General features: G+C 44.2%; 1 protein-coding gene and 1 non-coding gene across 6 annotated transcripts; both read left to right on the forward strand.

Annotated features, from left to right (window-relative positions):
• Positions 1 to 318: 318 nt before the first annotated feature.
• Positions 319 to 40,581, forward strand: KIF3B (kinesin family member 3B). 5 transcript variants are annotated; one of them, XM_070381567.1, is made up of 11 exons: positions 319 to 433; positions 1,653 to 1,776; positions 5,635 to 5,734; positions 21,680 to 23,136; positions 27,641 to 27,742; positions 27,955 to 28,077; positions 28,184 to 28,302; positions 33,174 to 33,287; positions 33,952 to 34,057; positions 36,181 to 36,359; positions 36,921 to 40,581. In XM_070381567.1, the coding sequence occupies exons 4-11, from the start codon at positions 21,745 to 21,747 to the stop codon at positions 37,015 to 37,017; spliced, it is 2,232 nt and encodes a 743-aa protein (XP_070237668.1). In that variant the 5' UTR covers positions 319 to 433; positions 1,653 to 1,776; positions 5,635 to 5,734; positions 21,680 to 21,744; the 3' UTR covers positions 37,018 to 40,581. The 5 variants fall into 5 exon arrangements, with proteins under 5 accessions (XP_070237668.1, XP_070237667.1, XP_070237670.1 ...); XM_070381566.1 differs by lacking the exon at positions 5,635 to 5,734 and having other exon boundaries at positions 36,921 to 40,580; XM_070381568.1 differs by lacking the exon at positions 5,635 to 5,734 and having other exon boundaries at positions 412 to 433; positions 1,667 to 1,776; positions 36,921 to 40,580.
• A 494-nt stretch (positions 40,582 to 41,075) lies between these two features.
• Positions 41,076 to 41,148, forward strand: TRNAE-UUC (transfer RNA glutamic acid (anticodon UUC)). Its single transcript has one exon. It is a non-coding gene; the product is annotated as a tRNA-Glu (tRNA).
• The last annotated feature ends 11,764 nt before the right edge of the window (positions 41,149 to 52,912 follow it).

A 52,912-nucleotide genomic window follows, 5' to 3' on the forward strand; every position in this document is an offset into this window, starting at 1 on the left:
GAGTTTGAGACATGAAAGCACTTTAGAAAAGGCCAAAGGGCGCAACAAAGCCAGTGCGTTACATTTTACAGATGGAGAAACTGAGGCACGAGATACTAGCAGGCGGAGTCAGACCGTGTATCGCTCGTCTCACACCCCCTTAGATGGGTGAAAGGACCGAAGGGTCTTGGGTACCTACTAAGGGCCAGTACCTGGCAGGGCCCGGCCCCTCCCTGCCCTGCCTGACAGACTGTCAATGACCGTCATTCGTGCCTCAATAAAGTTATTGAAATTGACACTGGTTGCTAAGGAAGTAGGTCGCCGAGCCGGTTGCTAAGGAAGTGAGCGGCCTCTTTCTCTCCCCATCCGGGGCAGCGGGGAACGGCTGAGCCAACGGCTGAGCCTACGGCTCGCCGCCGCCCCCGCAGCCGCCCGCTTTCAGCTCGGGCTGCAGGTGAGTCGGGGTGGAGCCGCAGGGCTGCTGGGCAGGGCCGATCTTTCCGCCGCATGGTATCTTCCCTTGGAGGCCCGCGGCGGCACCACCGACAGGCTTTGCAGCTCCGGCAGCGGGAGCATCTTCTGCCCTGCCTCCTGGGCATCTTCAGGCAGTCCGGACGGCCTCGTCCCCTTCTCCCCCAAGCGGGAGTGCGGCCCGATCCTAGACCCGGCCGCGAGGGGTGGAAGTCAGAGACGGAGCTCTGGGGAGAAGCGGGAGGGAGAGGGGAAGCGGTAAGGGAGGTGGGAAAGGGAAAGCTTGGGGTCCAAATCTTGGCGCTGCCCCTGGCTCACTGTGTGACCTTGGGCAAGTCCCTTTCCCTCTTGGCCTCAGTTGACCTGTTTGCCCAGTGGGGTCCTAACACTTGCTGCTCGGAGTGTTTAAGATATTGAGCCGTGTATGCTGAAAGTTCCCTCAGTGGGGAGGAGAAGGGCCAAGAGTCCAACTTGAAGTCCGAGTGTCTGGATTTGAGACTCTGCATCTCCACTTAGTAATGGTGTTGGCTTGGGCAAGTTAATCTCTGAGCCTTCTTTTCTTATCTGTAAAATGCGTTAATGAACTGCAGTGGGAATCAGTAAGACGGGTATGTCAAGTAGCTTGGCACATAGTAAGTGCTCAACAAGCTGTTAGGAGGCATGTGGGGTGGTTTGAGTAAAGCTTCCTGGAGGGGTTGACTTTGAGACAGGTAGGGTTTAGGTATGTAGTGCACCAGCTCATATGGATGTATTCCCTTGTTGACATCCCCTCTCAGTTTTACTTCATTCTGCTAAGAGCAAGGGAGGTGGTGTGGATTTATGCAAAATAGTCCTGGTGGGGGAAACCCTGGGGTCAAGTCCTTGTTGATAGTTGAGGTTATGGTTTTATTTTTTTACTTAGGTCTTGTTGACTCTTCCAGAAGACAAAGAGTTATGTTTCTGTCTTTTGAGAAGTGCTTGAAACAGTAATAGCTATTTCCAAGTGTGATTGGCCCTTAAACAACACAAGTTTGAACTGTGTGGATGCGATTTTTTTTAAACGAAGTTATGTACTTCACCTTTATGTATAAAGAACTTGAACATCCATGGATTTTGGTATCCACTGGGGCTCCTGCAACCACTTCCCTGCAAATACTGAGGGTCAGCTGTATATGATTAAGAAGCACTTTTCAGGTATATTATCTCATTTAATCTTCACATAGACTTTGCCAGGTAGGTGGTGATGTCATCTCCATTTCGAAGATGAGGAAACTGAGGCTAAGAAAAGTGAATGACTTGCCTAAGAATTTTATACCTATTAAGTGATGGAGCTGGACACACTTCCAGGTAAATCCTGTATTTTCTTCTCCGTACCCTGGTATCTCTGATTTCTCAGCGGTTCTTTTGTTCCTTCTGACTGCTGTGGCTAGAGGCTTTTCTTCCACTCACGAGGAAACAAGATCTTACATAAAGCTTCAGTTAAATAGATACCATCAAAGTGTGAACTTCAGAACAGAGTTGGAATGTTTAAAGGGGTTTCTCTGTCCTCCTGACCCCTCCTCTTTAAAATGAGAGGAGTAAGCTAATGGGTCGTTTTAGTGCTATTGTGCAATTCTGATGGCATGCTAGTGGTTTAAAAGCATGGAATGAAGCTGCCTGGCTTCAAATCTTGGCTCTGCTGCTTCTAAGTTGTGTGCCACTGAGTAATTTGCTTTAGCTCTTTGTGCTACAGTTTCAGCATCTGGAAAAGTAGGGTAATAATAGTATCCACTATCCATGGCTGTTGTGAGGATTTATGTATGCCTAATACATGTGAAGTGCCTGGCAGTTTTGGTAAGCATTAGCTATTGTTATTTAGGCCTAACATAGCCTAAATAACAGAGAAGGCAATGGCACCCCACTCCAGTACTCTTGCCTGGAAAATCCCATGGATGGAGGAGCCTGGTAGGCTGCAGTCCATGGGGTCGCTAAGAGTCGGACACGACTGAGCGACTTCACTTTCACTTTTCACTTTCATGCATTGGAGAAGGAAATGGCAACCCACTCCAGTGTTCTTGCCTGGAGAATCCCAGGGACGGGGAGCCTGGTGGGCTGCCATCTATGGGGTCACACAGAGTCAGACACAACTGAAGCGACTTAGCAGCAGCAGCAGCAGCAGCCTAAATAACCTGAATTATGCTTTATATTCCAATGATGGTTAGTGAATGAATAAATTAAAGCATATGCTGATGATACTAGGTCTTGTCAACTTCACAGGGTCACTGAATTCATGAAACAGTAGCTATCATAGTATGGTGTAAATGTCACTGTTGCAGGGTTGCCCCAGGAACCTGTAATCCCATGTCAGAATGGATTGCAAAGAAAAACGAAAGCTGATGGTCAGATGCCAGGTCTGGTTGTCGGACTCGCAGTTCAGTAAATGTTTACCAAATCCTATTTGCCAAGCACGTGGGGCATGTGGAGATCAGCCCCAACTCCACATTCTTCAAGGACCTCGGAGCTTAATTTGCATATCACTAGCATTTCAATTGAATTTGATGTGAGTTCATGTCTTGTGTTTTCCCCTCCTTGGTGTAAAGATGTGGTTTCACATCTCTTGTGTCCTTAGGTTTCTGTTGGGTGCCTGGGCTAGAATTCTTGGCTTGCTCTCTAAGCCCTTTATCCACTGATTTATGGGTCTCTGAGAAAGAACCTTCTGTTGTGCTGGTTAATAATACAGTGCCCTCTTTATGGTGCCTAATGGTTTACAAGAATGCTTAAATGTGTCTTCACTCATTTGGTCTATCAGTAACCCTGTGAGGACAGGAAGGTGCAGATTGAGATTCCCATTTTGCAGTTGAGGGACCTGAGGTAAGAAGCCAGGCTGCTAGTGGGTGGCCCATTTCACGTTGACCTCCAGGCCTTCTGACTGCAAGTTCAGTGCTCTCGCCCTACTGGCTCAGTTTCATTCACTTGCTGAACACGTGGTGTGTCCGGTGCAGTTCTAGCCTGGAGCTGTGATGGTCAAGAGGTAGGTGAGGTCCTTGCTAACATGCAGCTTCCATTCTAATGGCAGTGTCAGAAGAAGAAACCGGTAAATGAATGGAAATAAGTACTCTGAAAACAGTAAAACAGTGTGTCATAGAGAGTAACTTCTCCATGGGGGTGCTGCCACTTAAACTGGGTGGTCCAAGAAGGTTACTCTAGGATGATGACATTTTTGCTGAGATTTGTGGCCAGCCATTTGAAAATGGCAGAAGAGCAGGGGTAAAGCCTCTTAGGTGGGAATAAGCTTGGTAAATTCTGGGAACCAAAAGAAGACTCAGAGTGGCCAGAGCAAGTGGGCATGTGGGGGATGGGTGGGGGTGAGGCTTCAGGTCCTGCAGGCCTGTAGCCCAGAGCACAGAGGTGGGCTTTTATTCCAGAAGCAATGGGAAAGCATTGAAGGCTTTAAGAAGGAAGTGATATGATCTGTTTTGTGTTTTTTAAAAATCACTTTGGCCTCTGTGGCCAGTGAATTTTAAGAGGTATAAGAATGGCAGCCTGGACAGTCGCTCAGAGGCCAAGTGAGAGGTGATGGTGGCTTTCTAGGGTGTTGGCAGTAGAGATGGTATGAGAGGATGGATTGGGGATGTGTTGTGGAGGTGAAACCAGCGGGATGGTGGTTGAGGCAAGGAATCATAGATGATTTCTGAGTTTTTGGCCTGAGCAATTAGGTGGATGTTGCTGGTGCCATCTGCCTTGAAAATGATAAGACAGCTTTTTGGTAAGGTGCCCTGTGTGGAAGAATTAGCTCTGGTTCCCGTGAACCCTTGGAGGAGAGGCACAAGGTATAAACATCCCACTTAGAGCCTCTGGGGAGGAGATCCTACAGGATAGACAGCCAGGTGCATCTGTTTGAAGCCCCCCCAGGACATCAGAAGCCCTACTGTTCTTGAAGTCTGGCTCTTTGCCAGCTTGTGGAGTGGCAGGTACAGGCTGTGCCAGGGCAGTGCCCATCTGTTTCATTGCTGTTGGCGTTGCTGTCCTAACTCAAGATCTTTGCTGATGAAGGTTCCTGGGGGAAGGCTGGCCAACTCTGGGAGACAGAATGGAATCACTTATGAAGTTCAGTGCCTCAAATGGCCAGTCTGCCTGCCATAGTGGTTCTTTCTTGGCCATCAAATGACATTTCTAAAGTTTCAGAGCTTTTGATTTGGGAATCCCTTGAGAAGCTGTTGTGTTCTGCTAGAATTCCTAGAGCATCCTTGAATGGAGTATCTCTTCCAAGCAAGGGAATTTGAGCTGCCTTTTCATTTATGCTAATAACTGCCTTGGTAAATTTAGACTTCACAATGTTGTAGATTCAGCACTGTGAATAGTAAGACTAATAATTTACCACCTCCGCTTGTCTAGCTTTGTTTTCAGTTTAGAATGCTCTTTCCTGCACATTCTTGTGTACTAATGTTTAGTTAGTTGAGATCATGTGGCACATGCATTTTACCTAGTTTACAGATGAAGCATTGAGAGAGCATTCATTTTGGTCACTAATATTAGATACTTGGTAGGTGCAGGGCTAGCTAGATCCTTGTTGGTCCAGGGCTGTTCTGTATGATCAAGGCACCCATGTGCCCTGAGAGCTTATTAGAAATGTAGAATTTATGTCTAGATATAGTCAACCAGTCTGCATTTTACCAAGATGCGCACGCCCAGGGTGTTTTCTGGGTCCATTAACGCTGGTGATGCACCTCTTCAGTAATAAGTCACAAAACTAGGACTTAACCAGACATAATGGTAATAGAAGTACAGGCTTTCCTTGTTTTATTGTGCTTCACAGATACTGCATTTTTTACAATTTGAAGGTTTGTGGCAACCCTGCGTTGTCAGGTGATGGTTAACATTTTTTGGGGCAATAAAGTATTTTTACATTAACAATTGCATTTTAATTAAACAATTGCATTGTTTCATTAGACATAATACTCTTGCACACTTAACAGACAACAGTATAGTGTAAACATAACTTTTATATGCTCTGGGGTACCAAAAAATTTGTGTGACCTGCTTTATTCCAAGATTTGCTTTATTATAGTTGTCCAGAGCCAGATCTGCAGTATCTCCAAGGTATACCTGTAACAGGAATACCTCACATTTATTGATCCAAATGCTGTCCTTCCTTTACATGCATTGTCTCGTTTAGTCCTCACAGCAGCCTGGTAACTGAGTACTGTTATGAATCCCATTTTCCAGAAGAGGAAAGTAGAGGCACAGAAAAGTCAAATAACTTACCCAAGCCTGCTGACCCCGCGTCTACTGCTCTTCAGCCACTCCTTATTCATCTGTTTTTCAGGTGGGCAGCACCTCCCTGATGTCTTGTCAAAGGCCTTTCTTTCCCTTTTGTACCTGGGTGACTAACTTCAAATGCTGATGAAGGAAAAGGGACTTCATAGAATGACTGAAGAAATCAGGGGGAAAACCCTTGGTGTTTGAATATAATTCTGGATGTCAATTACTTGACTGGCAGGCATCAGACAGATAACCTGATTGGTGAGATAGGCTACCTGTCCCTCTTCTTAGCTTTAACTCAGGCCTGAAACATGAAGCAGGTAGGCACTGTGAGCTTGTATTCTGAATCATTCAGGCCTGAACTGCTTCTAGATTCTGGTGATAACATCTGTACCAATGAGGAGAAGCTGGCTAAAGTCCTATGCCACCAGCTGACTAATTGCAAAAGATTCCCTTTGTTGAGCCTCAGCTCTCCCTGTCTGCTGGGTGGGATTTTCTTTTCTATATCCCCTTATCTCTGCAATCTTAGAAAGAGTTCTTGATCAAAGCCTGTACCATCACAGGAAATTCTGATGTGAAAAGGCAGCGGGATCTGGGTGGAGACATGAATTATAAGCACAATTCTGCCATTTGCTGTGTTACCCAAGGCAAGTAACTCAGCATCTCTGGCCCTCAGTATCTGTATAGGCAAAATGGACATGGGGTGGTCTTCCAAGGCTCTTCCAGCGCTGCCTGAAAGACAGCTTTGAGTTGGGTAATCTTTTCCTTTTCCTTGGTGACTTGATGCAGTGCTTTCTCCCAGGCCTTCCAGGGTGGGGCTTTGAGAGCTCTGTCTTGGCAGTCAGAGATCCTTACTGTCAGCTCATCTTATCAGCACAGACATCTGCATTGCTGCTTGGGATGTTCTTGTTTAAGGCTCAGTTAGTCTTGGTGACACACTGTGTCTCCTCACTTTGTTACACTGATAGCAGACGGAGAGCGCTTCACACACAGGCACGTCTATCTTTAGCATGCTGGTTTATTTAAATCATAGTTTGCATTAGAGAGCATCAGTGATAATTGTGGTGGGTGTGGTTTTATTTTTATAATTTTTGGCAAGATATTTGCAGCAGTTGCATTTTGTCATATTCGAACATAGTGTAGAAATGGAAGTGGGTCCAAGTGAAATAGAAGTCGTAATAGATTCTTGGGAGCTGAGACTGGACATGCTGTTACCCACCCTGGAGTCCTTCATCCCCTTCAGCACTGGTTTCTGGAAGGACTTGCTTTGAGGCTTTCATGTGTGATATAAATTAAACAGAGGCTAAAGCTCATAGTACTGTCTCCAGCAGCATAGGGGACTGCAGTAATCATTACTTTAGAACACATTTAATAACCTAAGCAAAAAAGTCTAGCTAGTAAATCATAAAAGATTCCATCCAGATAAGCTAAAACGTCAGCTTGAGTTACTTAAGATAACCGCAAGAAGATAGTTCTTGGTGGAAATAGTTACGGGTTTTGCAAGATCTGCAATAGCAGGTTAGATTCTAGCCCAAGAAATACATGGTGTTTTTCCCTCCTTATTTCTTCAATTGTCAGCATTTTTTTTTTAATATTTTTCCCCCTGACTATAAAAATAATGTCCACTGAGGAAAAATGAGGAAAATCCTAAAAAGATTAACTAAGATTCATCCAGAAATAACTACCTGTTAAATCATCTTACTGTCCAAAGGAAAATGCATTCCTAAATGTGTTTTATCTCATGGATATGCAGTTCTCACCTGTTTCCCTAATCATTGTCGTTTAGGCTGGTTTCAATACTTAATGCTATGAGTAATGCTACAGTGAACGTCTTAAAGATTATCTTTGCATAAGTTTGTATTTACGTTTCTGATGATGTTTTTAAAATTAAAATAATATTTTGGTTGCGGTGGGTTTTCTTTGCTGTTCACAAGCTTTCTCTAGTTGCTGAGAGTGGAGGCTCCTCTCTAGCCGTGGTGCTCAGGCTTCTCATGGTGGTGGCGTCTCTTGTTGCAGAGCACAGGCTCTAGGCAACGGGCTTCCATAGTTGCTCCATGTCACATGGAATCTTCCTGGAGCAGGGATCGAACCCATGTCCTCTGCATTGGCAGGCGAATTCTCATCCACTGTACCACCAGGGAAGTCCAAGTTTGTTTGTTTTTTTTTTAATGAGGATCATTTTTTAAGTTTTTATTGAACTTGTTGCAGTATTGTTTCTGAATTTTATGTTTTGGTTCTTTGACCTGGAGGCATATGGGAACTTAGTTCCCGGACTAGGGATTGAACCCGTACCCCCTGCTGCTCCTGCTGCTGCTAAGTCGCTTCAGTCGTGTCCGACTCTGTGTGACCCCATAGACGGCAGCCCATCAGGCTCCCCCGTCCCTGGGATTCTCCAGGCAAGAACACTGGAATGGGTTGCCATTTCCTTCTCCAATGCATGAGAGTGAAAAGTGAAAGTGAAGTCGCTCAGTCGTGTCTGACTCTTAGCAACCCCATGGACTACAGCCCACCAGGCTCCTCTGTCCATGGGATTTTCCAGGCAAGAGTACTGGAGTGGGGTGCCATTGCCTTCTCCGCATACCCCCTGCAGTGGAAGGCAAAGTCTTAACCACTGGACCCCCAGGCAAGTCCCCTTGTGATTTCTTTAAACTGGATCCTTTCCTTGTTAAAAAAAAAAAAAAGTAATTGTAAAGGCAGCCTCCTAAATAATGTTTTTAACAAGATAGTGTCTAAACAAAGTTGAAAAGGCAGACATTAATAGTTCAGTGGGGAGGGATTGCCTTTGAAAAAGGTATTCTGATTCAGTTTCAGCTTACTGGTCCACTTGCAGTTGTCTTTTCAGATAGTTGCTCTCAATGTGTATTTCCAGTTTTGCATTTGGAGATGTTCATTTAACGTTTCATAACCATTTTTCCGTATTTTCATGTTTACTAATATTGAACTAGTAAATTTTCCCTAGCAGTGGGCACTGATGATGTTTCTGGCTTTTAATAATCACATATAGTGCTGTGGTGAGCATCTTTGCTTCTCTGCCAGCCTCATTAGAGAACAATTCTAAATAAATTAGTTTAGGGAAAGTTAGAACTTTATAAAGTTCAAAAGGAAAACTGTACCTTTTCCTTCTTAAAATTTGATTAGGACCCTCTAAAGATATCTTTAAAAAAAAAAAAAGCTTCTGAGATATAATTCACATACCATAAGGTATCTTTTAATAATTTTTGTCAGCCTTCTTTGCTGTTTCCTTAATCTGTTTTTCTTTCTTTTACCTAATTATTTGACTGCACCAGGTCTTGGTTGCGGTACACAGGATCTTCAATCTTCATTGTAGCACGCAGAATTTTTAGTTGTGGCATGTGGGATCTAGTTTCCTGACCAGAGATTGAACCTGGGCCCCCTGCATTGAGAGCATGGAGTCTTAGCCCCTGGACTACAGTGAAGTCCCTGTTTTTCTTTTTGATACAGAATTCCTTGTGAGTAGGACTCAGAACATGAGACTTTAACATTTAAACCTTTCATTCTCTGAACAGACTATTGGCTGGTGACATTAACCAGAAATACTATATGTACGTTATCAGTTTTGTGCAGTGGATGAGCTGTGAGAGCAAGCATGTCTTTATGGAATCAGACAGTGAACCATGATATTTTTGATGGACTTCCAGAAAGGAATTTTTAAAATGTAGCCAATTCATTATATTACTGAAACATCCTGTGATTTATGGGATATTCTGTTTGATCAACTTTGGAAACTGTTTACTATAAAGGTAGCATATGTAGGCAGCTGCTCTGACATTAATGTACACACCAGAATCACCAGAGATGTTGATAATGGGACTCTGATTTTGAGGATTTAGATGGGATTAGATTCTAGGGGTTAAACCAGGTGGGACGGGGGAAGATTTTAGGTGACTCTCCGATACAACATCCTAAATTCTGTTGAGTTGACACTTTGAGAGTTATTCCTTCTGAAACTCTTTTGGCTCTTCTGACTATGTCAAGAAGAGTATGTGGTTCCAGTCTTTCTTAACGTGTGCTAAGTTCCCTTTCTAACCGAGAGAGATCAGTTCTGGGGCCTTAGGTAAGCTGCAGTTATTTAGTTTGAATTTAGTAACACTGTTGTGTGTCCTTATATTTATTTTCAGTTACCTTCCTTTTACAACAAGTGATACTGGTTTTCCATTTATGGTAGTGATAGAAAGTTTCTTATAAAAAGAAACGTGTGTTAAAAGTAGGTTTAATGCAAAACCTTAACTCAATAATAGTACAGGTAGTGTATGGATATGGCAAAAACTGTGAAGTCAGGTGACTGACATTTAGGACATGCTGGTGTGGAAAAAAGGCCATGAACTTTGGAGCCAGGTCACCCTGGTTTCTGCTTACTTTGCTGCTGATTATCTCAGTCTGTCATGTTGCTTCTCTCTCCAATCTCCAAGGTTTTTTACTCCCGTAAATTGGGTCAGGGCAGAGGCACCTCCTGTGGGCCAGGCATCATCATGCCTGTCCTCCTCTGATCCTCACACAACCCCACGTAGCCAGGCATTCATGATAGTCCCATTTTGCAGAGGAGGAAATAGTCTCAGAGGGGTGAGGGAACTTGCATGGAGTCCCAGAGCTGGGAATGGTTGGACTGGGTTTCAATCCCTGGTGTGTCTGAACCTCTTTTTTGTTATTCCAGGCCACCTCCCTCCTTCAAATACAGAATTTGCTGTGGCTCTCTGCCCAGCTGCCTGGCTGTCTGATTAAAAGGACAAGTCATTGTGTACACTCATCATCACTACAACATTATTGACAATAGCCAAAAAGTGCAAGTAGCCCGCATGTCCATGGCCATATCAATGGATAAAGAAAATATGGTATATACTACAATGGGGTGTTATTTAGCCTTATAAAAGACAGAGATCTTGTCACATGCTACAATACGGATGAACCATGAGGTTGAATGGTGGTTTCCAGGGGCTGGGGAGACAGGGAGGTGGGGAGTTGCTGTTTGATAGGTATAGAGTTTCAGTTTGGCAAGATGAAAAAGTTCTAGAGATCTGTTGCACAACACTGTGAATATCATTACTGAACTATACACTTAAAACTGGTATCGAGGGTACATTTTATAATATGTGGGGTTTTTTTTTTAACCACAGTTAAAATTTTCTTAAAAGTTAAAAAAAAAGTGCCACTGGTCAGAAGGCAATCTGTTTTTTTTTCCATTTTGGAAACTCAAGCATACATAAAAATAGAACAGTATAATGAACTGTGAACCCATTACCCAGGTCCAGCAGTTATCAGCACACGGCAGTTCTGGTTCACCTGTGACGTTTTATCCACCCCACTGACCTCACCCCTGATTATTTTGGTTCCAGACAGCATGTCACTTTTATCTGAAAATGCTTTTGTGTGTATCTGTCAAGAGTAAGAACCTTCTTTAAAAAATACCGTTTTTACACCTAAAAAGTAATGATAGTTCCTTAACATCATCTGATGTTCAGGGTTTGAAGTTTCTTGATGGTCTTATATATTTTTAATAATCAATTTGTTCAAATCAAGATCCAGAAAAGAGTCCTACTCAAGGACCAAATGTTGTATTTGGTTGATGAAGTTTCTGACATCACAGTATAAATTTTAAGCAGAGAGACTGTTTCATTTCTTTGCTGGATCAGTACATGGAACAAGAAGTTCCTGGCAGGCAGGCTCTTCCAGCTTCATAGCTTAGTGGTAGTTCAGAGCATTAGCCCTGAATGTTGGGGTCGTGTGGGCGGTGGGTGCCCTATGGTTGGGAGGATAAATGGTATAGCCAAGGGAGTGGGTAAGACTGTGCCCTCTGTCAAAAGGACATGCATAGCCTTTAAACCTCTAGCAGTAGCTTCTGCTAAGAACCCCCACATATAGTTAAAGGTATATTCATTCGTGGTGTATGCTCAGTCATGTCTAACTCTTTGCAACGCTATGGACTGTAGCCCTCCAGGCTCCTCTGTCCATGGAATTTTCCAGGCAAGAATACTGGAGTATTCTCTTCCTCCTTCAGGGGATCTTCTAGACCCAGGGATCAAACCCTCCTCTCTTGCATCGCCTTCATTGGCAGGCAGATTCTTTACCACTGAGCCACCTGGGAAGCCCAGTGCTCAGGACATTCCCCGCAGCATTGTTGCACTGACCAAAAACTTTTGCAAAGACCGAAAACTGCTGGAGTTTCCCTCAGTGGGGGACTGATCAAAGACATTATCAGGCAACTGTACTGTGGTATCTAAGCAGCTACTTAAAAGGTGGGGACAGGGGTGAGGGTTGGAGGAATGGGAGGTTTCTCCAAGATCTATAAAGTAAGATAGAGAATGATGATACATACTCACACCTCAATTTTAAAAGTGGGGAAGCAGTGTTTATATTAGTTAAGATATATTAAGCATGAATATATCATATATTAATGTTTGCAAATGCTTCAAGTATCTCCCCAAGGGTGGGAGGAAGATTTATTTGTTCACTGTATATACAACTTGAATTGTTTTAATCTCTGCATATATTGACGCACATGTATATGCATGTGTATATGTTTAGTAAGTTTAGAGTTTTTCAATAAGACAACCTGGTTTTGAATCCTGACTGTACCGTTTAACTGCTGTGACCTTGAGCCAATAAATTTCTCTGAGCCTCCCATCCTTGTTTTTAAAATAAGGTTAATACCTATTCCTCAAAAGGTGATTTTGAGGATTAGGAGAGGTATATACATTAAGCGCTTAATGAGTCGTGACTATTGAATACAAGGAAGCCCCAGACCCACATTGATTCTGAATTAGTGTCCCCTAGACTTGAATATATTGTTTATGAATGTTTTGGTTTCTTTGCCTCTTTTCCCCACTAGATAAACGCTTTCTTTCTTTGCCTGTTGGGGTCATCAAATGACGGAGCTCATGGCGACAATTTGTAATTGCCATAATGCCAGGCATTTGTGTAATCATGTTTCTTGTCTGTGACCTTTCTAGGTTTCTTTCCAGATAAGTAGTCTGTCATCTTAAGACACGTAAGCTGAAACCAAGGTACTAGACCTTTTTCCCCCAAAGAAAAAATTTTTATTGCCATCTCCCCGCTTGATTGTAAGAAACAAAATACACATACTTATCACAAAGGCCAAAGAAAGCAAAAACAGTAATTTGCAAGCTCACCCCCAGAGATCAATATTATTTGCCTTTCTTGAGGGTTTATTATACATCTTGGACTAGACTGAGCATTTAACATTTATTAGCTTACTTAATCCTTATAACAGTTACTTATGGTAGGTGGTGTTACTAATTCCATTTTATAGAAGAAGCTATGACAGTGTAACTTTCTGAAGATGTTATAGCTGAGTGGCAGAGCAGAATTTCAAGTCCTGACCTGCTGAATGTTCAAGTTCATGCTTGAATGGTGTGTCTTGTCTTTGCACAGTTTCCTCCACATCTGTCTCTGCGCTTGTGCATGCACATGTAGACATGAATTGCGTCATAGTAACTGTCCTGTTTGGTAGCCTGCTTTTTTCCTCCCAAAAAGATGTCGTGAACATCTTCCCTTGTGTAAGTACCTAGAGGTTTATTACCATTCTTAATGATTGCATAATTTCCCATTGTAGAGATATGTCATAATCTAGCCAGTTCCTTATCAATGAGTGTTTAAGTGGTCAGAGATGCAGCTGAGATAAACGTAAAGGTGTATGTACATCTTGCACGTGTATTCAGTTATTCACTGATGGCCTTAAAATAGTAGCTAGAAATGGAGTTGCTGTTTCAAGGGAGTATTACATTTCAAGTATTGCATTTCAGTGTTTTTATATATATATGTATATATATATATTTTTAGCTGTATTGTGTGACATGCAGGATCTTAGTTCCCCAGCCAGTGTTTGAATCTGTGCCCCCTGCATTGGATGTGTGGGATCTTAACCATTGGACTGTCATGGAAATCCCTTCAGTTTTTTGATATTGATTGCTCAAATGCCCTTAAATAATTTGTGCCAGTTTGAAATGCTGTGGCTCTTATATGTACTGTAAGAGATAGTTTGAAAGTGTTTAGACAGAGCACTCAACTGTTTGGCTTACAAAAAAAGATTCCCTTATGTTTATAAACAGTGCCCGTAATAACAGAATATATATTATTAGTCTATTATTTTGATGTGTTTGTTCTAAATGCCTTTTATGGTTGAGGCTACATGACACGTAACATTGACATTAGAACGTTAAAGACTCCATGGCTGTAGACCTCGTAGAAGCTCTTTTATGACACTTCCCCAAGAAGTGGGAACAAGTAGCTTTACTCCTAGGGCCCTTGTTCATCAGTTAAAACATTCTATTACGTTATATTCGTGGTGGTCAGTGAAAGTGGATAGATGAAAAGAAAATGAGTTTTAACATCTGGATGTAGTTTAGTTAATTTCACAAAAATTTTCCATCTTTTTTCCTCCCCTAATTTGATTTTAAGACTGGGTAATATATTTACATGATTCAAGAGGTATAGAAGGATATACACTGTAAAGCCTCCCTTCGGCTCGTGGCCTTGAGCTCCCCAGCTCTTTTCCCTACAGGCAACCAGTGTTGTTATCTGGCTCTTGCGCATTCCTCCAGATATATTTTATGTACATAGAAGCAGATATAGAACTATTCTCTCAACACAGATTCCATGTCCTTTTAAAAGTTCTCCAGGCAGGGATGTTATTTTTTCAATTGGAGATGGATAATCTTGTTGTGAAAATTGTGTCATTCCCATTTTGATAACTGGCCATCATGGGAACCGTAGACCCAGAGTTGAGCTTGCTCTCTTGATATTGGTTCAGGGATTGGCAAACAAGGAGTCCTGATCCTTCAGAACAATTAGCAGCAGTTACAAAAGAGAGTCATGTTGATGGTGATGAGGTGGATACAGAGTAGAAACAGCTGCTTCCCCTGAGAGAAAGCTGCACACGAACTTGGTTTGGGCGGGTTAATAGGGCGTCACTTTTATCTTCTTGTCTGAGTGTTGCGGTGCTTTTCTGCTAGGCTCTGTGATCTATGGCTTGGGCTGCCTTTCAGACACTCCGAGTCCTTGAACTCCAGGCCAGGCAGTTGGCAGGTGTTTACCTGATCTGACCTTAGAGGACACTGCGTTGGAATGCATTCATTAAAGGTGTATTAGTATGCACTGTGTACCCACAGGGTACCCCTCCTTGCAGGGCTGTTCCTGCAAGGAACAGTGACTAGCCTAGAGAATTGCCAGACCTTTATTTTTTTCCCATTTAAAGATACCACATGCTTGTTAGAGAAAATGTGGAAAATATAGAAAGGTTGAGGGACCAGGGAAGATCTCCTGTATGCAGTCCCGTCTCACAGAGTGGACCACTACTGCTGTTGTGATGTGTGTCTTATTTTTATACAATTGGGATTGCTTGTATTCAATTTTGTAAACTGCTTTTTCATTTATGCTAAGCATATTCCATGTCATTACAGAGCCTTGGTAAGTGTCATTTAAAAAGATGGACTAGCGTGGCAAGGGCTTCCCAGGTGTCACAGTGGTAAAGAATCCACCTACCATTGCAGGAGACACAGGAGATACAAAGGACACGGGTTTGATTCCTGGGTCAGGAAGATGCCCTGAAGTAGGAAATGGCAACCTGCTCAAGTATTCTTGCCTGGAAAACTCCATGGACAGAGGAGCCTGGTTGGCTATAGTCCACCGGGTCGCAAAGAGTCGGACACGACTGAGTGTGCATACATAAATTTGGTCATAGACAAGAGATGCCTACAGGAGCCAGGCAGGAAATGTAGATAAGCAAAGCATGCTGGGTGTGAGACAGTAGAAAGTGTGGGTTGGGGAGGATTCGGTGGCTGGGCCCATCATTGGGTGGCTGAGCTGTCATTCAGCTCTCATTGCTGGCACTTGGGGCCTGGGCCAGGGGCCATCAGGATATTCCCATTCTTTCAGAGAAGCAGAAAACCTGTCTGTTTTAATGTGAAATCGCTATTGGTTTTTTGTTTGTTTTAGTTTAGTTTTTTTTTTTTTTTTCAGAAATCTTAAACATTCAGAGAATAATATAGGAAGCAGAATTGACAGTTGTTAATGTTTTCTGTTATTTGCTTTAAGCCTCATAACCTGTTTCTATTTGTTTTTAAGAGAAATGATAAAGTATTACAGGTAAAATTAAAAAATTCTTTACATTTCTTGCTCCATTCTCTGTGTTTCACTGTCCAGTTTTAGCAGGCACTATCCTAAATTATTGTATATCCTTCTATTCCATTTTTGGGGATACTTACATATACATAAATGCAAATCCATGAACATATTGTTTTCTAATTTTTTAGTCATAATTGTCATTCTGCAGCTTGCTTTTTCACTCAACCTGTTTGTTTTCTTTCTTTTTTTTAAAAAAATATTTATTTGGCTGTGCCAGGTCTTAGTTGGCATGTGAAATCTTTATAGTTACAACATGTGGGATCTAGTTTCCTGACTAGGGGTCAAACCTGGGTCCCCAGTGTTGGGAGCACAGAGTTTTAGTTACTGGACCACGAGGAAAGTCTCAACCTGTTTATTTATCAATGTAAATATATGTAACTAATTCAGAGTTGACAGACTTTTTCTATGACAGATCAGGATTTTAGGTTTTGTGGGCCACACTGTCTCTGCTACAGCTACTCAGCTCTGCTATTTTATAGCTAATGCAGCCATAGATAATATGTAAGCAAAGGGGTATGGCTGTGTTGCAATAAAACTTTGTTACAAAAACTGGCTGTGGGCTGGATTTGGCCTGTGGGGTGTCATTTACTGACTCCTGCTCCAATTTATGGAGAAGGCAATGGCACCCCACTCCAGTACTCTTGCCTGGAAAATCCCATGGATGGCGGAGCCTGGTAGGCTGCAGTCCATGGGGTCCCTAAGAGTTGGACACGACTGAGCGACTTCACTTTCACTTTTCACTTTCACGCATTGGAGAAGGAAATGGCAACCCACTCCAGTGTTCTTGCCTAGAGAATCCCAGGGACGGGGGAGCCTGGTGGGCTTCCATCTATGGGGTCGCACAGAGTCGGACATGACTGAAGCGACTTAGCAGCGGCAGCAGCTCCAATTTATTCATTTTAAATACTGAATAGTGTAATATCTGTAGCATGAATGTACGATCTTTTATTTTTCAGTTCCTCTATAAATGGATGATTAGGTTGTTTCCAGTTTTCTACTATTTTAGCAATGCTGCAAGAAGCATCCTTTTCTGTGTTTCCTTGTGCATATGTGCAAAGGTTTTTCACCAAGGCATATACAGATAGAGAGGTAGAGTTGCTGGGGGGTTTGTTTTGTTATTTTTTTTTTTTAGACAATGATAGGGCCAAATAAAAATGGCTTCAGGTAGAATGTGACCAGTTTGTGACCTGTGTTCTAGAATCTCTATAGGAAGCCAGTAGTTACTGATAATCCAAATCCACACCTAGTTCTAGAATTTGTCATGGACTCCTTGACAGCACAGGTGAGAGTATGTGAATCCAAACACGAAAGATTCTGGAAGAGAGTGGTTTCCCTGAGAAATGTGCAACTGATTTCCTCACGGACAAAAGAGATGAAGTTGGACAAAGACTCAATTTTTCATGGGTAGTAGCCATTCTAACGGTGGTTGTTAACAATGGGATGACAAGTTCAAGCAGAAGAGGTGTTCGGGATAAAGATGCTGAGCTGCTTGACCTGTGGTTTCTCCTTTCCTGGCAATGCTGTGAGTTCCTTTAAAGATTTATCACTGTAATTAGACAGACCAGAAGAGGGAGGAGGAAGGTAATAAAGACTATCAGGGCATCCTTCCAAGAAAACCCTCTCCTTTGAGGAGGACCCACAGCAAGATTTTAAGCTCTGGTGGCAGGAAATTGAATTAGTCCATCTTCCTGAAGTAATATGTCAGTAGTACATGACTAGTTCAGCCAAGCTCGGTGAGTTCAGAAAAGAAATGATGTTCTGTGTTCCAAGTCAAGGAGATTTAATTAAGTGGACTCAGACTTTGGGAATTCCTTCTTTTTACAAGCTTTTTAAGGTTACTGTGGGTCATTATCATTCCTTTGTTTTTATTGTTTTGGAGAACTCAAAAATATACAGGGCTGTAACAGAAGCAGCTGAACATCAAGACCTGCATGAAAGCCTGCTGCAGGCTTTTTCGTTTTATTAGAGAGGCTTGGGGTCACATTGTTTTCATAGGTAAAACCTCTCCCCAGGTATGAAACGCAGAAGAATCGGTCCTCTCCAGTGACCTGTTCCCCATCCACCTCTTATGTTTCTTATTCTTTGGAGTCTCAGGTCTTATCTAACCATCCCAGGTGCTACAGCAGAGGCCTCCCCAAAGGAGGCTCTGGGGCCGGGGTTCGGGCTTGGCACCTAGAGCGCTTTTAGGCCCTTGTTGAAGTGGAGGGAGAGATAGGCAAGGGATCAGCCATATCTGTAGCTTGGGGGCCATTCCCCTGGAAAAGAAAAGGAGATGCAGTAACCTGGCCATTCTGATATCTGATTCGAAGCATCTGGCGAAATTCTAGTAGCTTCTAGAAGGTGATGAATGAAAGGCTGCCTTTTACATGGTTTTCTTTAAATGACTTGATACTTACTTTTAATTGGACATTCCCTGGAGAAGGAAATTGCAGCCCACTGTAGTATTCTTGCCTGAAGAATCCCATGGACAGAAGAGCATGGCAGGCTACTGTCCATGGGGTTGCAAGAGTCGGACACAACTTAGCGACTAAACTGCAAACCACCACAGTTGAACATTGATTAGGTATTTGGATCTCAGTTTGAACTGATTTTTAAGGATGATGACTACAAATTGAACAAGAGAAAATATTAGTCTAGTGATATTTAATGCATAAAATTAGGCTTCCCTGGTGGCTCAGCAATAAGGCATCCATCCACCTGCAATGTTGGAGACTGCCTCCAATGCTGGAGACACGGGTTCAATCCCTGGGTCGGGAGGATCCCCAGAAGAAGGAAATGGCAACCCACTCTAGTTTTCTTGCCTGGAAAATCTCATGGACAGAAGAGCCTGGTGGGCTATAGTCCATGGGGTCACCAGAGGCAGACACAATTTAATGACTAAACCACCACCATCACCACCAGTAATCTTCAGAATGCCCCTGTGACAAGGGTTTTGAATGCAATTGTTTTAGCTAATTTTTTTTTTTTTTTTTGGCCATGCTGTGGCATGTGAGCAAAAGTTCCCCCACCAAGGATTGAACCTGTACTCCCTGCAGTGGAAGTGCTGAGTCTTAACCTCTGGACTGCCAGGGAAGTCCCTATATTAGTTAACTTTAATCTGACTTTATTTTAGTTCACAAAGTATTTCCACCTTTATAAGTGTTAGTCTGACAATCATCCAAAATGAAGGAGAATTATCCCTGTTTTACAGATCTTATAAAAACTGATGCAGGGAGGCTAAGAGGTCTTGTGGTTCTTCATTCTTAGAGAACATTATTTTATTACATGTAACAATTAGAAGAATTATGAAAAGTAACTTCTCACATTTCCATGTGCTTACTTACCAACAGAACAATTTTTTGTGAAAGATCAATGAAGAAACATAACAACTCTGTGTTTATTAATTAGCAGCATATATACCTAGAGTGACTTATCATGGCTTCACATTTTTCCACCTTTTATGGGCAAGGAATAGGTCAGTCTCACAACTTAATGAGTACTGTAATTCATGTTCTAAGTATCTATCAAAATTACAAATGCATATATCCTGTGATCCAGATAGATTTTTTTTCCCATACATGAAAGGATGTGGTTCTAGGTTTTTCATAGTAAACTATCAGAAACACCTTAAGTGCTAGGGTAGTGGTTAAATAAATTACAATGCCTCCATACAGAGGGATGTTTTACTGCTGTCATAAAGAACAGGGCAGCTCTGTATTTACTGAGGGGAACAAACTCTAAGATAGGTTGTTAAGTAAAAAAAAAAAGCAAGCTGCAGGACACTGCGTATTGTGTATTACATACTGCTGCTGCTGCTGCTAAGTCGCTTCAGTCGTGTCTGACACTGTGCGACCCCATAGACGGCAAGCCCACCAGGCTCCCCCGTCCCTGGGATTCTCCAGGCAAGAACACTGGAGTGGGCCGCCATTTCCTTCTCCAATGTGTGAAAGTGAAGTCGCTCAGTCATGTCCGACTCTTCGCGACCCCATGGACTGCAGCCTACCAGGCTCCTCCGTCCATGGGATTTTCCAGGCAAGAGTACTGGAGTGGGGTGCCATTGCCTTCTCTGGTATTACATACTATGCTTGTGTAAAAAAGGAGAGGATAAGTGTGCATTAATACATAGAGCTTGCTATGCATAAACTTATTCAGGAAGATTAAAAATCTAATAATACGTGCCTTGTAAGCAAGGAAGTGGTTGCCTGGAGAACAGGTAAGGGAGAGGGACCTGTCAGCAAAGGACCTTCTGAATCAAGAATCATGTGAATTACCTGTTTGTTTTTAATTTAAAATATATATATATTTTAAAATAATTTTTGCTTTAAAAATAATTTTATTTGTCTGTTTACTTATTTTTGGCTGTGCTGGGTCTTGGTTGCTGTGAGGCCTGCTCCACCTGCTGCGAGCGCAGGCTTCTCACGATGGTGGCATCCCTTGTGGAGCACAGGCTCTGGGCATGTGGACTTCGCTAGTTGCAGCGCACAGAGCTCAGCGGTTTCGGCTCTCAGGCCCCTGCGAGCACAGGCGTCTCATGATGGTGGCATCTCTTGTGGAGCACAGGCTCTGGGCACGTGGACTTCGCTAGTTGCAGCACACAGGGCTCAGCGGTTGCGGCTCTCAGGCCCTAGGGCTTGGGCTCCGTAGTTGTGGCATCTGGGCTTTGTTGCTCTGTGGCATGTGGAATCTTCCCAGACCAGAGATCAAACCCGTGTCCCCTGCATTGGCAGCAGATTCTTATCCATTGCGCCACCAGGGAAGTCAGAATTATGTTTTTTTAAAAACCCTTGGTTTGAGGTTTTGGGGAGTTTAACATCATCATATGTATCTCTTTGCTCTAATTTGCTTGCTCCCTACCCCTTCCCAGAGAACCCATCTAATCATCCTTTCTTCTGCTCCATGAGTTTTTAGCACCAAATGAAGTTCTTTTTTGTTTTTACTTAAAAATTTCTTAATCTATTTTCTTATTTGCATTCAAATTTTTAAAAATTTATTGACTGGATAAGTGCTTTCTATGTGATGCATTACCCCACATCCTTGTTTATTTGAACACATTTTGCACAAGCCACAGTTGATTTTAGAATGGAAAAGTATTATTAGTACAAGATAGGAAATTCAAACAGTGCTAATGAGTGTATAGTGAAAAGTGCTTTTTTTCTTTCTCTCGATCTCTTGAGTGTCCTCTGGCCCGTAGTTCCCCTCCCGAGGTTGCCGCTGTTACACTTTGACACGTATGCTTCTAATACTGTAGCATGCGTATGTACACTGTGCTATAGACGCTGTTCCTCGTCCAGGTTTTTCACTTAACAGCATGTCTTGGTTTAGGATTATGTTTAGATTAACACATTCTTCTTAGCAACTGCACAGGATTCCACAGTATATATTAAATTTATTTCCTCACCCCCTCTTGATGGGAATTGGGGTTGTCCACAATCTATTGCTACCACAGATGAGGCCACAACAGATATCCTTCTATCTGTAGGATAAATTCTTAGAAATATAACTGCTAGATCAAAGGGGCTTTGCATTTTAAATTTAGATAGATAGTTCCAAATGGCTCTATGCAGAGGTTATGGTAGTTCCATAGCATATAAGGTTACTTGGGCTTTTATAAAGCTTCCAGACACCTCAACCTGTAGTATAGGATAAAATATACATTGAAGAGTGGACAAGCTAGTTAACACTGTTGATGGAGTAGGGTTTTTATTTTTCCCTCTGCAACTGGTTAAGATCCCATCAGGAAATAGCCATTTGTAGTAGTTACTAAGTATGGCTGTCAGAAGGTTGGCTAGATGGAGGTGACCTAGGTGTGTAATCAGCCCCCAGTGACAACTGTACTGTCTGTGCTTAACTTTTTTTCTTTCCTTTCCCCTAGGACCCTAGCATCCTGAGATATTTTTGGATTCATAGCCCTTAAGAGTGACCTGGTCAGAGGTCATCATGTCAAAGCTGAAAAGCTCAGAATCAGTCCGGGTGGTGGTTCGCTGTAGGCCCATGAATGGCAAGGAAAAGGCTGCTTCATACGACAAGGTGGTGGATGTGGACGTGAAGCTAGGGCAGGTGTCTGTCAAGAACCCCAAGGGAGTGGCGCATGAAATGCCCAAGACCTTCACTTTTGATGCCGTCTACGACTGGAACGCCAAACAGTTTGAACTCTATGATGAGACCTTCCGACCACTGGTGGACTCCGTCCTTCAGGGTTTCAATGGGACAATTTTTGCCTATGGACAGACGGGGACTGGGAAAACCTACACGATGGAAGGAGTCCGGGGTGACCCTGAAAAAAGAGGGGTCATCCCTAACTCGTTTGATCACATCTTCACCCATATCTCTCGATCCCAGAATCAACAGTACTTGGTCAGGGCTTCTTACTTGGAGATCTACCAGGAGGAGATCCGAGACCTGCTCTCCAAAGATCAGACCAAAAGGCTCGAGCTGAAAGAGAGGCCTGACACCGGGGTGTACGTGAAAGACCTGTCTTCCTTCGTTACCAAGAGCGTGAAGGAAATAGAGCATGTGATGAACGTGGGGAACCAGAACCGTTCTGTTGGGGCCACCAACATGAATGAGCACAGTTCCCGTTCACATGCAATTTTTGTCATCACCATCGAATGCAGTGAGGTGGGCCTCGACGGTGAAAACCACATCCGGGTAGGGAAGCTGAACCTTGTAGATCTTGCTGGCAGTGAACGGCAGGCCAAGACCGGTGCGCAAGGGGAAAGGTTGAAGGAAGCAACCAAGATCAACCTGTCCCTCTCGGCCTTGGGTAATGTCATTTCTGCCCTGGTGGATGGAAAAAGCACTCATATTCCGTATCGGGACTCCAAGCTTACCAGGCTCCTCCAGGATTCTCTTGGTGGCAATGCTAAAACTGTGATGGTGGCCAATGTGGGGCCCGCCTCTTACAATGTAGAAGAGACCCTAACCACTCTAAGGTATGCCAACCGTGCCAAAAACATTAAGAACAAGCCAAGGGTCAACGAGGACCCTAAGGATGCCCTTCTTCGAGAATTCCAGGAAGAGATTGCTCGGCTCAAGGCCCAGTTAGAGAAACGGTCCATTGGTAGAAGGAAGAGGCGAGAGAAGCGGAGGGGGGTTGGGGGTGGGGAAGAGGAGGAGGAGGAGGGAGAAGAGGGGGAGGAGGAAGGGGATGACAAGGATGATTATTGGCGGGAACAGCAAGAGAAACTGGAGATCGAGAAGCGGGCCATTGTTGAGGACCACAGCTTGGTTGCAGAGGAAAAGAAGAGGCTGCTGAAGGAGAAGGAGAAAAAGATGGAGGATCTGCGGCGGGAGAAGGATGCTGCTGAGGTGCTCGGGGCCAAAATCAAGGTACTGTACCCTGCCTTAGGCCTGTTCTTTTTTCATTCTAATTTTTTTGTTTTGTCAAAAAAATGATATGAGGAATGATGTTGATATTCAGTGCCCAAGGGCTTCCTTAGTAGCTCAGGTGGTAAAGAATCTGCCTGCAGTATAGGAGACCCCGGTTTGATTCCTGGGTCAGGAAGATCCCCTGGAGAAGGGATAGGCTACCCACTCTACTTTTCATGGGTTTACCTGGTGGCTCAGACGGTAAAGAATCCACCTGCAAAGCAGGAGACTTGGGTTCAATCCCTGGGTTGGGAAGATCCCCTGGAGGAGGGCATGGCAACCCACTCCAGTATTCTTGCCTGGAGAATCTTTGACAGTAATATCCATGTGCCCCTTTCCCTCCCCCAGTATAAGAAACAGAATAGCATCTGTATCTTCACAAACTCTTGTGCCCCTACCTCCCCAGAGGTAACCGTTACCTTGGATTTGGTGTTTATTCTTTCTTTGCTTTTCTTTATAGTTTACCCAAATGTGTATATATGTGTATATATATATCTCTACATAAGAGAGCATTTTGTGCATGCTCAGTCGCTTCAGTCATGTCCTACTCTGTGTTATCCTATGGACTGTAGCCCGCCCGGCTCCTCTGTCCATGGGATTCTCCAGGCAAGAATACTGGAGTGGGTTGCTGTGCCTTCCTCCAGGGGATCTTCCTGACCCAGGGATTGAACCCGCATCTCCTGCGTCTCCTGAATTGCAGGCAGATTCTTTACCCACTAAACCACCTGTTCAGTTCAGTTCAGTTCAGTTGCTCAGTCGTGTCCAACTCTTTGCGACCCCATGAATCCCAGCATGCCAGGCCACCCTGTCCATCAACAACTCCCGGAGTTCATCCAGACTCACGTCCATCGAGTCGGTGATGCCATCCAGCCATCTCATCCTCTGTCGTCCCCTTCTCCTCCTGCCCACAATCCCTCCCAGCATCAGAGTCTTTTCCAATCAGTCAACTCTTCGCACAAGGTGGCCAAAGTATTGGAGTTTCAGCTTTAGCATCAGTCCTTCCAAAGAATACCCAGGACTGATCTCCTTTAGGATGGACTGGTTGGATCTCCTTGCAGTCCAAGGGACTCTCAAGAGTCTTCTCCAACACCACAGTTCAAAAGCATCAATTCTTCAGCACTCAGCTTTCTTCACAGTCCAACTCTCACATCCATACATGACCACTGGAAAAACCATAGCCTTGACTAGATGGACCTTTGTTGGCAAAGTAATGTCTCTGCTTTTGAATATGCTATCTAGGTGGGTCATAACTTTCCTTCCAAGGAGTAAGCGTCTTCTAATTTCATGGCTGCAATCACCATCTGCTGTGATTTTGGAGCCCCCCAAAATAAAGTCTGACACTGTTTCCACTGTTTCCCCATCTATTTGCCATGAAGTGATGGGACTGGATGCCATGATCTTAGTTTTCTGAATGTTGAGTTTTAAGCCAACTTTTTCACTCTCCTCTTTCACTTTCATCAAGAGGCTTTTGAGTTCCTCTTCACTTTCTGCCATAAGGGTGGTGTCATCTGCATATCTGAGGTTACTGATATTTCTCCCGGCAATCTTGATTCCAGCTAGTGCTTCTTCCAGTCCAGTGTTTCTCATGATGTCCTCTGCGTAAAGGTCTTTTTAGTTTCACATAATTTTTAACTTTCATATCAATTGAATCCCACTGCTGTGATCTACTTTTATTTGCTAAATGTCACGTTAATGAAATTTATCCATTTTGATGCCTGGAACTGTGATTCATTCATTCTGCTCTGAGACTTCCGTGGCATTCCATTCTCCTGATAGTGTGGGTTGTTTTAGTTTTCTTGCCCTGAATTCCTTGTCCTTGAGGAGAACTTGTGTGGGTGAGAGTTTCTTGCTTGACACCATCAGGTCTTAGGGTGTGTATAGCTTCAACTTCACCAGACAGCAACACATAGCTTTCTCACGTGGTCATGTGTGTTGATGCTTCTACCAGGGGGGTGTGAGTCCAGGTTGTTCCCCATTCTTACCAACACTTGTGATTAGCAGGCTTGAATTTTTGTCTGTCTGGTAGATAAACAATGGCGTCTGCTTGTGGTTTTCCTATGCAGGGTGCCTGATTAGGCAAGATCACCCCCTGGGTGCTCCCTTGCAGTCAGGCCCTGTATGCCAGTGTCTGAGTAGAATTCTAGAGTGTGGAGGCGTCCATGTGTTGCCTGTTCTTTCTGGCACCAATTCCCTTGAGTGCCTGGACTCTGGGCCGCCAAAGGGCTTTCCTGGCAGAGGAGAGCAGAGCGCTGGCTGTGGAAAACCGAGGATGACCACTGCTTGACAACATGCCAGAATTCCTTTGAAGCGTTGGGTTCTGTCTTGTAGTGTTTATGCAGACTTTGATTTCTACTCTAAAATGTGTCTGTGTTTATTAATTTTTTAAAAAATGACAGTGATCTCTTTCCTGCCTCCCCTTCCCCCACCATGTGAAGCTGTACTTTATCTGTGGCATCATAGTAGCCCTTTCACAGAGCTGGGTCCTGTTTGACTTCAGAGGTAGGGATCGTTGGTAGGACTCTGAAGACCTGGTGTGAAAATGGAGTCACATACAGCACAATCAGGAAGTAACTGTGTTCGGGGGGCTTACTCTGGGGTTCTGTTACGTCACTTGACCCTTCCTGACTCCTGCACTGTGCAACTGGGTATGCTTGTGTTTGATCTGCATGTGGTATTTTTAAAGATCATGGCTTTTATTCAAGCCCAGGAGCACCTAGACTCTAAACAACCTGGCATAGTCGGGCAACTCTCAGAAGCCGAGTGTGGCCAGACTCAGCATCACCTCAGGTCACTGGACCTCTTACACGTTTTATTTTTGGGAGAATGACATGACATCTGTCTTTCTCAATCCCTGGATGATATACAGTCATAGGACAAAAGAATTTTAGAGCTGGGAGTGTGTTGGGGGTGGTGATTACTAATCAGTCCAGCCTTTTCGTTTTGAAAGAAGCGGAAAGTCTCAGGGGCTGAAACGTGACAGCAGGGGTAGACGTTTCTTTAAAGCAAGGTTACGGAGTTTTCTGAGTCCATGCTTCTCAGGCGCAAATCATTCCCCTGGCTTCAGCCCTCATCTAAATGCTGAGTTTTCAGTCTGTATGGTTAGCCCAGAGCTGTCTGCTAACATCCCAGCTGATGGCCTCTGCCTGCTGGGTGTTTCCACGGAGATGCCCAGGGCCACGCAGAGCCTGCTTCGGCCTGCCTTTACTCAGTCCAGCCAGACTCCTCCCTGGGAGTTATCATTGCCAGCTGCTACTCGCTCTCCCTCGGTCTCTGAATCCTGCCTCTCTCGGACCCATCCACCTTGCTCTCCCAGCCTCTCCTGCCCCAGCTCAGGCCTGAAACCTTAAAACAGCCTCCTGTCTGCCCTCACTCCACCCAGCCTGCCCTTTTCCAGTTATTCTTCCTGTTGCAGGGGAGTTTTGTTTCTAAAACACAGATCTGGTTATGTATCCTAATGCTCAAAGGAGACGTCAGTGGTTCCTGCAGTTCTCAGGGTCAAGCTTAGTCTCCCAAACAAGACTTGGAGGTTTTTGAACTACCCCCTGATTGCTTTGCCAACTTCATGTATCACCACTCTCTACCCTACCCTCTGAAAACAATTTTTTTTCCTTAGCTGTTTCCTATTTTTACTTTAGCACTCTTGTAGCTGTCCCTTGAGACAGGAAGGTTTTTCCCTGACTGCCTTTGGGAAGAGCCTGAATTCCCTCCTTCCCGTGTGCCTCTCCTAGTATTACTCTGTCCTTTCCTCATGATAAGATCTGACTCCATCTGATAAGAACCTGCTTACTTATGGCCCTCTGTGGACTCTCAGCTTTTGACTCATATTCATAGTGGCATCCTCAGTACCTAGTATGTAGGAGGTGCTTAATAGGTTCTAACTGAGGTCACTACTTCATACAAACAAACCAAAAATTTTCTCTAAAATATCCAGCTGAAATTCATGTATGTCTAGGGAAGCTGTGTCTTCAGTATTTCCATTATAAAGCCCTAGTGAAGCCACCACAGAGACGGCAATGGCACCCCACTCCAGTACTCTTGCCTGGAAAATCCCATAGACAGAGGAGCCTGGTAGGCTGCAGTCCATGGGGTCGCTAAGAGTCGGACACGACTGATCGACTTTACTTTGACTTTTCACTTTCATGCATTGGAGAAGGAAATGGCAATCCACTCCAGTATTCTTGCCTGGAGAATCCCAGGGACGGGGGAGCCTGGTGGGCTGCCGTCTATGGGGTCACACAGAGTCGGACACGACTGAAGTGACTTAGCAGCAGCAGTAGCAGTGAAGCCGCCAGAGCTCCACCCAAGTGATGGGAAGGGCCCAGCTGAGCACAGTATATTTTCCCTAAGAATTTACCCACTTTGGCTCCGTCTGGAGCTCTTTGTCTTTCCTCACAGGCTTCCCTGTGAGGAGCTATGTTCTGAGTGAGACCACTCACGACATAGATTCTGCTCTTTTCTCACAAAGGCCATGGAGAGTAAGCTGCTCGTTGGAGGAAAAAATATAGTAGATCATACAAATGAACAGCAGAAAATCCTGGAGCAGAAACGGCAAGAAATTGCAGAACAGGTAACTTGTCATTCCTTTTGGGAGAGAATGGAGTGGGGTGGGGTGCGTTAATGCTACAGAGCAAATATCTTTTCTGTTAGACTCTTCAAAAGTGATGGAAAGGACATGTGTCAGCCCCTTCCTGGTGGGAGACTGATCTAGAGCACCCAGCCCCATATTCTTAAATAGACGTTGTCTGTAGGCACGCTGATCAATTTTGTGACATTGCTCAGAAACGTCGAGAAAGAGAAATCCAGCAGCAGATGGAAAGCCGAGACGAGGAGACCTTGGAACTGAAGGAGACGTACAGCTCATTGCAGCAAGAGGTGGACATCAAGACCAAGAAACTCAAAAAGGTAGGAAAGGAATGAGGCAGGCAGAGGCTCCTTGGGTGTGGGGCAGAGAGTGAACTCTGTTGTCTAGAGGGCCGCCCGGCTCAGCCGCCTCTCCTGTTGTTTCCAGCTCTTCTCTAAGCTTCAGGCAGTCAAGGCAGAGATCCATGACCTCCAAGAAGAGCACATCAAGGAGCGACAGGAGCTGGAGCAGACCCAGAATGAGCTCACAAGGGAGCTGAAACTCAAGTAAGTCCTAGGCCTTCCGGGGCACCCCAGCCACTTGCTGCGTTGTTGTTTGTTAAGTAAGAAACCCCTCAGAAGACAGGGCCCCTGCCCACTTCTCTCCATCTCTCTCCACCTTGTCTGTCTTCTGTTTATTCCTAAGAAAGTTAGTTTCTGTCTCTGCATCCCATCTGTTAACTGAATATCTTCACCAGATGATCTCCAAGTTCCTCCCACTCTGCCTTCCTGAAGCCATTATCTATTGATGAAAGGGAATCTTTTATTAATTAGAATTTTCTGAATTGTATAAGGAACACCCAAATATCCATTGCCCAGCAGTGGTGGTGGTTTAATTGCTAAGTCATGTCTGACTCTTATGATCCCATGAACTATAGCCTGCCAGGCTCCTCTGTCCATGGGATTTCCCAGGCAGGAAGGCAGGAATACTGGAGTGGGTTGCCATTTCTTTCTCCAGGGGATCTTCCTGACCCAGGGATCGAACCCAAGTCTCCTGCATTGCAGGTGGATTCTTTACTGCTGAGCTACCAGGAAAGCCCAAGATGCCATGATAAACAGTCTTTTGTCCTCCATCTTTCATAGTTTGGTTGCTTTTGGTTTTTTTGTTTGTTTGTGTTTTTTTAGGGGGGTGGGCTGCACCATGTAGCATGCAGAATCTTATTTCTCCCACCAGGACTTGAACCCATGCCTCCTTCAGTGAAAGCACTGATCTTAACCCTCATAAAAATATTTTAAAGCAAATCTTACATCATGTTACCTCATTCCTACATACTTACATATGTACCATAGTGTTGTTTTTGTTTTTTTAAAGAACATCTTTATTGAGATATAATTCACATACAATACAATTCAGTTATTTAAAGTATACAAGATACAAGTCAAATTTTTTTTTGGCTGCACAGCTTGGGGAATCTGTTCCCTCACCAAGGATTGAACCTGGGCCACAGCAGTGAAAGCCCGGAATCCTAACCATTAGGTGACCAGGGAACTCCCCTACAAGTCATTTAAATATGTATATATGTTTACTTCACTGTAAAGTCAACACTACAGTCTAATTTTAGAACATTTGTGTGTGCCCTCACCCAAAGAAAACATGTACCAAGTGTTGGTCACTCCTTATTATCTCCTCCCCCAGCCTTATAAATAACTGATCTACTTTCTGACTCTGTAAATTAACCTATTATTCTGGACCTTTCATATACATGGAATTATGTGGTCTTTTGTGACTGGTTTCTTTCAATTAACATGTTTTCAGGAGTTATCCATGTTGCAGCATGTTAGCACTTCATTTTTTAGAGCTGACCCATATTATATGAATATTCCACATTTTATTTATCCATTCATCAGTTGATAGACATTTGGGTTGTTTCTGCTTTTCAGCTATAGTTAATAATGCTGCTATGAACATTTGTGTCCAAGTTTAATTGTGGACTTAACATTTTTAGTTCTCTTAGGTTATCCAAGAGTCTTAGGGATTTAGGTCTTACATTTAGTCTATGATCCATTTAGAGTTAATTTCTTCTATGGTCTGAAGTATGGTTCCAAATGCATTCTTTTGCATGTGGACATTCACTTGTCCCAGCACCTGTTGTTGAAAAGTGTCTTCTCTCTTTGTCTTTGCATCCTTGTTGAAAATCAGTTGACCATAGTTGTAAAGGTGTATTTCTGTACCCTCTGCACTGTTATTCTGTTGAACTGTATGTCTGTCATTATGCCAGTACCACACTGTCTTATTATTTACTGTAGCTTTGTAGTAAGTTTTGAAATGAGAAAATGTGAGTGCTCTAATATTTTGTTCTTTTTCAAGATTCTTTTGGCTATTCAGGGTCTCATGCATTTCCATATAAACTTTAAGATCAGCTTCTCAATTTCTGCAAAAAAAAAACCAAAAAAACAGTTGAGATCTTGATTGGAATTGTGTTTACTCTATAGATCAATTTGGAGAGTATTGTTATCTTAACAGTATTAAGTATGCTGATCCATGAACATGATGGATGTCTTTCCATTTATTTAAATCTTCTTTAATTTCTGTCATAAATGTTTGTATTTTTCATTGCATAGTCTTTGCACTTCTTTTGTTAAATTTATACCTAAGTATTTTATTTTTTTGATGCTATCATATAAGGAATTGTTTTCTTAATTTTATTTTCAGAATGTTTATTCTGAAGCTACTGGAATGTTTATTCTGAAGCTACTGTGTCAGAATTAAAATTGATTTTTGTGGATGTAATGATATATTTTCACCTAACAAAATTAACATAGTTTCTTAGTATTCTCTCATACCCTACCCATATTTGGATTTTCTTGGTTTATTTGTATTAAGATCTACATAAGGACTATATGTTACATTTAGTTATTATATCTGTTATGCTTATTTTAATCTGGAGCAACCCCTTTCCTTTTTAGAAACTTTTTTTCATAATTGTATTGTTGAAAAGGCTGGGGCAGTTAGCCTAGAGAAATATACCACATTCTGGATTTGTCAGTCTGCTTCTTCTTCATGGTGTCATTTAGCTTGTGTCTCTGTCTTCTTTACCTTCCTTTAACTGAAGGTGAACTCTGAAGGACTGGTTCTTAACCTTGATTACACACATAAATCATCGGAGGAGTTTTTAAAAATAGTGACACTTGGGTCCTACCCAAGAGATTCTGATTTCACTCGTCTAGGTAGTGGTCCTTAAACTTTCAGCAGGTACCAACCAGTTCATCTGAAGGGCTTGTTAAATGTAGATCGCTGGGCCCCACATCCAGAGAATCTGATTCAGTACATCTGGGGTGGGGCCTGAGCATTTGCATTCACAAGTACCAGCTGTTGTTTCTGCTGGTTTTTGAGCACACTTTGAGAATCACTGATCTCTCACGAGGTCTGACTAAGATATTGTAAGTGATATTAATGTGCAGCCTGGCTTGAGAACCATTGAGCTGATGGTTTCAGCCAACAATGATCTTTGTGTAACTCCATTATTTCATTAGGGGTTAAAAAATTTTTTTTAATACCAGTTCTTCCACTTCATTTGCTCAAAGTTTTCTTTAAAGAGGAACTTTCATTGAGAAGGAAATGGCAGTCCACTCCAGTATTCTCGCTTGGGAAATCTTGTGGACAGAGGAGCCTGGTGGGCTACAGTCTGTGGGGTCGCAGAGTCGGACACAACTCAGCAACGAAGCACAACTGCAGCAACAAAGACTCAGTGCAGCCAAAAATAAATAGATAAATTTTTTTAAAAAAGAACTTTTCAAAGAGATTCTTTTAATGATTAAGTTGTAAATTTGGGAAGGAGCCCTTAAAATTAAATATAGGCATGTACACCTAGAAAAAAGGTCAGAACAAAATATGTCAAAATATCTACTTCTGAGTACTGAAATTGTGTGTAATTGTTTCTCACATTTTCTTTTCTTTAAAAAAAAATTGTTTTTTTCGCCCTGCATAGAACGTAGGTTCTTAGTTCCCTGACCAGTGATCGAACCTGCACCCCCTGCCTTGGGAGGTCAGAGCGTTAACCACTTCACCACCAGGGAAGTCTCACATTTTCTAATGTATAAATGAGATCTTTAAAATCACACAAAAAAAGAACCCCAAATATATGAAAAATCATTTCTTAAATAGTCAAAGAGAAAATGTCATCTCTTCAAATTATTTTTTTTAAGGAAGTAATTTTCATTGTTCTGTCTCTTCTTTGTATCTGCTGAATAAACAGCAAGCCAGCCTGTTTCTCATGGTCCCCTCGACCTCTGTGGTGTTTGTTCTCTGTGTCTCCCATGTTCACACCCTGTTGACATTGTTCTGTCCTGAGGTCTGGAAGGAGTGCACTCAGAGAAGGGCAGGAAAAAAGTCATCACCATGGAGAGACACAGCTCAGCGGGTTCCAGTTTCATTGTCTGCCGTGTTCTCCGGGTGCTTCTCAGGCAGAGACTCTTCTCAGGAATGGTCTTCATTCGCAGGGGTCTAAGGGGCTGAAATGCATCTTGTTCTCCTCTTTGTTCTGGTGATTAGAATGTGGAGTTTTCCATCTTGGGCAACAGTCCATAGGATTGGAGGAAGGCATTTGAAACTGTAATCTGTTTTCAGCATTTTGGAAATTAAGGAGCAGGTTTAGCAGTACCAGTGGCCCTCCCCCAAGTACTTAGCACAAGTTCACTGCAGCATAGCCCAGACATTGCCTTCCTCTTTATTTTTAAAAATTATTTATTTATTGGCCTCAAAAACTGTGGGATCTTAGTTCCCTGACATAAATCCAGGCCCCTCAAATTGGAAGTGTGGAGTCTTAGCCACTGGACCACCAGGAGAGTCCCTCCATTCCTCTTTAGTCCTTCCACCTCCTCAAGCTGCTACTCCTTGGGGATAAATGACCTTTCCATATTCCTACGATAGCTGCTGCTAAGTTGCTTTAGTCGTGTCCGACTCTGTGCGACCCCATAGACGGCAGCCCACCAGGCTTCCCCGTCCCTGGGATTCTCCAGGTAAGAACAGTGGAGTGGGTTGCCATTTCCTTCTCCAATGCATGAAAGTGAAAAGTGAAAGTGAAGCCGCTCAGTCGTGTTCGACTCTTAGCGACCCCATGGACTGCAGCCTACCAGGCTCCTCCGTCCATGGGATTTTCCAGGTAAAAGTACTGGAGTGGGGTGCTGTTGCCTTCTCCATTCCTACGATAGACCTGTCAGCATGCCTAGGAGTGTTTCTCTGTCTCAAGCAGGGGCCAGTGTCATTCATGACTGTACCCCAGCTCCTAGTATGATGGTAGTCCCGTTGTACCTGCTCAGCAGGTGTTGGTTGAGTGACTTGGCCCTTACCTATTACTTGCTTCATGTGGGACCAGATAGCCAGCACTCCATTCTTGTTCTTTTTCCATCTATTCGCCTGTGTATGTGTGCTCTTACAGGCATCTTATTATAGAAAACTTCATTCCTCTGGAAGAAAAAAGTAAAATTATGAATAGATCCTTCTTCGATGAAGAGGAAGATCATTGGAAATTACATCCTATAACCAGACTGGAGTAAGTCACTATTGACTTGTAATGTGGGAATGGGGTGGGCTAGAATGTTGATAAGCTGGACTTGGCCAGAGGAGAATGGTAAAATGCAGTCTGATTCCTTTAAACTTGGAACCAATTGCAGCTGTGACTTTGTGGCTGCTATAAGTTCGTGAGGTAAACGTTTGCTGACGAGTGTGGTATTAGGAATTGGGAAACATTATCATAGTGAACTTATGGCCTTTCAGCTTCCCCAGATGTCCAGTGAAGTGTGCCAGGCCAAGGGACGGGCAGTACATAGGTGTTATCTGTCAGTCTGACTGTGTGGAGGATTCTCAGTCTCTGTCTGGATCCTGCTAGAAAGATGAGAGAAGTCTGCCAAGGATGTGGGAGTGGGGAGTGTGGACAGCTCAGCTTCATGCCTGCTATCTAAGAACTGGATGATGACTCAGAGCCCCTCCAGCTTGAAAGATGCATGATGCTCACACGTGAATCAGAAAGCAATTCAAGCAGAAAATATAAGCAGCTCCCTTCCCATTTACATGTCAGCCCTCAGTCCAGGGAGTTTCCCATTTCAGGTTCTACCTAAAGGAGGCTCAGAATTTTCTGAGTGCTAGTTCCACAGTCCCAATCCTGGGACTGTGGGACACACTCTGGCCTGGGTCTTGAGCACACAGTCCATTTCCAGGAACCAGCAGATGATGAAACGGCCAGTCTCAGCCGTGGGATACAGGAGACCGTTGAGCCAACACGCAAGAATGTCCATGATGGTTCGTCCAGACGTTCGATACAGGGTGAGAAGATTGTACTCATGTTAGAGAAACATGAGTTTAATTTATGTAAACGCTTTGATTGTACTCATGTTAGAGAAACATGAGTTAAATTTATGTAAACGCTTTGACCCGTCTGCAAAGTCACAGTTTGTATCCTGACACTTTTAAGAGGGACCTGAGGACAGCTACGTTAATAACAATTATAACAAGTAATATGTATGATTAATGAATCATAAATAACAAGGTAAACGAGAATGAGATTTAGAAAATTAGGACTAGGGAAGGAGAGAGCACAAACATACTGTAGTCCGTGTGGCCAGTACATATTAATAGTGAGTTTCAGAATGGCCTTGTGGGGAGACGGGAAAGAAAGATGTCTAACAACAGGAGATGGAGGTTCGTGAAAGAACTTGCGGTCCTTCCGTTTAACAGAATACGTGTGAGTCATGTAGTTATCTGAAGTGACATAGTTGATAACTAGTTAATGACCCAAGCATATTTTACAGTAAAAATACCAGACAGGCTTCTGTCTATAAGCACTGGCCATGCACCAGGCACTGTACTCGGCGCTTTGCTGCTCTGTCTGATTGAGCCCTCTCACTCACTCTGTGCGGTCAATCCTGTGGCTTAAAAGTTCAGGTAGCTGGTAAGTGGATGAGCCAGGAGATGCAGGTATTGTTCAGCTATAGAACAATTGGTCCTGAAAGCGCATATATGAATTAAAAAAGCGGGTGCAAAGTAAATCAAAATGTGGACTGGTAATTGCTGGTTAATGGAAGCACATTCATTTAAAATTTTCTTCTTTTTGCTTATCTGTATTTTTTATAACCATCCATGGGGATCCTCTACTATGTTTATTTATTTAGGCTGCACTGCAGGGCTTATGGGATCTTAGTTTCCCCGACCGGGGTTGGCACCTGGACCACAGCAGTGAAAGCACCAAGTCCTAGCCACTGAGCCACCAGGGAATTCTCTGAATTACTTTTATGATGAAAGCTTGTCACTTAAAAATTTTAAGATGTTTTTGAGTCTCCCTTGGCAGCCAGAGCAAGGCAGATTAGGACTAGTTAACTCTTCAATTACCGTTCTTCCTGGCACTGAGTTATTCTGAATAAGGAAAACAAAAGCAAAAAAGAGGTTATCAGATGTGGCTTTATGTCGTGGAAGATGAGGGATGTGTCAGAGTCCTCAGAAGCGTTTTTCTAGCAGTTTCAGAGGGTATATATCTTGCCAGTTTATTTCATGTCTTCAGCCTAAAAACATGATTTTAAAGCCAACAAGTCAAATACATGGGTTTCCAGGGGGCTTACCTTGATCCAGAGATAGAATTTCAAGCAGTGGCTTTCAGATGATTTTTAGCAATGGACCTGCTCCATTGAGAGCCATGTTGTACAGTATCTCGATACGTAAAATTGATCAATGGAGCCACTCCGTTCTCTCCCCTAACCTCCCAGCTGGTTTCCCTCACGCCCCCGCCAGGGCCTTGGGGCTTGAACTCCACTGAGTGGGAGGAGCTAGAGGGGAAGATGTGGAGCCATGGGTGTTCTTCCCTCGTCACCCTCGGCTTGGTGTTTAGGGGCCAGGAAAAGGCCCACCGCAGAATATCGAGTGACGGAATCTATCTACAAGGCCAGTTATGAGGCAGAGCCTGGTCTGATTTTCAAAATCTGATAATAAGCACACATACTGCCCCCTGCACACACTACGTGTGTGCCCCATATGCCTACATATGCCCCATACCTGCTTCCTTCCCTCTACAGCCAGAAAATTCATCAGAGCTGCTGTAGGTATGGAGATTATTGATGACTACGATTTTCTTTTGCATATCTTTTTGTATTTTTATACTGTCTACAATAAATAAGTTGTACTTAATTTATTATTTTCTCTTGATTATTCCCCTTAGGGTGCAATACGCATTCTTTTTGTTTTTTAAAGGAAAATAGAGAAAAGCATAGAAAGTAAAATAAAAGTCATCTGAAATGGCACCAGGAAAAAAGTTATAAAAGTACATTGCTTTTTTTAAACACATCCTTGGTAGGCTTTGAGTAGCAAGCAATCCGAGGTTCTGTTCTTGGGTTTAGATTGTTTGAAGTTCTTTTGTCTGATTGGACGCGATCCTAGCTGTCTTGGCTCTGCTTCTGCAGGCAGAAAACATCATGCTGCTGGAGCTGGACATGCCCAGTCGGACCACCAGAGACTACGAGGGCCCCGCCATCGCCCCCAAGGTCCAGGCTGCATTGGATGCGGCTCTGCAGGATGAGGATGAGATACAGGTGGATGCGTCATCCTTTGAAAGCACTGCACATAAGAAAACCAAGGCCAGGTGAGTGGCTTTGGGGACGTGTTTGAACAAGGACAGATGAGGGGAGAGGGAGCAAATGTGCTTGTTTATCACAGAACTAAGTGGCAAAGCCCGAGTTAACCTCGGTCTGTCTGCATCCACAGCCCAGGCTCTGAGCCTCAGTTTAAATAAGCAGCCACTTAATTTGGTGCTCAATTAGAAATCCTGTCTTATTAAATTCCGGATTAGAAGTTTAAGGAAAATAACTGAGTGCAAAGCCAAAAATGGAAGGAATTTTACCTGCATACTTAGTTTTTTTGTTTTTCCTTCTTACCAATTTGGAGAAGACAGTCAAGATGTAATTTTAATGGAAGAACAATTGCTGAGAATCAGAGTCCCTCCCTGAGGTGTCATCCATCCATTGTTGGGTCATGTTGGCTATCCGAGAGGGTCACGCTGTGCCAGTCTCTGGTGGTTTTACAATTGAAAGTCCATGAGGCAAGGCCACTCTGAGACATAATGGCCATTAATGGGAAGGGAGGCTTATCTGCATCAGAGACAGCGATGGGATGTGTAATGGACATATGTGCTTGACTCTTGCAGGCCTAAAAGTGGAAGGAAGTCGGGCTCCTCCTCTTCTTCCTCAGGAACCCCCGCATCTCAGCTTTATCCACAGCCTCGGGGGCTAGTTCCAAAGTAAAGCCACTTCCCCCTCTCCCAGGTTACAAACAGCCTTGCCTTCTGGGAGAAGAGACAAGCAAAAACCTGCAGAGAGGACTTGACCCCAAACTCAGAACCATTCCCCTGGGGAAAAGCAATGGCCTCTTCGCCGATGAACCAACTTAATCTGGTTGAACATGCTGGTCGTAAGACGGCACTCAGCTCCTCTAGGACTTGTCCTTTAATTAGCATCTCAGAACTGCCTGGATAAGGTAAAGTGTGATAGCTGAGGTGGAAAGCAAGAGAGTGACCGGTGACCTTGCTTCCCTTCTCCCTTGCCACCTCCTCTCCTTTTCCTTGCTGTCCCATCCTCTCCCCTCTACTTTTCTAGCCTGTTCTTTATACTGGGCTCCCTTCTTGTTGAACAATAGGGCAAAATCAGGAGTCACATCAGCAGACCAACTCTTTGGAGCCTCAGGATAAAGTGGCAATGAGTCTGAAAAGCGAAAGTCCTAGAACTTGAGCAGGTGCTCGTTCTTATAGGTAGAAAATGAGAAATCTCATTTGGAGCTAAGCCTCTGAGGGGCACGGTCCATGCACCTCAGTAAGAAGTGGATCTGCTTTTGGGATCTGCTGAAGGAGCAGATATTTTCCAAGGAAACTGCCAACTTCTGCTCCAGAAGGATTCCATGTCAGAAGCAATAGAAATAACACTTCCTCTGCCTCCTTGGAGAGTTTAGGGAAACAGCTTCTTTAGAACCTCAAAACCATGACCATCTTATCCAAGACGTGAATCTGTAAGTTGATGCCATGTCCATACGCCATGTCACTTTGCTCTTTATTGGTCACCATCTATTTCCATGCACATTTCTCTGAGCGAACCTGCCTGGGCCCATGTTCTGCAGTGGGCCTGTATTTTGGGCAAAGAGAGGCTGTCTCTGCCTTCTCTGGTGGGACCAGAGCTGGGGGCACGAGACACAGAGAAGCACTTCTGCATCCCCTGTTTTTTTCCATCCTTGCATAGAGAGCATTGGGGTGACGAGGTAGGTGCCAAGATGGTGTCATGAGGCTCAGTGCAGTGGCAAAGGAAGATGTGACAGCTGGAGCGGCAGAGGAGTCCTGCCTGCCTCCAGCAGAAGACTCACTGAATCCTAGAACTGGGGCTCCCCCCAGGCAGAGCCCGGGGCAGTAGCGAGGCATGGCCCTGTGATCGAATAGTTCAGAGGAGTTAGGAGTTCCCGTTTACATATACTGGTTTGGTTTGTAAGTTTTAGTTCTCTGTATTATTGAAATTCAGAATTTGGCTTTATGTTGGTCATTAGGTGGATGTTACTCATTCCCCCCCCATGAGAAACTTATAAGTGTGTGTGGGTGTGCAAGCACAGTGGTGCCTATGTTCTTTGAATGTGTCGTGTGTGTCTGTAAGAGAGAGACCAAGAACTTGCCCGACTTTAGAAATACACTAACGTGCAGTTGTTGCCTTTGTCTGTATTAAAGGCCCGCTGAATGACTAATCCAGGCTGGAAGCTCCCACGTGGGGGTCTGAGTCCATGAGCCAAGCCTGAGGGGACAGTATGTGTCCCTAGTCGGCCACACCGGCGCACCTTGCTGGCACCGTGCCTCGGGAAGGTGGCGACTCAGTGGGCCTTGAGTTATATTTTAACTCAGCTGCTAGTTCCCAGGGCACATTTCTGGATCAGAACCTGCGGGAAAGAGGAGGTACCGAGTGCAATGTCTTAGCGTCCTGCAAATGGAGATCGGTCGTCTACCAGCTTATCTCCTGTTTAGTAACCATTCTTTCTGAACCCAGGGCCCTTTTCAGCAATTCGCGGAGCATGATGGAGGCATCTCTCTTCTTTCTCGGGATCAAACTCTGTTCTGTATTATTTACTAAGAATGTCCCTGTTTGAACAGGAACTATATGATGGGGTGGGTAGCCTAAGATGGTGACCTGCTGGTTACACCTGTCTCTTGCACTACATTTCCTTGAAGCTGAACAGAATCAGACCTGAATCTGATCTGTAGGCTGAACATTTCCATCTAGGAAGTCTGAGAATTAAAAATTGCAGATAACCCTGTAGCTGAATACGGATGTCTCAAGGTGACTGTTCTGACCATGGGTGGTTGAATGACCATGGAACTTTTCTAAGAAGGCAAAAGAAGTAAGCCAAGTTGACAGGCAGGGTCATGAAAACAGGCCTGCCTTGTACTCAGCTGTGTTCATCTGGTGGTCTGTGAAATGAAGAAGAAGAACACCTGGCTGGAGGTTGAGTCTCTGGTGCTTTTCTTCTCTCAAAATGGATCTGATAAATATTCGAAGAGAGGAGAGTGTCCTGCTGCCACCAGGAAGCTGCTGCCTTGGGCTCTGAATTGAGCCAAAGGTGTAGACCTACCAAGATGACTGAGGGACCAGGTTTTTATTGTCTGTAGTCATGCTAGAATGTTCCAAGCCCTCTGAGCACCTTCATGTCAGCAGCAACTAATGATATCTGGCAGCAAGGCCCCAGGATCTAATAAGCTCATCTGAGAGAAGGAGTTTGAGACAAACGTGCAACCGCCCGCAGGAATGCATCTGGTTTCAGATTTCAAATCCCGTGTCTCCCAGGTCCCTGGATTCAGAACTCAAGGCCACAAATCATAGGCATGAAGCACTTTCTTAAGACTCCACCCTAACGTTGGATGGCTCCCCATCGAATGCCTGCATGCTGCTTGAATGGCACCACCCGCATCTCCACGACCACAGGCGTCAAGAGAGTTGCTCAGCTCCGGCGTGGGCCACGCTCTACTTCTCCTGTGTGACTCTTGTAAGTGCCCCTTCACTGAATGTAGAATCGTTGCCAAGTTTGTGAGAAGTGTCCATTCTTTGTCAACTTGGGATATCAGTCCAGCCTCACATTTCCCACTGGAGGTCGAGGCTTGGTGTGAACACCACCTTGGGCCATCTCAGCACCATCAGTGGACGAAAATGGGGCTGCTAATACACTCTAAAAGCCATAATCAGAATGCTCGAAGGACCTGGATAAACAGCGGGCCTGGCTACTGTCTGTCGTGCAAGGTTGTTGTCTTGCACTGTTTGGAAATCTGCCCCCGCTCCTCCCTGCCCTCACTTCCTGAATGAAATGCTTCTGAGGTTGTTTATGAAAGGAGTGATCCTGGGGCAGGCAGGAGGCAGTGGGCTTTATGGCTCCTTGGAGTTACTGTTGATCTTGACCTTCTCTTTGGCTACCTTGAGACAAAGAATATGCCAATACTTGGGGCTCTGAGTTTTATAGTCAATATTTATTTGTATCATCTCTTTGTCTAGGAATGTAAAAGTGACTCTAAACTAAGATGTGTAATAAAAATCAGATTTATTGTACCTCCAAAAAGGTGTCCTCATAAATGACTGATGCTTCTGAGAATGACATGCTGGTGACTGACACACTGCCAATTTCTTTTAAACATTTGAATGTTTCTAGTGGAAGGAGGGTGGGAGTGGAACATGAAGACTGAGTTGGAATGTTGGCATTTAAAAAATATAGCAGCAAGGTAAAGGGACATGAAAGAGTGACAAAAGAATGCTTTTTGTGGTTTTCCATGGAAGTTCCTAAGACAGGCATGAAATTACTTTTAATTTCTGTGTTTTGTTTTTAATGTTTCTTTACATTTATTATATACTTCAGAATATACATTTTTTAACAAAAATATTTTGTTATTTACTATCAAGAAAAAATTACTGGAAATGAGCAACTCATTGGTCTTATGGTTTCTTATGTGCTCAGGCCTGCTGGAGTGTCCCCCGCCCCAGGATGGAGGGGGGGTCATGTACCCTGTGTGAGGAGTGGAGACTCCATAGAAGGAGCTCAGACCCTGGACTCTGAGCTCAGCTTGAATCCTGCTTGTGCCTATGCTTACTAGCTGTGCAACTATGAGGATTTTAGTTTTTCTCTCTAAACCTTGGTGTGTGTGTGTGTGGTGGGGGGGGGCGGGTCTTGTCTGTAAAACAGGGTCATAATCACACCTGGAAGGGCCACTGTAAGGATTAGCATTGCATTTAAAGCAACAAGTACACAAGTATGTGGATGAAAGCAGACATTTTCAAATGTGGTTGTTGGGAGTTCCCTGGTGGTCCAGTGGTTAGGACTCTGCACTTTCACTGCTGAGGGCCTGAGTTCAATCCCTAGTTGGGGAACTAAGATCATACAAACTGAGTGATGCCATTCCCTCGTACCCCCAAAGCCCCCACCCCACCCCCACCACCACTAAATAATAAAATTATTTGGTTATTGCTATGACAGGGCCCTGGGTTCAGAAGACATCATGAGCAATTTGTATCCTAAGAAACTAGAGGCTAGTACTGGGTATATTATGTTCAGAAACCCCTAGGCCTCTATAGAAAAGCGGCTAATCACTTAACAAATACATGTTGAGTATTTCCTCTGTGCCATGCTGTTCCAGGAACTGGATATAGAGACGTGAGCAACACAGTCCCTGCCCACACACAGCTTGTGCTTGCATGGGAGAGGGAGGTGGGGTAATGCTAACCAAACGCACCTGAACGTGTAATAACCAATCATGACAAATGTCATGAAGTGATATTATAAGAGAGTAATAGGAGCCTGATTGGATTAGGTGAGTAAAGAAGGGAAGGGCTTTCTGAAGAAATGGCATAAAGTGAGATCCAGAGGACAAAGAGTTATTGGGACAGGAATAAAGAAAGAGATTTGTTCAAAGAGGGGACAGCACCTGTGAAAGCCTCATGTAACAGCTAGGATTTCATGGGAAGGTATCTGCAGTCCTTTTCTACCCTCACTAGGGGGAAGCATGCAAAGCTACCGTAAAAAAGATTATAGTATAGGACTTTAAAAATAAGTATACCAACAAGAAATGGAAAGAACAGAGAGGACAGTGGTTTATGTGATTAGACAAATGACCCTTAACTCTTCAGAAGATGCCCTCAAACTACATGTAACGTCCCTATAGTCCCCTTTCTTTCCCAAAAGAGTTAAAAATCATAGGTTAGCCTAGCCTACATAGTTAACTATTTTAGAATAAAATCAAAACTCATTAGCCAGAAAGCAAGGGTTCAAAGTGTGATCTGAAGAATTATGAGTGTGTTCTTGAAAGTGACAGAGCTCTAGGTGGGTCAGGGGCTAACCTATCAGGGGAGGTGCAGGGCAGGGTTGCTGGGCAACTTGGAAATTCCTGCTGACTCCCCAGGTTGTCTTCTCATCTTCTGGATTGTTTTAAGGAAAAAAAAAACCACCAAGGAACTACTCAAACCTTGAGTGACAGAGTAAGAAGTATATAGTTGGTCTTCGTCCCCCCAAAAACTTCTACAACCCCTGAAATTTCCTTAATGATAAGAGTAACTTCCGGTATTTCTAACAAGCCCCTTTCAGCCACACCAGAGCTTAGGCTAACAAAGTGACCTATGGATAGCTTCGGGGTGGAGGTTGGTTGCCAGGGGAACCGATCATGTGATTGATTAGTGTTGGAACTTTCAGCACCCCTCCTGACCTCCGGTAGGGGAGAGGAGCTGGAGATTGAGTTAATCACCGATAGTCAATGATTCAGTCATTCCAGCCTGCCTAATGGAACCCATCCATAAAAGCACCTGAATGATGGGGGTTTGGAGCGCTTCCAGGCTGGTAAACTCATGAAGGTGCCGGAAGGACAGCGTGCCCGAAGAGGGCCAGGAGGCTCCATGCCCTCCCCTGACCTGGCACTGTGCAGTTCTTCCATTTGGATGTTCCTGAGTTGCATCAGTAAAACAGTAATGGTAGTTAAAAGTGCGTTCCTGCGTTTCTGTGAGCCATTCATTCTAGTAATTATTTAACCTGAGGAAAGGATTGTGGAAACCCTCGGCAGTTACAGCTGGTCATAGGTCCAAGTGGCAACCTGGAACATTGGACTAGCCTCTGAAGCGGGGGGCAGTCTTGTGGGACCAAGTCCTTAAATACTAGGAGTTAGTGTCAGTATTGAAAATTGATTTGCAGGACACCCTTTTGGTGTCTGGAGAATCAGAGACATTGGGTGCAGGGAAAAAAAAAAAAAAATCCATGCATTTCATTGTCAGAAGTACTGTGACTAAAAACAGTTGACCTTGGAAACTGTTTTGAACTTCACGATGACAGTCTGTCTCAGGGTGCGTGATTTTGGCAGGTCCTCTTTCACTGGAGTTGCCATCGGATTGAAGTTTACCCTGAGGATCTGGTCTCCGAGGACCATGCGGTGGTCACATCTGCCAACAGGGTTGTCAGTGGCGTTTATCAAGGATGTAACCGTAGCTGTCACAGCTGCTCCTGTTTCATCCTCTGTTTCTATCAGCAGTCTGTGGTTAACCGTCCCCCGGTGCTTCAGTTAGGCGAGCTGACTGGGGATGGCTTTGGGGGTGGGGAACGGGCAGAAAGAGAGGTGGCTCACCCGCATGGCTAGGGACGGTGCCACCCACAGGAACTTGTGGAATGCTCGCGAGCGCCAGGTGTGTTGCTCTGCCCTGGAGACAGAGAGGAGTAACATGTACTCCAGCCCTTCTGAGGCGGGGAGAGAGAGAAACAGGATGAGAGAAACAAGTTTCAGAACAGTGATTCAGAGTGGTTAGGACCTTCTAGAAGGCCAGTCTCCTCCCCTCATGCCGCTCTCCCAGACCTCCTCTTGGTGCTCAGTAACGCCAAGCGCTCACAGGCCATGACACCTTTGCGTGTGCTGTGCTCTGTTTCTGGTAATTTCTCCCCACTCCTGCTTGGTTCACTCATACTCATCTTTCAGATACTCATTTAATGCCATCTCTTCTAAGAAGCCTTCCCCAACCACTCATTCTGGTTTCCCCCCGTCTCAACCTGGCTGTGCAGTGTCTCTCACTGAAACGTGTTTCCTTCTAAGCCCTTTGCCCAACTTGCACTGTATTTGTTTGCCTTGGTCTCCCCCCCACTAGACTGTAAGTTCCCTGAGGGCATGTTGTGTTGTCGTCTCCAGCTTGACACTCTGATGGATCAAGTGGTAGGGTCAGTGCTGACACCCGCAGCTCAGAGTGTTTTCTGTCAGAGGAAAGGGTGGTGGGACAGGAGGGGTGGAAAGACTTCACAGAGGAGGGGTGCTCCTGCAGAAGGGGCAGGGTAGCACCCCGCTCCGAGGAGGAGGGAAGGGCGTGGCAGACAAAGACAACAACGTGGACAGCACAGGGAGGGTGTGCTGGAGTGAGGGAGCAGACTGCGGGAAGGGGCCAACTCCATGGCACAGCCTGAAGACAGAGGGCCGGCCCTTGGAGGCTTTTTTGGTGGGTGTTGTCTGTGTGTGAGGGGGTGACGCCCAGTCCTACCTACACTCCAGGCGTTTTCTCCTTAAGCCAGCCTCTCCTGCTCCTGTTTCTCCCCGAGATAACAGGAAGCAGTTTCACCAAGCGCTGCTTTAAGTGTGCCTGCTGTTCACACAGGTTTTCTGGGCTCAGTCGGCAAACTCCATTCTGCAAGGAGCTTTCCCTGGCACAGCTCAGAACCCAAGGAATTTCAAGGGTTGACTGTGACTCAGTTCCCTTGGAAATGGGGCTGAGGCATTTTTCAAAGCAGTAGAATGGAAGATGGTGCCTTTGCTACGTTTAGGAACAGAAATTAAACTTCTGCCATTGGTTTTGAAATTTATCTTCTTTGGCCAGTGACCAAAAGATTTACCAAATGCTGTTCAACACTCTATGCCAGATGTCAAGGGCTACATATGACTCAGGGCCCTGCCCTTCTGGAGCTCCCAGTCTGGTAGGGAATTATCATCCCACACAAATGCATACATTTCAAAGTGATCAGTGGTTCAGACACAGCACTCACGGGGTTGTAGACTTTTCAGTGCGCAGTGTGTTAAATGTGGTGATGAGTCGTCTTGCTTGATCTGGGGCAGTGAGAGGAGCCAGCACTTTGGTGTCAGATCCTTTCTCATTTTTTGAGTGTCTACTATGTGGGGGCAATTTTCTAGTCGCAGGGACCCAGGATGAAGCTCCTGCTCCCAGGGATGGCCCCGCAGGACAAGGCAGGGCAGGAGTGAGAGAGAGACAAGCAGGGGTTGGTGGCTGGCTCAGGCTGGGAGGCCAGCCAGGGCTTCTGTGTAGCATGTTTTCCATTTGAGCAGAGCCCCGAATGAAACTGGGGAACAAGCATGGGTTTCCGGCACCAGGACCAAGAGTATTCCAGGGAAGAGGAACCAAGGTGCAGAGGCCTGGAGGCTGGGGTGTGTTTGAGGACAAGTGTGGCTGGCAGGCAGGGACAGGTGGTGGGGGTGGGGGTGGGGGGGCAATGCCGAATTGTAAATGAATTTTATTTTTAGATCACTGGAGGCTTTTAAGCAAAAGAGGGAAATCTGACAGGAATGCTTTAATAGGATCCCTCTGGCTGCTCTGTGGAGAACAGAGGAGCGAGAGCAAGGGGAGAGGAAAGAGACTGCGTAGAAGGGGTGTGGTGGTTTGGAGAAGAGGGGGTGGCTTGGACCAGGCAGTGGGAGCCAGTGGGGAGAAGTGGGAACACGCCTTAGGATACGTGCTGATTGCTGATAATTGTATGTGAGAAGTGAGAGACAAAGAAGAGGCAACAGCGGTTCCAAAGTTTTCCAAAGTTTTTGATCTGAAGCCGGTGGAAATTCCACCCCTGCCACTTGCTTCCATGCTCCCCCACTTTAAGATAAAAGGCGATATTAAGATATAATCCCCCTACCGTGCATTTTACCCATTAAAGTGCATATAATTCATTGGTTTTTAGTATATTCACAGTTGTGTAATCATCAACCCCTATCAATTTTAAAACATTTTCATCACCCCCAAAATACCCATTAACTGCCCCTCCCCGTTTCCTCCCCACCACACAAGCCGTAGGCAACCACTAATTGACTCTGTCTCATCTGTCCGGTGCTCAGAGCTCCAGTTTCCTCCTCTGTAACTTCACAGGGTGATTGTGAGGTTGAAAAGAGAGCATGAAGAGAAACAGGACAGCATGCCTAATAGTTACCAGGCAGAGTGGCCTTGGCCTTCATAAGTGCTCTGGAAGTCCCAGCTCTCCCCCACTGCTCGCCATCTTGCTGAGGCATCGTGGCCAGGGGTGAAAAGCATGGGCGCTGGGCCCAGACTGCTGGATTCTGAATTCTGAACCCACCACTGACAGGTTGTATGATTATTGCAAGGTTTTTAACCTCCCTGGGGCTTCAGATTCCTCAACTGCCATAAAGGCATCATAGCAAGTACTTCCTAAGTTGCTCGGAGTCAAACCACGCGAAGCACTGGGAAGAGCGCCTGGTGTGTAGCAGCAAGCGCTCAGGGAGGGGTCAGTGTTGCGAGGCTGTTATCATTATTAAGTGAGGAGCAGGCAGGTGGCAGCTCCCAACATTGAGGCCAACTGGACATTTCTGAGTCCAGGCAGTTGCAGTGGTAATGGAGAGAGACCATAGATTTATTTTTAGTCTTGTCCTCATGTGGGATGGATCTCTACTTTTGGAAAAGTCACTTGTCCCCTCTGAGCCTCAGGTTGCCCATCTGTAAAATGGGGGCGAAAGATCTTACCTCGTGGGTCTCTGTGGAGGATTCAGTAACCTGTTCAGTACTAAGCACTGTTTTGAACACAACAGGGAAAAAAAGCATGCTTCCCTAGAGCTTGTGTGGAGCTAGTAGAGAGAGACAGCAAGTAAATATTAATCATAAAGACAATAGTAATCATAATACATTAAAAATACATGAATAAGAAAGCAGAGATGTAACGCACCTGGCGCCGGGCATGAGGCAAGCCTTCTGTCCACGGAAGCTGTTGTCATTATTATAGGAAAGCACTTTGAAACCGTGGACAGCGCTGTATAGAAGTGGTTCTCCAGGTGACTGCAAGCATGTTGCCTTCATCCAAGCCTACCCTCATCTCTGCTCAATTAAATTTCGCTCAGCCTCCAAGGCCCCTTTCGAGTTGCCTGGTTGAAATGTCTCTCATGGCAGAGCGTTCTTTATCCCTCCCTTCAGCTGGCATTAACTGAATGCCACTTTGGGCCAGTCCCGATGCTCAGGCTTTTGCGATGAAAACCCTGGGAGAGGTGTGGGCAGCAGCGTGGAAGGAAAGGCCCACGGCACTCTGTGCTACACCGTGTTGAAGCCTGGCGCCTTGGTTTTCGTCCGCCAGGGGAGAGCCCAAGGCTTCTGAACTCAGTGATCAGATTAGCAGATAAATTCAGACTTCTCAACATTTTTGTTTAAATACTTCATTGTAAAAGTAAACACCTGCAATATGGTCAAATGCATAATCTCTATTTAAGCACCAAGTGTGAAAGTGTTAGTTGCTAAATCGTGTCCCAGTCTTTGTGATCCCTGTAACCCACTAGGTTCCTCTGTCCATGGGATTCTCCAGGCAAGAATACTGGAGTGGGTAGCTATTCCCTTCTCCAGGGGATCTTCCTGACCTGGGGATCGAAGGGTCTCCTGAATTGCAGGCATATTCTTTACCATCTGAGCCACCAGTGAAGCCCCATTTAGGCATGATGATCTAACCAAAGAGCTACAAGATAGAGATGTAAGGACCTGTGGAGGAGCAAAGACTTCAGGGCAAAAGATTTCTCAAGGTGTAGACAGTATTTATTCTACCAGATAAGCAGGAAATGTGGCAAACTGGAACAGAGAAGTTTTGGAGCTGGGCTTCCCAGGCAACGCAGGGATAAAGAATCTACTGGCCAGTGTAGGAAATGCAAGAGATGTGGGTTTGAACCCTGTGACAGGAAGATCCCCTGGAGCAGGAAATGGCAACCCATTCCATTATTCTTGCCTGGAAAATTCCATGGACAGGCCATTTCCTTCTCCAGGGCATCTTTCTGACCCAGGAACCAAACCCCAGTCTCCTGCATTGCAGGCAGATTCAAGAGTCATATATAATTAAAATATTAATAACTATTAATTATTAGTAACAGTATAGCATTATGGAAAGAGCTCTTGTGTCAGCCAAGCTCTTGTGTCAACGCAAGAGACTTGTGTTCAGATTCTGACATTCCCATTTCAAGTTGCTTAAACTTTCTGAGCACTGGATTGTCTCCCTTTTCTGTAAAATGAATAATACCTTCCTTGTAGGATTGACATAAATGTGATAATAAGTTCCTAGGTTGTATAATAAGTGCTAAGTGCCATTTTAAAATCAAAATACAGAAAGCTTTATTGAATATTCTGATTATAAAAATCATATATTCTGATGATAAAACATTGAAACAATACAAAAACATTTAAGAAAATACTTACATATCACTGGAAATTCCATTTCCTATAGCTGATGGCGAATTTTTTAGGTATCTCTTTATGCAAACTCTTAGTTTGACCTTTATAATATACATGGGTCCACAGTACACACCTGTCCTGTTTTCACTCAATAATATGTTGTACACATATGTTCAGTTGGTAAATATAGATTTCTATTTTCATTTTTAATCGCTTCCTAGTAATCTATTGTGTGAATCACCAGAATTTATTTAATACTATAGATGATCATCGGAGAAGGCAATGGCACCCCACTCCAGTACTCTTGCCTGGAAAATCCCATGGACGGAGGAGCCTGGAAGGCTGCAGTCCATGGGGTTGCTAAGAGTCGGACACGACTGAGCGACTTCACTTTCACTTTTCACTTTCATGCATTGGAGAAGGAAATGGCAACCCACTCCAGTGTTCTTGCCTGGAGAATCCCAGGGACGGGGGAGCCTGGTGGGCTTCTGTCTATGGGGTCGCACAGAGTTGGACACGACTGAAGTGACTTAGCAGTAGCAGCATAGATGATTATTGAAGTAATTTCCGGATTATTTTCTGTTTTATATAACACTGTATTTTTTTTTTGGCTGCACCATGCAGCACATGGGATCTTAGTTCTCCAACCAGGGATCAAACCCTACAGTAGAAGCAAGGAGTCCGAAGCACTGGACTGCCAGGGAAGTCCCGATACAATACTGTGGTAAGCAACCTCATACGTAGATGGTTGTTCACTTGTTTAACGTCCTACCTGGGATAAATCACTGTAAATGAATGACTAGCCAAGAATTTTCCCATTATAATTTTGTTCCATTTTGGTAAACTGCCTCCCAAAGTAGACTATATGAATTTGTGCTTCCACCAGCATAAATTGTGCCCACTTCCATACAGCCTTGTTAACACTAGGTTCTGCCAATCTTTTTGATTTTTGCCAGTCTGACCTGTTGAAAAACGGTGTCTCAATTTTGTTTCTATCTGTGGTTACTAATGAAGTGGAATATATTTTCAAGTATTCATTTCCATTTGTGATTCTCCTTTTGTTAATTGCCTGTTTAGGCCATTGTTATTTGACGATTTTTCTATTCAGGTGTTTCCTATTGACTTTTTAAGAACTCTTTGTCATGAATATGACAGATATTTTCCTCCACTGCATTGGTTGTCTTTAACCTTGTCTGTGGTGTATTATTGCTGAATACAAATTTTTAATTTTATGAAGTCAAATCTTTTTTTTAAGTCAAATCTTGACTTGATTTTACTTGATGGATTAAAAAAAAAAAGTTTTAAACATGTTGAGAAATACTTCCATTTCCAGATTATAAAAATAGTCACTTGTTTATTTCTACCCAAAAAAGAAATAAATTTCATTGTTTACATACACCTCTTTGATCTAGGAGGTGAAATTTAGATTTAAGGAAGAGAGATGGAGCTCCAACTTAATTTTTCTCCAAATGGCTACCCAAACGTCCTGTTCTGTTTATTGACTTCCATCTTTTCTCCACCAATATGACATGTTACTTTTACTGTGCACTGCAATTCCTTATACATTTGGCTCTATTCCTATACTCTGTTCAGTTTAATGGGTCTGTCAATTCATTTTTCAAAATGGCACTGTTTTAGTTGGTGTCGTAGTAGTAGTGAAAGTCACTCAGTCATGTCTGACTCTTTCGACCCCATGGACTGTAGCCCGCAAGGTTCCTCTGTCCATGGGATTCTCCAGGCAAGAATACTGGAGTGGGTTGCCATTTCCTTCTCTAGTTGGTGTAGGTACATTTTAATATTTGGTAGAACAAGTCCCAACTCATCCTCAAACCTTTCTTGGCAATAGGGCAGTGGAGTGGGGTGGTTAAATTCACGGAGTTTGTGTTCATTCAGCCAGCCTGAGCTTTATAATTTACTCATTTATTTATTTATGGCTGAGCTGGGTCTTTGTTGCTGCACATGCTTTTCTCTAGTTGTGGCGAGCAGGGGCTACTCTCCAGTTGCAGTATGTGGGCTTCTCCTTGCAGTGGCTTCTTTTGTTGCAGAGCACAGGCTCTAGGGTGCTCGGGCTTCAGTGGTTTCAGCACGTGGGCTCAGTAATTGAGGCTCGCAGGCTCTAGCACACAGGCTCAGTAGTTGTGGCGCACCATCACGTGGGATCTTCTAGGGAACAGGGATTGAACCTGTGTCTCCTGCATTGGCAGGTGGATTCTTTACCACTGAGCCACCAGGGACAACCCAGCCAGAGCTTTAATCCCAGGTCAATCACCCACAAGCTGTGTAATCTCAGGCAATTTTTTTTTTCTCTCTGAAACTCTGCTTCTTCATCTGTCCAAAGTTAATTCTAACAGTATCTACTGTGTTTTTGTGAGGATAAGATGAAATGATGCATAGCAAGTCTGGCACATGGTAAATGGTCAGTAAATGTTCAGTCTTTTTGTTATGAAAAAGACGCATCTGTTTTTCCAGTTGAATTTTAGGATCACTTTAACAATAAAATCTTCCCGGGATCTTGATTGGGATGACATTTACTTGATATGCTAATTTTCAGATAACGAATGTCGACATGTTATAGCGTTTTCCAGTCCGAGGCAAGTTGTGCTCTTTATGGGTACGAGACTTTATGCTCCTTGGAAGAGTTTATAGTTTTCTTCATATAAGAGGTGCGATTTTATGTTAACTTTATTTCCAGGTGATATAAGTTTTGTTGTCATTTTGGTGAACGTGAATTCTTTAGTACATAAGAAAGTTATTCCCTTTTTAAATTGAGAGGTAATTGACATATAACATCTCTCACCATATGAGGGTCTAGTTAACATCTCTCACTATATGATTCATCTTTTTTCTTGTGATGAGAACTTTTAAGACCTATTCTCTTAGCAACTTCCAAATATACAATACAGTATTATTAACTATCGTCGCCATGCTGTGCCTTATATCCCCAGGACTTACTTTATTGGAACTTTGTACTTTTTGATCACTTTTACCCATTTTGTCTACCCTGCCTCTGGCAACCACTGGTCTGTTTTCTATATCTGGTCATTCATTTTTAAATGTTTATGTTGCACCCAAAGTAGCTATAATTGTTGATGTGGGGGATAATTTCTCCCTGCACAGTATCATTCCCTTCTCTCAGCTCTGGGAGCACCCCAGGTTTCCATCCCTTGGTTTTCTGTCACTTGAAATCCATCTCTCTGATGCAGAAACTGTGTCTAATTGGGCTGTTAGTCCCCAGGGCTCAGCACAGGGCTTGTATCAGTACAGACTTACCAATGCCACTTAAAGAAGGTGCCCCATGCTGTATTACTCTTTTCTGGAATAGAAGAGCCTCTCTTCTAGGACACAGGGCAGGGCAGCAAATAGTCCAGCAGTCCCTGACCTCATCTGGCTGACAGTCTAATTTGGGAGCAGACATTGAGGAAGTCATCATTTGGGTCAAGAGTGAATTACATTAAATATTTTTCCTCATTACATTTTGAAGGGAGTTTTGGGTGCTATAGGAGTGTAAAGGACTTAGTTGAGTACAGAGCAGCAGGAAAAGCCTTGCTGAAGAAATATTCCAGGAGCAGCCCAGGATGACTCTGCACCCAACATGTTCCCTCTCCAGGGCAGACTAGTGTTAGCACCCAGGCCTCCTTGAATAAATCCATTCAGCAAAGAGCATCTGCTCTGTGTCAGGTCCTATGCTGTTGGGTCTGGGGCCACAGGGTTGGGTAAGAGCCAGTATCTGAGCTCTAATCAGAGCTCTGTTGATTCTTGGGAGTTACAGGAGACAATTAGAACTCCTCAGCATGGGCATCTATCTCCTGTCTCTCCCTCCTGCCCCCTACTAGGTCCCAGCCCACCTCTTTGACCTCGTCTTCTCCTGCCCCACTGAACTGCTAGGCCCCCTGGCCAACTGAACACACTTGCACTTTCACACATGTGGAGGCTGCCATCCCCTGCGCCCATCATATTCACTGTCACTTCTACAAAGAATTCCCTTGAGCCTCTCCTTTTTTCTCTCGGCATTCAAGAACCAGAGTATCACCACCTCTGTGAAGTCTGCCCTCCCAGAGTTTGTTACTGAATCCTTTTCCAAAATTGATGGTCGTGTATAGTTATGTTTCCATGTGTATGATCCCATCAGACCAGGGGGCCCTCAGAGTCAGTGACCTTGACTCTTGTCTCTCTGGTGGGAACTAATATACAATGGATCACTTAGGAACTGCAATTAAAATGGGGTCAGAGAAAGGCAACTTCTATAAATAAAAGGGCAGAGTACAGAAAGAAGAGAAGGGGTGGGGTTAGTTAGCTTAGAGCAGTGGTTCTGAACCTAGGGCTCTGAGAGCAGAGGAGCAAGCTGGCAGAGTGTGAGCCATGTGCAAAGCTGGGCTGTGCTCAGTCGCTCAGTCATGTTGGACTCTGCGACCCCATGAACTGTAGCCCGCCAGGCTCCTCTGTCCATGGAATTTTCCAGGCAAGAATAATGGAGTGGGTTGCCATTTCCTTCTCCAGGGAAAGCTGGGTTACTTGGGTTTCAATCCTGGCTCTGGCATGTTAGCAGCTCCAGAGGTGGGACAAGTGTTTTATTTCTCTGAGCCTTCAGGGAAAGGTGAATACTGTGATTAGTATCACCATGTTGGCTTCAGAGGGTCTGGACACATGTTAAAATTCTATAAAGAATTTTGTTTAAATAGGTATAAGTTTTTCTGAAAGGATGGTTCCTTGATTTTTAAATTTCACAAAATGTACAAGCTAAGCA

Source organism: Bos mutus, chromosome 13 (assembly GCF_027580195.1).
Source record: "Bos mutus isolate GX-2022 chromosome 13, NWIPB_WYAK_1.1, whole genome shotgun sequence".
Lineage (NCBI taxonomy): Eukaryota > Metazoa > Chordata > Mammalia > Artiodactyla > Bovidae > Bos > Bos mutus.

Bases quoted from the DNA above. Each gene is read 5' to 3' on its own strand.
- KIF3B (XM_070381567.1), top strand. From the start codon at position 21,745: ATGTCAAAGCTGAAAAGCTCAGAATCAGTCCGGGTGGTGGTTCGCTGT. The intron at 28,078-28,183 runs GTAGGAAAGGAA...TGTTGTTTCCAG, and splicing joins AGACCAAGAAACTCAAAAAG to CTCTTCTCTAAGCTTCAGGC. The intron at 36,360-36,920 runs GTGAGTGGCTTT...TGACTCTTGCAG, and splicing joins CATAAGAAAACCAAGGCCAG to GCCTAAAAGTGGAAGGAAGT.